The 72089-nt window shown below is 38.5% G+C and overlaps 1 protein-coding gene and 1 pseudogene across 11 annotated transcripts; one reads left to right on the top strand and one right to left on the bottom strand.

Annotated features, from left to right (window-relative positions):
- Nucleotides 1–3566: 3566 nt before the first annotated feature.
- Nucleotides 3567–57834, top strand: FAS (Fas cell surface death receptor). 10 transcript variants are annotated; one of them, XM_079138336.1, is made up of 11 exons: nt 3567–3925; nt 15209–15281; nt 17884–18049; nt 22435–22572; nt 23625–23733; nt 24517–24578; nt 24736–24798; nt 25978–26054; nt 27138–27162; nt 27874–28188; nt 57181–57834. In XM_079138336.1, exons 1-10 carry the CDS (start codon nt 3876–3878, stop codon nt 28185–28187), a joined length of 1077 nt encoding a protein of 358 aa, XP_078994462.1. In that variant the 5' UTR covers nt 3567–3875; the 3' UTR covers nt 28188; nt 57181–57834. The 10 variants fall into 10 exon arrangements, with proteins under 10 accessions (XP_078994462.1, XP_078994463.1, XP_078994458.1 ...); XM_079138337.1 differs by lacking the exon at nt 15209–15281 and having other exon boundaries at nt 3567–3905; XM_079138332.1 differs by lacking the exon at nt 15209–15281 and having other exon boundaries at nt 3567–3779.
- Nucleotides 44168–48168, bottom strand: LOC306659764 (protein CDV3 homolog; annotated as a pseudogene). Its single transcript has 2 exons — nt 47225–48168; nt 44168–46492 (listed from the first exon to the last, which is right to left on the bottom strand). The product of its transcript is annotated as a protein CDV3 homolog (transcript).
- Nucleotides 57835–72089: the final 14255 nt, after the last annotated feature.

Here is a 72089-nt window from a genome sequence, read left to right on the forward strand (position 1 = left end):
TGGCTTTATAAAAAGAGGAGAGACCCTAAGTTTGTAGGCTTCAGTGCTCCATGGAATGTCCTCTGTCATGTTATGACAGTAAGAAGGTCCTTACCGGATGAGGCCCCTTGATCTTGGACTTCCTAGCTTATTTCCTGTAAGAAATAAATTTCTTCTCTCTTAGTTTTCTCCTTCCAGTTGTCCCTCGGTCTTTTCTAATAGAGAAAAGCTGCCCTGGTAGTGCCAGTGGCACTGAATGGGGTTCAAGAGACAAGCTACTTACTGCTCCAAAATCTTTTTTGCTCATTCACATCATCTCCCATGTAGTCTCCTAGGGATAACCTGAAGCCCAGGTTTGCTCTGTGGTGGTCATCTGGGAGCAGGGAGGAGGACTAAGCAGAGAGAAGGCACTACCACGTCCTATGCCAGCAGTTCCAGAACTATAATACCTTCGCCAGTGGTGGTTTGGGAAACAATTTTTAGTAGTATGCCAGCAAATATTTTATTTCAGTAGTTGTGTATTTATTTTTATGGGTACCTTCTACTTTTGGCAAGGAATGTTGATTTTTCCATTTATGGTTATAGTGTAATATTTTATTTAAAAAATAAAATGGAGAAACTGATTTTAAAAATATATACTACTTAAATATATATTTAATAAATACAGGTGGACCACAAAAATGGTAAGAGGATGCCTGGGGTCGATGAAAATGAGGACCAATCTTCATGTGCCCCAGAGAAGCACTTCTTGAAAAGTGTGCCAGCTTTGAACCCCTGGGGTGGGCACATTTCTTATGTGTGGAGTCATGGAGTATCTGTGCTTTCAGAGCACTCCTACATGCAGAAATGGAAGGGGAGGGGCACCCTGAGAGTATGAAACCAGGGCCTGCAAAACAGCTATTTTCTCCACCCCCTTGCATCAGCAGCCTAGTAGTCACACTCTAAATGTCCTTTAGTGCATTGTCTTTTCCAGGTCATTGCCAAGTGGTTGGTCAGCATACCACTAGTTTTCATGATGGGAGAAATTGGGAGATTTAATAGTGTCTTCCACATTTTGGTAGAGGACACCAGGCCCTGGTCAGTGGGGCACCAAAGCACTTCTCCAAGGGCTATGCAGTCCTTTCTGGCACAAGAATATGTTCATATAGGAGGCATTTCAGGAAAGAAGGTTGTGAGCCATTTAACTTGTCTTTCTTTCCATCTGAACTGTGATCCAAATTAGCAGTTTGCCTGTGAAGACAACTTATTAGGAAGAGCAATGTGAAATTAGAAACTAGTATTTATTGTGTTAGATGTTTTGCATGTATTATTTATTTAACCCTATAAGAAATAATATGTTCTCTGGGAGATAAAAATGTCTGTATGACCAGGATCACAGATTACCTGTTAAATAAGGCTCTCCCTCCTTTTTTTCTTTTTCAAGAAGCTAAATCTATTTTTATTGTTTCTTTTTAGTTATACATAACATTAGGTTCATTTTGACATAATTAAAAAATCATGGAATAGAATTTGCTCTATCAGTCCCCAGTATTTTCCCTTTTATAGTTGATAGAAAATTCAGCTTATCATTTGGCAGATGTGGGCTCTGATGCCCTCTAGTGACAAGAAAAATTCTTTGGTAGAAGTAATTTCCCTAAATAATCAGTTGTCTCCATAGGGTTGTATAGGCAATTATCTTTACCTGGTTTGAAACCAGAATAGTAATTTGAAGCCATTAATTTTGGAAATAAAGAATTTGTTATACTGATAATAAACTTTGATGAAATATCAGTTAGGATCCTTTTAATTGTAAGGATTTGACTAAGGTAAAAACAATTTATTGGGTTAGGTAACAATTTATTGGGTAGTCGAGGTTTCAATTTCAGGACTATATATACTCATCCAGGCCTCTGGTAACATCACCAGGTTTCACCTCTTGATGTAGATTCCTCTTCATCAAGGAAGTTAAGTAAGAGTTGTAGGGAGGTGGAAACAATCAGTGCTCTTTATATCTGTGTATGGAAATGTCACAATGAAACACATTGATTTGTAGAATTAATATACACAAATAGTAAAATTCAAAAGTTAAAAAGGCAATTAATTAAAAAAAAACAGAATTTTCTAAAATCATTTGACCATGAAATATATTCCTTTCTACAAAGTACCTCTACCTATTTCATTGAACTCTAGGGTAATTAGATGCACAGGTGGGAGGTGATGGGTGATAGTAGAAAAAGCAAAGCCCTGGGAGCAAGAACATATAAGGTCAACTCCTGCCTCTGCTATTTATTAACTAACCAACTTTGGCCAGTGTTGCTTAAACCTTTTTGGCTACAATTCCTTCAAGGGCAAATCATTTGTGAAAGTTGCTAACTTAGAACTAACACTCAAGAAATGTTGATTTTGCCAGTTGTCCTCCCTTTCTCTCTTTCTCTTCCTTTCCCTTTTCTTGATATTTTAAAATTCAAATGAACTTTTTAGGATAGTTTTAATATTTACAGAAAAGCTGCAAAGACGACATAAAGGGTCCCCATATTCCATCCTCCCACCACTCACTTCTTTGCTTGCCCAGACCCAACAAGACCTGCACAGCCAGAGTCCTCTTCATATGGCATGAACAATCCACCCCGAGGTGAGGCAGAGGCAAGTAAATCAATACCAGACTGGTGACATGCACAAAGACAAATGAAAAACACAGGGTGAGTGCACTCAGGAGAGTGACCTAACCCAGATTTCCAGATTTGGGAGCCTGAACACGCTTCTAGAAGGAATTGTGAACAAAGAGGAAGCCTGAAGGATGAAGAATGGGCTAGGCAGGGCTGGTTCCAGAGTAGTGTGCTTAAAGAGATGAGCCCTGCTGGGGAGGAAGACAGGTAGTAACAAATACTGAACTCCACAGTGGTGCAGTTAATCAACTGCTTCTAGACTCAGGCTCATTAATGATGTCATTGCCCAGACTTTCTGTAACAATCATGCTAATCCATCTACTAAGATATCTTCTTTCCCAAAATAATAGAGACTTTGAGCAGTGTTACTCAGAGCACTAAAGAATTACAAGTTTTTTTTTTTTTTTTTTTTTTTTTTTTTTTTAAAGAACATTTGTCAGGAAATTGTGAGTAACAAAAAGTAACAAAGGAGAGGAAGTCATTGTGAACGTTTAATACAGCTGGGGCTTTCTGATTTGTCATAAATAGTTAACTTTGTTCTTCTTTTGAGAAATACGATCTGACTGCCCCCTCCCTCTTCATAATCCCATAGCACAATCTCTATTTTACCGTATGATGATTGCCACTTAATACAATATTCAGTGGCTCCTATGAGGACCTCTAGTGCTCAACCACAAGATCGCGACCTGAGTGAAAGCCAAGTCTTGGGCTGGTTATTCGCCGCAACTGGCTAAGGCTCCTGCACACAGGCATGAAGTACCAACTTTTAGCTCCAGATTCGGCTCAAGGCTTCCCCAACCTTCCCAGGCTAAACTACAGAAAAGCTGAGGAAGGATCTCAATCGGGCTCTGAGGGCTTTCACCTAAACTGAGCTTGTCAGCCAACCGCGGAAACACCCCAGGATGGGACATGCCCTTTGTGCAACAAACCCTGACTTTCCCCACTGAGGCCTCCGGCGTTCCCCAGCAAAACTTCCCTTCTTCTTGACCCCGGGGTTTTTTGTTAGGTCGTATCTCCTCTCTCCAAAGGAGCGACGTGCAGGTGTTCAAAGACGCTTCCGGGAAGAGAGAGGAAAACGGTTTGAGAATAACTTCGCTGGAGCTCTAGGGGCGGGCCCTGGCAGAGAATACACCTGGACCCCAGCCAGAACTGGAGGTGCGGCTCTCGTGGCAGTCACTTCTCCCAGGTCTGGTGACTTGCTCTGCTCGGAGTTGGAGAGGCCCTTTCACTTCGGCGGATTGCTCCACAGCCATGCCCAGGATCTGGGTTCTCCTGCCTCTGGTGATCTCTCTCCCGCCGGGGTGGGGCTTCTCCCTGCTTAGCCCTGGAGCGCGCGCTGTGGGGCCGGAGCAGGACCCGCTCCAGAGCTGCGGCGGTGGCGGGTCACTGGTGCCTGGGAATTGGGGCGCGCTGGCCAGCCGGGTGCGGCGGGTAGTGGATCAATGGCTCCCGGGTGGTCAGGAAGCCCGGGAACTTGATTTTCTTGGGGCCTGTCGGGTAGTGCTGAGCCCGGAGGGCAGGAGGCGCACTGCCAGCCCTTTGGGAGTGGGGGTCGGGGGAACTGTTGTGCGCGACGAAAAGGTGGACGTGGGAGTGACCAGGGTCGAGGCAGGGGCCCGGGAGACTTTGGTGTCGCTGGAGGAGTACTCCAGCCAGAGGGAAGAGGGAATCTTCTGGACTTACACAGTGCCAAGCCAAAGGTCCGCTTCGCGGTGGGTGGGACTGTGAAAGCGCGCGATGCCCGGGGGCGACGGGGAGCCGTACTGCTAGTTTTCTGACTGTTCTCAAACTTAGGGTGCAAGTCGACCTTAGGCAGTGGTTACTGGTGAATCTTCGGAAGGCACCGTTTCTTTTTTGATAAAATTATCTCGGACAGAATACACCTCTGGAGGTTTCCTTTCCTCCTTTTAGCAACACAGAAAAAGAAAGTAGTTGCTTCCCTTCCGGAAACTCCTCTCCTTAAGACTGTAAGTCGCTATCTCAGTGGGTTTCTGTTTTTGTTTTTCTACCTTCTTTTTCTCCTCTTATTCTGCCTTAGCTTGCCCTGTCACGGTAAGTTTCTGAAAGCCGGGGCGGGAGGAAGCATTGGTCTTGGGACCTTTGCCTGGGTGTCTGCTCACATCGCATGCGCGCTAAACCAGGTAACTGTACTTGGCCAGTAGCTTGGGTGGCCTCTTTTGGAGAGTTCCTTGCTCAGAAAATGCCAGCTTTATGATAGCATATCTAAGGACTTGGTCCCAAGAGGTTCAATTTGAGTTCTGAGTGTCAATGGTTTATTTTATTAGGCCCCAACGAAATCCTAGACAGGAGTGTTTACAAATGCGATCCCAAGTCAGTTCTTTCAGAAGCTTCATCTCTGGTTATAGAAGGGGAAATGGGCTTCAGAGAGCTTAAATAATCCACCTGAGATCATACAGCAGAGCAGAGCTTGAATTTTGATCTTATTCCAAGACATGGGCAATTTGCTGATTGCAGTTGATTTCTAGAATACATCAAGAGTTTAAACGAAAAATTTGTCTGAGACCACTTTGTAACCAGGAAAAAAAAAAAAAAAAAAAAAAATCCACCCTAGTCCTTTCAGAAATAATGTGCAATATTTGGGCTCCTTTAGAAATTTCCCTAGAAAAAGTTTAAGATCAAAATTGAGAAATCACTTATACAATCTCAGAGTATACTCTTCCTAATTACTCCACTGTTACAGTGTGAATTGCTTTGACTGTCTGTTTTGCGATAGGAGTATTAGCAAAGTGTAAGAAAATTGTCAAGGCCTGGAGGTATGTGTATTTAACGTACCTTCAGTTGTATCTTTACTAAGTGATGCATTCCTGAAGCGCCGAGGAAACTTTTTCAAAAGAATGCACATTCATGCATACTTTTCTTTACATATGATATGATAATACTTATAATATTAAAATTAAATATAACATTTATGATATATTTATTTAAGAGATTAAGATTTGTTAAATAATGTTATAAATACAGATGAGTAGAACTTAAAAATCAGACAACCCTCTCACCTAGATAATCATTGTTTATATTTTGTTGTATATCTTCCATTTTCTCTTTTAGTATGACTTTTTGAAATTTACACAACATGCCCGCTGCTTGTCCAAAATCATATCTGTGTTCTTCAAGAAGTTCCATATTGTGTGTCCCCTTGTGTTTTTCCAGAAAAAAAAAAAAAAAAAAAAAAAAAAAAGCTTACTTTTTATGCCTCCTCACTTGGTAGTTCTTTGTTAGTAGTAGCAATAAATAAAATGGAGGCAAAGGGTTCATTATATGAAACAGGGAAGCACATTTTGCTTAATTGGGTTAATGAACTGGAAGAAGATGTGACAGCTGGGAGCTGCTTCATTTTTTTTCCTTTCCTCTCTGCTTCCCTTTCCTCTCCCTAGTCTTGCAGAATTAGTTTTCTTTCCCTAGTTTCTGGGTGTTTTTTCTATGGCACTTACAACACATAAGTTTGAAATTCCAAAACATTCACAAGGTTCTAGAAGAGAAAGAAAAATTAAAACAAAAAAACTTTTTTTTTTTTTGGAAATACCTTTGGGTACTGTGTTGGTTGGTTTTTATGAGGTGGTTGTTGTTTTTTAAAAATAGTGCATGGTCCAAAGAGTTTTTTTTTTTTTTTTTTTTTGGAAAATAAAGAGCATTTTATTTATTTATAATTTGATAATTTTCCTTAGGGCAGTCCAAGAAGCATGCAATGGGCTGCAGTGTGTCTCTAATTTTATTTTTTAAATGGGTTTTACTTATCACAAAGGATTTAAAAAGTTTTATGAATGCAGTAAAATGATGAAATTTAAATCAAAACGTTAACAATTAGTGTGAAAAACCTGTTCGTAAATGATAGCATGAATGAGAGGCAAAAATTAAGTTGATACTTGGAAGACCACCAGGGGCCCCAGTAACAGCTAGACAAATGCAAAGTCCTCTATTCTCCATGACTGAGATACAGTTGTCACTTTTAGTGGCAAATTAGCATTTAACTTGGAAAAAGAAATTATTTCTTGCACTGAGTTTAGAGGTGGAAAATGGTGAGACAGAAGCAAAGAAGAACCATGATTTGGATATTGTCTCCGAGTTAAGTCTCTTTGGGGCAGTGGACAAGTAATTTACTTGTTAACACTCCTTGAGTGTATTTCAAAAGAACCTGAAAACTATGGAATGAATCTTCAGGGGAAGCTGATCACTATAGCACAATTGCCACTTGGAGAGACTCACCATTTTCTGAGATAATCAGAAACCTAAATAAGGAAATCCCCCCCTTGAAAACCCCTACTAACTTAAGTGCTTTTGGTGAATCATCTTGGGTCCCAAAAGTCCCTTACTGAGCACATGTTTTCTAATAGGTACTACAGTCCACAGCAACTTGAAACAAAATTTAGGATAGCGAATCCATCTATCTCTTCCTGTTAAATGGGTAAATATAGAAACAAATGACCAGATGAAGTGAAACAAAAAGTAAACATTGAAAAATAAAGTCACTCATTTTAGATTCATTAGAATCTTTTTTTGTTTTTTTTTTTTATAGCCTTGTCTATACCTGCACATAATTACGTTTTATCAGTGCTGTTTATATTCTGCTTTTTATCATTTTATACATACTCAAATCATTGTTTCTTTTAATTTTTATTTGATATGTCATAGAGATGGCTTTTATTAAATGAGCTGTAATTACTGAATTTTATTTATAATTATTATTTTTAATTTCCTTATTACTTTTATTTATAATTTCTTATAAAGAAAACATTTCTTACTGTACTGCTGTATCAGCAGATGTAATCACCCCAGGGAGAGGACCAAGCTTACCGCAGGCTATGTTAAGCTGTATACTGGGATAAACTTCCTAAATTGGAATAAACTTGGCATTGGATTTATGAACGATAGGCTGTTCTTTGATCCAGTTATGCAGCATTATACATATATAAATAATTGTATATATTTATTCACCTCTATATTCTGTGAGATCATGAAAATTTAAGATATGAGAAACATGGACACTTGATTTCTGAGTTAGAGATCTTGAAAAAAGACACAAACAAACGAGTAGAGAGAGAGAGAACATGTACAAGCTCAGAGGTAAGGCCTTTAAGTCCTTGCTGAAGAAGCTTTGATGATTTACTCCTCTCACAACAGAATCTTTGGTCCTAGTAAGCTGTTTTTTCACATTTATGCTGAAGGGTCGAGGCCTGATTTTAAAAATTGGACCTATACTTACAGAAAGACAAATATCACATGATGTCACTTACATGTAGAATCTAAAAAAGTTGAACTCGTAGAAGTAGAGAGTAGTAAGATGATTATCAGGGGATATCAGAGGAGAGTGGCTGCAGAGATTTTGGTCAAAGGATACCAAATTTCAGGATGAATGGATTCAGACAGGGTGAATACATTTGAGAGATTTTGTTCAACATGGTGGCCATAGTTAATAATAACGTATTATATGCTTCAAATTCACTCATATTTTAGATGTTCTTACAACAAAGAAAAACCATTAGTATGTGAGGTAATACAGATATTAATTAGCTCAATTTAGCCATTCCATAATGTATATGTGTTTCAAAACATGTTGGACATCATAAATATGTATGAATTTTGTTCATTAAATTTTTTTTAAAAAATTGGCCTTATATTGCCCCCAGACTGTTTTTGTTTAGCCCACACTATGTTGACACATAAAGCATGTATATACGCATTTGCTTATTTATTTAATTTTAATATTTATTGCCACCATTTAAGTGTTAGGGATTTTGGTTTCTCTTGAAAAACTGAAGATCTAAGCTGATATAACACATGTCCCTGTTCCCCTGGAGCTCGGTAATGGCTGCCCCTTGGATCCAGGTAGAACATTCCAGTTTGATGAGCCCCTTCCAATTGTTGTTGTCTATTATAACTGGTTATTTTACTTTTGTGTTACTTTTATGACCCCTCTAGGCATTTAAGGCTTCTGGGGCTCCAGTTTAGGACTTTGTAGCCTTCACATTACCTATTTCTCTGCCAAAAATGACTTCTTTCCAGACTTATATTTGGAAAGATCATTAGTTCTCCATGAAAAGCCACATTCTGATTTGCAGGTGCAAAACACAGATGCGGTTAAGTCTATAAACTCTTTACCTTCTCACATGTAAATGTAGTATCCTGGTAACCTCAGATTTTCTTTCCTCTAGCCCAAGTGTTATCCAAATGTGGTGAGCATGAATATTGCCAGGGATATTTATTGAAGATGATCATGAGAAGGCCCTATTCACAGAGATCCTGATTCCTTGGGTCTGTGGTGTGATATAAGTATTTTTTTTAATGCATCATTGTTTGATTCTAATATCTTTCAGATTTTGAGAATGATTTTTCTAACTTTAGCATTAAACTCAAAACCTAATCCCGGTTGAAATTTCTTAGGTTCTTTCATTTTATTTTTTGGCTTGGTCAGTCAACCCAAACACTTATTCCTACTGCCTCAGCTACATCTGAACTCTCCAGAAACTGGCTTTAAAAAAGAAAGAAAATGTCCCTGGGATAGGATTAACTTGCATTTTTATTTTATATATTTGAAAAATATAAAAACAAATGAAATGGAATTTTCACTTATCTTTTTCATGTAAAAATTTATTTTATTTTTTATTTCAGTTTTTCAATGATAGTATAAAATGGCATTACTAGTTCTTTTTTTTTTGCAAAAATATATTAAAGATGATTAAAACATTGACATCGAATTGTGCAATGATGCATTTTCTTAAAAAAGGAACTCTTGTCTTTTTTTTTAGAATTTATATTTCCTTAAGTATTGATAAGTAACTAAAGTCTAATTAGCAGCAAGTAGAATTAGTTAGTGGAACTTTATCCCTTGCTTCATTTTTCTTTTAGTAATAGAGATGTCAACCAGAATAGCAGGGCTAGTAAGTCTGGTGAGAAGTAGTTCTGGTTCTTCTGAGTTCCTGACAATTTAATTTCTGCATACCATGGAAAATCTGTTCTCTTATCTGGTTAACTCTGCTTCTTATTGTATGAGATAAGTCCTTGGACTCAGCTATGCATTATCCCAAGTTTGTAGGTACCTCAAATCAAGAATCTGAAGGGTTGGAGAGGCTGTAATTTGACTCTTATATTAGTGTGCTGGGGCTGCGGTAACCAAGTACCTCACATAAGTGGCTTGAACAAAAGAAATTTATCATCTCACAGTTCTGGAGGCTGGAAGTCTGAGATCAAGGCGTCAGCAGGGTTGGTTCCTTCTGAGGACCATGAAGGAACTATCTGTCACAGGCCTTTTTCCTTGGCTTATATACAGCCTTCTCTCTGTGTCCTTGAATCATGACTCTCTCTGTTAGTGTGTGCCCAGATTTCCTCTTCAAAAAAGGGCACCAGTCACACTGGATTAGAGCTCACTGTGAGTACCTCCTTTTAATCGCCTCTGTAAAGATCCCTGTTCCAAAGATAGTCATATTTTGAGGTACTGGGAATTAGGTCATCACCCTGTGAACTGGGGGGTGGGAGCACAATTCAGTCCACAAGTCTTGACTCTCTTGAGCTAGCCGAGTGACCACAGGCCAGTCACTATACTGGCTTGAAGCATTCTTCTGTCAGAGAGGGTGTTTAAAGACATCACCTTCAGAGCTTTTCTGCTCTAAAACTAAAATGAGATATCACATTTTGATTCACATATTAAAGATCTTAGGAATTAGCTGAAGGCTTTGCTGGTGTCAACAAGACAATTTTTAAAAATTTCTCACTTTCTGTTTCTACCTCTCACCCAAGTGCCCTCTGCCTTCTGTCTTGGTTGAATTCTGAAAGACAATTTGGGTGGTGAGCTCTTTTCCCTAGAACCCATCTCTTCTCATCAATCTGTTTAAAGTTCAGATCCAGAGGTTAACATGTCCTCTTGGAATTTGAGATGTCTAACTGACAAATAATTCTATTAACAAGCATTTAAAATTAAGTTTTAAACCTAGTATTTTATTATACTTGTATATTAGGGTAACTGTTATGCTTATTGAACACGGTACACTTTTAAAAACACTGGATTCAAGTATGAAATAATAATCCTGATATTTTAAAACAAACCTTCTAGAACTTACACATATAAATGAACATTTGCCACCCCTTTCCCCCACAGTAGCCTCTGTAGGTAACTAAACAACACTATAGTGATTAGATTTTTTTCTCCAGGCAGTTTATAAGCCACACTTATAAGCTCTTGAAGGTGTAAAAATAGTTTTTAAGAAATGTGTCTATTTATTTATAATTACATGATAGTACAAGGTGCTAAGTTATAACTACTTTTTACATATCTCATCATCTCATTGGCAGCCCAGCAACTCAAGGGTTGCATTTTTGACATGGGAATCTATGAGGATATGACTAATAAGGATTCATTTCTGGTAAAAATTCTTTAAGAAAAATAAACCCAAATTTCATCAGAGACAGAACTTACTGCCAGCTACAGTTACTAGTTTGTGGTGATTTGTATAACTGAGCTTTCAATTTCGTAAATTAAACCTTTCCCTTTAATATGACACATCTTTTTTGTCTAACAATTTTGCTTAAAAAATGAAACACTTTCCTTCACTGTCAAACAGTGCCTTATATTGAGTGGTGGGTGACATAGTCTCAGTGAATGCAAGCGAAATAAAATAGCCCTGATCACAATTATTTAAGGAACAAGTTATATTCAACTAAACTAAAGTTGATATTTATGATGTCTGATTCAGTAAAATCACCGAACTTTGAAAGAAAACTTGAGAATAATTAAATTTGTATGAATGAATAAATGCTATCAGTTCAAATTTTAGAATTGTTTTTCCACCTTCCAAATGCTAGGTAAGTTTTTAGATTCACTACCATTATTATCCAGATTTTTACTCTTATTGTAAAAGAAAAATAGATGATAAATCAATACAGATCTTCAGGCTTAACACAATCTGGTTACTACTGAAATTGTACCTTTTGATTTTTGTTGTTATACAATGAACACTTGTCCAGCATAGTAAGAAACAGATGAGTTAAGCAAAACAAAGGAACAAAGTTATTTCTAGTCTTAACAATGAGGAATAAAAACTATTCGAATTTCAGTGTGTTAAAAACTGGCTTCCTGATGAGACTTTTTTTTTTCTTGAAATATCCTTTTTTATTAACTTACTACGTTTTCAGTTTTTAACCTTCTGGTGTTGAATTGTCTAGACCACTGATATTCCCCTTATAAAGATAGCAAAACTTTTCCTATAGTCAATGAAAATTGTGTTCTTGTGGAAGAAACTGCCTTCTGGCCTTTGGTTAGAAGTAAAACACTGTTTTCCGTAATTACTGTGGAGCTTGCTGCTGCCTGGCTATGTCAAGACAAACCATTTGATGCTCTGTATTGGAAAATTTCACTGACCATGTCAGGCATGTGTGTGCTCATTCTTGCCATTCAGAGGGCTGCCATTTTTCACCACTACTTTACATTAAATTTTTTCATGTTTGTTTCGAACTTCAATAAGAGCGCGTGTGTGTATGTGTGTGTGTGTGTGTGTGTGTGTGTGTGTGTGTGTGTTAGTTTCTTTTTTCTTTTTCTTTTTTTTTTTTTTTTCTTTCTCAAATCCTAGATCATCCTTCTACCATTTACCACCACAAACTCTTTGGAGTCATCTTTAATGAGAGTCTCAGTTTCTTCCAGTAGTTTTAAGGTAGGAAGATAGATCTCCCATAGGCAGATAGGATTAAGGCCTCAGAGAAGGAAAGGATGTGAGGGAGACATCATGTCGACCTAGTAGGAAACATCAGCTCTGGAGGGCATTCTGTGACTTACTACTCCCTGTCAGCTTTAACCACGATGACTTCTTAGTTAGAACATCTGTTTCTGTTCCTCACATCTTCTACCACAGCCGCCCTTCCTTAGTTACCCTCACCCTTATCCTGAGCAATGTGGAACACAAAACAGACCCCTACCCAAAGTGCTTTCTGTCCTCAAAAGATGTGTCAAACTACAGGTTGTACTTGTCCTCTTAATTATGTAAATAAGGGATTGAAATTATGCACTTCTGATTCACTTAGTAAGCTTGGAGCTTGAAGAGCTTGCTTGGTCCATGCTGACATTCCTTACCCCACCAACCACCTATGCTGGACCATCAGTATGTCTTTAAAAGCCCCTAGACAGCAGACACCCAGGGGCATCCCTCTCCTTGAGCCCCTCCTTTTGGGAGCTCTGCTTTATGTTACTCTAATAAATCCTATTATTACTCTTAACCTTGTGTCCATGGATTTCATTCTTCAAATTCCCAAGATGAGGAACCTACCCATCCATAGTTCATGTTACAATCACAGGAACAAATTCTCCTATATCCTTAGAAAATTTCTAGGAGGGCTCAAAGGGAGCAAATGCAGAGATTCTGGTGTAGAGTGATTTCCAGTTTCGATATCCTGTTTGTGTGTCCCAGATCCCCACCCTTACCACCCCTGCTCTCATGGTCTTGGCTACTCCCAGAAACTCAACGCTGAATTGGAGGGAGGAAAATATTAACTCAGTTTCTTCCCAAGATGTTGTTGTGGCTGGCCAGATTTATCTTCCCTGCCAGTTAGCGCTCTGGCTTTGGGAATCTTGCTACAGTTTTCTCAGACTAAGGGACTTAGGGTTGACTTCTGGTTCTCAGAGAAATACTTCCAAACACCTCCCTTTTCTGCAACATCCATTTGTTTGGAACATTCATTATATAATTAACAGGCAGGCTTTTTGCCAATGATTATCTGAAAACAAATTGAGTTGTTGATGTGCCTAGATGAAGTAAAAGTCATTTGGAAACTAGCTCACAAACTTGAAACAGAGCTCAGACCTGACCTGATATACAGGACCTGAATCTTTCCTCAGGCTTTCTTACTTTTGGGTTATTGAATAAGTCATCGTTGTATTCTCTGCTCAGCTGCACCTATTAAAATGCCTATAAGAACTCCTTCTACACAGATTTATTGTAACTATGATATATGATAGAGATGATATATGTGATTGAACTTTGTAAAAGGCAGTGTCAGGAAGGAACATGAATGGGGGTTGGTCCTCTCACTAAACCTTTTATGAATGACTCAGAAGGGGAAAGAGAGAAACAAATTTTCTCATTTACAGAAAATATTAAATCCTGTAGGCAATAGGATTTTCCTGTAACTTGAAGACTCAAGTTACAATAAACTTATGTTTAGAGCCATTTTAAAAATCTGCCTTGAAGCTGAAAAGATGCCATTTTCCCTTTCTGCTCTGCCACTCCAGGATTCTGTGTGATGACAGTATCTATGGATACAGAAGGCTATATGATCCGACTGTGGCCTTGTGTTAAATGTTAATAACCTGTGGATCAGGAGACATTGATCTTTGTTTCTTTTAATACCTTCTAACGATGTTTTTGCTGATAACGTTGGATTCTTCCTTACTCAGGCCATGCCCTGGAAAGCCTTTCCAACTACCTCACTCCCCCTTGTATTTTGTAAAGTCACTGCCCAAGTGTCTTCTTGCTCAGTAGCCTTCCCAGACTACTCTTTTGAATCATCATGTTCCTATTTAAATTCTCCATGCTCCTAAACCTCCTTTACTCATTTATATAGCATTTATCTCTCCCTTACCTGTTGTGTATTTCTTTTTTTCACCATCTCTCTTTATATAATGGTTATTTTATGTGTTAAGTTGGCTGGGCCACCCCACTGAGATAATTGATTAAACATTATTCTGGATGTTTATTCAATTATTATTCTGGAGGTTTATTATTATTCATTACTCTGTGGAGACATTTCTGGATGAGATTAACATCGATTGGAGTAAAGCTGACTTAGCCTTCCATAATGTACTGTGGATCTTAACCAATTAGTTGAAGACCTAAGTAGAACAGGGTGTCTGCCTCACCACCCTGAGCCAGAAGGAGTTCTGATAGCAGATTGTCTCTGGACTTGGGCTGCAGTTCTTCCCTGACTGCTGGCTTACCCTATCAGATTTCTGGTTCACTGAGCTTTCAAAATCATATGAACTAATTCCTTAAGATAAATTTCTCATATCTCCCCAGACCCTCTCTCTCAACACAACACACATACAATCTAAACAAAACACCCTGCTTTCATATAAACTCAGAGATATTTAAAATGAATTTGCTTAATTAATTGGCTTATGGATTATCTAGATGATGTGATTAAGGTTTCTCTGACTTAAAGAAATGTTATGGATATCTAAAATAATTTTTATTCTTCATTATTTTTCCATTTGGCTACCATTTGACTTAGTTTATGGACCTTTCAGACCTTAGATTTAACTCATTTTTTATCTTTTCTGGAGTAAAGATGATAACCTCCATAATGTAGGTGAGCCTCATCTAATCAGTTGTTAATTAGTTAATATATTGTTTAAAAGCATTACACCATCTCCTGGATATTGGATCAGATTTGCATACCAAGGAGGATAGGACTCTATACCCATAGAAGACACATGCGCACATGCACACACACTCAAACACACACACTCAAACACACACACGCAATTGGGCATCAACTTTGAGTGCTTTTTACTTGTCAATCTGGGCTAGCCCAGTTCCTATAAATCTCATCCCTTTGAGTTTAAATCTGTGTCATATTGTTTCTAGTGAGAAACCAGGACTGAAAGGAAGGAAAGCAAGTAATAACTCACCAGTAACTTTATTCTTCACAATAACAAAGGTGGCTGACAATATAAAAGAATTGTTCTTGTTCAGTGTGCAACAAGACTTACTGATCTTTTTTAGCTACTAAAGACTGCCCTATGTAAATTTATGATTTTTAATTAAAATAAATAAATTTAAAAAAAAAGAATTTTTACATTGATTTGAAAATTTTCATGTGCTCCAATGTCTGGAATGCTGAATAGTTAATATAATCAATTCCTGACCTTTAATTAGAAACTGGAGGTAGTTATAGAATAAGGAGTCCTAAAAATATGGCTTTCATTTGAAAGTCTCTCCTATCATAACAATTAACACTTTGGTATACCTCAAATCATGTTACTGTTTCCTAAAATCCAATTCTGTAACCTAGCTATGATTCTCTGATCTAAAAGAAGGACTAACATTAACATGATGACAGCATGACCTTTTGTGGCAGAGAAAGAAGTGAGAACCATTATCCTGAAAAGGGAAACTGATGCCGAAAGTAATATTTTGCTTAAAACTCCATGTTTGTTGTGTTTTAGAAAGAAAAAGATCTAAATTTATGTTTTAAAACAGAAAAGTCATGGGCTTGGAGCTCTGTAGTAGAGTGCTTGCTTGCGTTTGAGGTCTTGGGTTTAATTCCCAGCACATAAATAAATAAGTAAAATAAAATGCAGGTGTTACCTGGGGATGTAGGTCAGTGGTAGAATGTTTGTCTGGCATGTGTGAGGCCCGAGGTTCCTCTACGTTTGGAAACTTGACATTCATTTATTTTCCATTATAATTAAAATTAGTTATCTTTTGTATTTTCAGAGCTCAGCTCAACGAGTTTGTTAGGTAGATTTGGCAGTGATTTGGTGGAGAAGCCAGCATATTTAGTACCATTTTAAAAATCTGTGTACCAGTTCCAACTCTTCCTTATATTGAGTTGTTCATACCTTCAAAGTCAGCTATATTCTCTGTTAAGTTTACCCACCTCTGGGTATAGGGGAAAGAATGATATGGTAGGAATTAGGAGACAAATCTGAGCTCTACTTTTGCTAGTAAGTGACATGACCCTGGACATGTCAACCATTTCCTTGCTATTTTGGTGTCATTTTTCCTCTTGAAAGTCTGGATGTTAGAAATGCATCCTAAGATGAGGAAATGTGGACCACCACATCTCTTCATCTCTTCTTCATCCTCTCAGTCAGAAGCTGTGTAGTATCCTCTGACCTGAAGGATCAGTTTGGGCTGATGAAGAGAAAGGGCTGAGAGGGAAGTGGGGACTTTTTGGTTGTGATTTATATATGTAGAACATTTGGTTCTCTTGACTAAGAAGATGCCAGTGTTATGGGTCTGCCATATAGTAGGGGGTGGGGGAAAGACACACAGGAAAGCTATGAAAATGATCTTAAGAAAACAAAGTTCAAAACTAATACCGTAATGACTGGCAATAGAACTTACATACTTTGTGTAAGATGAGTGATTATTTTAAATTTATTTAGAGAGATAAAAAATAGATACTTAGGAAGCCCAAGAAAGGACCCAAGCAGGGATTATATATATATAAGATATATATATATATATATATATTTATATGTAAGATATGATATACATCTTTTTATACATATGTATAAAATATATATTTATTTATAATATATTTATAATATATAATGTATAATATTTATGTACATAAAATATTTTTTCCTGTTCATGTTCCTAAGGAACTCCACTCTATAGCTACCTGAGATATACTTGACACAATGTGACTTAGAGTTATGGATGTTTGTTTGAAGGAAAAAGGAATCAAAAGTAGATTAAGGGTTGATTCTCTATAAAGAAAAGACCATTTTCCAGAACAAAGGTAAAGAAAATCCTATTGGTTTAAGTGGAATATTTATTGTGTGCTTGGATAACAAGTGAAGATTTAATCATAAAACATTGATTCTGTGTTTGTATATAAGAAGGGAAGAAATCGCTGTCCTGTAAGCTAAGTAGCAAGTTTGATAGAAATTACCACTTTTTATTGTCATAACAATCCTTTAAGATAGAAGATACTGTTCTCACTTAACAGATGAGAAAACTGAGTATCAGAACAGTTATATGACTTGTGTAAAGTCACAGTTCTGATAGCAGCACTAGGATTCAAACCACTGATGTTTGGAAATTTCTTTTTTCCAATTCTACTATGCTGTCCTTCATTGGAACTTCATGATATTCATAATAATGCCAGTGTTTATTATGCACCTATTTATGATGCACCCAGTTCTGTGGTAAGAGCTTTACATGCATGATTCCATTTAATTATTACAACAGATCTATGAGGATGACATTTCCACTGTGTGGATAAGGAAACTGAATTTAAATTCTTTACCCATGACACAGGGCTGTAAGTGGGAGCCAGTACTCACTTTTGAGCAGAGCCCCGGTTCCTCCCATGCATGATGCCCTTACTTGTGTGGCTTAGGAAACTTGGCCTGAGCTGTGTGCAGGTGGTGGTCTCCTTTCTCTGTAATTAGTAAGCAGGATGGTGGGGCCCCAACATTGACTGTGCCTCTGCACAGCAGGTCCAACCATTTGGTAAAGGTGACGCCCATTTCCCAAATCACATGGTTCAGAAATCAATAAACTCTCTTCATGCTTTTCTTTTGCAGGTACTTGCCTTTATCATTGGATCATTGTCCAGAAGCATCAATGCTCGAGTGACTGATACCAACTCTGAAATGTTGGAGTTGAGGGAGAATGTTACTAAAACTGAGACTCACTGCTCAAAAGGCCTGCATCTTGGAGGCCAGTTCTGCTGTCAGCTCTGTCCTCCTGGTAAATCATAAATATATTCAGAGATTGGAATGAAAATCAGGGTGGGGGTAGTAATTCATTAGTAATAGTGAATCCATTATCTTTACAACTTTGGAGTTTCCTATAGTGTTATAAAATTACTGGGGGAAAAACAACTCTGAAAGTATTTTCCAAAGACCAGTTTTATTCATCTTTATCAAACTTGTTTGATATGATTATGTTAAGTAAAATTTACAAATTACATGTATCCCCCAAATAAGAGATTTGTCTATTTAGCTCCATTTCTCATGAGAACTTATTTGTGGGTATTAAAGCTTATTATTTAAAACTGACTGGGATATATTGTAATGATAGTGAAGCTCTGAAAGCAAGGGACTCTCACTGTTATAGGCTATGTTTCACACTTCCCCTCAGTTGGGTCTTGAAGGTGGCCGTTGGTCCTGGCACAATATTTGCATTTTGCAGCCGAATAACTAGATAAACTAGAAATGCAATGGACAGAAACCAATGATTTTTAAAAAACAGTATTTTGAAATGCAAATCAATTTCAGATTAAAAATCCTTCAAACATTAGCAAATTAGAAGCTAAGCAAGATGTAATTGTGCAAACTATTTTTTCCAACTTGGAGTTGATTATGGTTGCATTACAGATATGGATCTTTCTCAAATGTATTGTGAAGACAGGGAGGTAAAGGAAAGAAATACATGAGTTTGTGTGGTTTATGCAACAGATTAATAGGCCCCAAAAAGATTGTAGTAGGCCTGTTAGTAGGACTTGTTGGCCTCCCAGGATTCCCATACTCCCAGTGCAAAGCAGGGATCAGTCAGGTATGTGAAAAGATTTTGAGTCCCCCTTAGCTTCTGATACAGAATTTAACAAACTTTATGGAAAAATATCTCTTATAATACAACCCATTTATACTTAATCCCTTTTACATTTACCCTTTTCCAATAGGAATGAAGAATGGCTTCTTGACTTTCTTATAACTTGCTGAACATGATCAATTTTCCCTATGAATTGGAATCTTTTCACAGTTTTAAAAATCAAAACATAAAAGAAAAATATCATGTTTTGTATATCACACTGTCAAGCATTTTTACCTTTTTGCTCCTTTGCTTTGTTTTATTTTCATTTAGGGAGTGATCTTAGCCCTGGTGTGTTTGCTTACGGGATAAGAACTGCATTCTACCACATAGCAATGTAATTGGTACAAACTTACAAGAAAGAAAGTTGAATGTATGGGTCAGAAATTTAAAAATGTTTAGAACCACTGACACAGTATTTTATTTATGAAAAATGCCTTAAGAAAAATAGTCAAAAATAAAGTACTGAATGCATGACATTTCACTGTGATGCCCAATGATGTAGAATTACTTAAGTGAATTCTGGAGTATTTAAAGTCAAAGTATATCAAAGTTTCTAATATAATCCTCAACTGTATAAATAAATCCCCTTTCATGACTGCCAATTGACTTGCTGACTGGATCAACGGCTTCTTTTTGCTCCTTCTCTAACATTCTAGGTAGCATCAAATACAGGATAAAACTCTTACCACTTTTTATTCCATTATTGAATTTTTGACTTATTAGTGTTCAAGTTGCTTCCAAATCTGTTTATACTTATTGTTACTGTGATTTTAATGTAATTTAATTAACTTATAAAAATCAATGAAATATGAATACTGAGAAAATATAAATTTAGGAAAACTTGGTTGAATTTTTGGAGAATTTCAGGCATTCAGACAATTGCTGTGTTTAAGTTTTCATTTAAGCAATAAAGAAGGGAGGAAGGGAATGAAGAAAGAGGAAAAGGAAGGAAATAACCAACAGGAAATTATAGGTGGTACATTATGGATATGACAAGTGATAAAGCATCTGGAATTCTAATATGTTGGTTCTATATCACAAGATTAGAAAATGATTACATAATGATTCTTTATAAATAAAAATAAAATGCAGTGTTTTCTAATTACTCCATATGTGAATTGACATTTTTGATCAATAAAAATGTCCCAATTATATTATCATATCCAATAAGGATTCTGCAGTTCGTTTCATTCACACTACACATATACACACACACACCTATTACACATGTATATGCTTACTCATGTGCATATGTGTGTGTGTTTATATGTATAGAGGTACAAGAAAATAATATCTCAAAGTAGTTGATATATAAGTGCTTTCATACTTCCTTTTCCCAGACTTTTTATAATAATCATGTATCATTATACTCAGAAAACAATGTATTTTAAAATCTTTTTTGGGGGGGAAAACCAATTACTTATTTTTCCTATTTAAAAAAATTTAATTTGTAAATTTTGGAGAAAAAATATATGTGAGTTCTTATATCTCTGTTACACTTTAAGTATTGTGTTGGGCACATTCTGTGAAGAGATCAATTTATTTGGAAACCAGCATAATACTACTTACAGGAAACATAGTTGATATTTCACTGTGTTCCTCAGAATACTGACTTAATGTTACATAGCCTTGATGCCCTGTGTTTGAATTTTGTTCTGGGTCTCCATGATTTGATTATTTTTTTCTGTTTGGAAGACTATTGTTTTTGTTTACTGAAATATCATGTATATTTACATTTCATAATTTTCTTATAGTAAATATTTTTTATAAAAAAGAATGCTGGGACTGGGGATATAGCTCAGTTGGTAGAGTTCTTGCCTCATATGCTCAAGGCCCTGGGTTCAATCCCTAGCCCACAAAAAAATTAAGGTTTAAAAAAAAAGAATGCTATATGGTTATTAAGAAAGTCCTGTACTTAGGAAACATCATGTAAATTATTTTTGCTGTATGTGGGAGTAGAATGGATTAGACTTTGTGTATTTTTAAAAATTAGTTCTACCATTAATAATCAGTCACTAAAGATGCTTTTCTGTTTATATTTTCCATCTCTTTCTTCTTCATTCTTTACCCCCTTATGCTAATCTGTTTTCCCCATAACACTTATCACCACTGAACTTCATGTATTTATTTGCACATTGTCTGCCTGGGAAAGTGAAAGTCTTAGAGATGAAGGCTTTGACTTATTTCTTACAGCATCTCCAGCTCCTAGAAACTGCCTCTCACACAATAGGCATTTAATAAACTCTTGTTAAATATGTGAATTTTCCAGAAGACATTGTTGCATAATGCTTAGTTATATCAATGCCACGATTGATTTTTAAAGTTAATTAAAGCAAGCCTGAATATTATTTTAAACTGTTTGCATGAAGAAAACAATGCTGATGATAAATTTTGTTATCAATATGTTTATGCCTGCCCAGCAAAATGTACTTTATTCCTGGTGGAAAAGGAAAAGAAAGAAAGGGAGAGAAGGGGAAACTGAGCATTCACTACACAGGGCAGGTGCATTCTAATAGCATTGTAAGAGAAGGATTATTATCTCCATCTTATGCATGGCAGAATTAGACTGAGAGAGTAAATGCTTGTTAAATATTTGATAGCTACTAAAGATTTGACCAAAGTCTTTAGAACTTCTAATGTTCTTTTCCTAAAACTGCATTATCTCTTATTAGGATTTGTGGACTTTGAAAAATAAAAGAAGTCAGAACAAAATGAATTAGTTCAGTAATCTCTGAACTAATGGCCAGTGACAACCATTTCTGCCCTGAGTATCTATCTCCCAACTTCTTCCCTCCTTCCAGAGAAGTTAGTTGGCAAAAGCATTTCTTTGAGTGCATTTGGTCATTCTAACCTCTTTCCCACTTTTTAATCTGCTCGTAGAGTCAATTATCCTGTTCTTTAGCTTTTGTCTTAGAAGACTTTCTCACTCATAACATGATTTTTTTACAATAACCTTCTCCCCATCATATTTATATATCATTAGCTTAAATATTGCCACTCCCCCCCATTTTAGGAGTGTTTTATTGTCATTCCTGTTTTAGTCAACTGTTTTGCTGCTGTGACTAAAAGACCAGACCAGAATAATTGTAGAGGAGGAGAAAAAGTTCATTTGAGGGCTCACAGTTTCAGAGGTCTCAGTCCATAGATAGTTGGCCCCATTCCTTGGAACTTGAGGTGAGCCTGAACATCAGAGTAGAAGAGTATGATCACATGATGATCAGAAAGCAGAGAGAGAGACTCTACTTGCCAGATACAAAATATATACCCCAAAGGCATGCATCCAGTGACCCTTCTCTCCTCCAGCTGTACCCTACCCACATTCAGCTAACACTCAGTTAATCCCTATCAGGGGATTAAATCACTGATTGAATGAAGGATCTCATAACCCAATCTTTTCTCCTCTAAACCTTCTTGCATTGTCTCATACATGAGCTTTTGTGGAACATCTTACATCCAAACCATAACAATTCCTGTGCATTCCTCATACTGTTACATAGCTACCTCACCTTCAAACATTTGATCTTTTTTGTCTTGCTCAGGCACAAGAAAAGTTGCTGACTGCACAGTCAATGGGGATAAACCAACATGCATGCTCTGCCAAGAAGGGAAGGAGTACACAGATAATGAACATTATTCTTCTAAATGCAGAAGATGTAAGTTATGTGATGGAGGACACGGTAAGTGTCTTAGAAAGCAATTGAAAGAGCCCAAACATGGTACTTCATATAGAGCCATTTATCATACAATTTGAGATTGACCCCTCTTCTGATATGATGTTGACATACAGGAAGGTACAGAATGGGGCTGGCTGGAGCATTGGAGGACCAGGTACTGAGCTAAAATTCACTGGTCTGGACATCTCTGGGTCAAGCCTCAGTAGTTCTCCTAGATTAAGGCAGATAAATAAATATCAGATCAAAGAATTCATCATCCCCAGTCAAAAACCATAGAAACTCTTTTTATCCTGCCTTGATTTATGCTTGTATAATGGTCTTTATTCATGAACAGAAAGAGCTTTGAAGGCTATAAACTCAAGAACAGAGAAACCCAAAATGTTGGTAGGATATTCTCCCATCTTTGGAGATCTGGTTTGTCTTGATAATTCCATTTGAGGACCTAAATTTTCATGGATATCTCAATCTCTTCTGAGGGAGTTGATTAAAATATAACATGTACTCCTCATCTTGTTTGATATCAGAAAGCCTCCCAGCAAAAAGCTTTTCTTGTTCCTATTTAGGCTCTAAAGCAAGATTTCTCATCCCTGGTTGTGTATGTGAAAATTGCCTAAGGAGCTATTAAAAATGCCAGGGCTTAGGTCTCACCTTACAGAAATTAAATCAGAATCTCTTAAGTGAGGGCCTTGGCTGTGGTCTAATTAGACATTCTCCATTCCAACAAGCTCTGAGTGATGATTATGCTTCTGGTCCATGGGCTCATTTCTGAGTAGCAAGACTCTAGGCTAGAGGAACACAGGAACCATCTAACAATGGTAGGGTAGTCTTGGTTGCTGAATTGTTTATACACTAAAACTCTGCTAAATGATTGCTGGCTGTTTCAACCTGTGGGTATCTGTTTTGATATTTAACACTGCCTATGTTACTAAAGGCTTGATGGTATAACTGTTGATCTGAGTAGTGGATCTCAAAAATCCATGCAGCCTTGATCATTACTTTCATAGTTCATTTATAACTAACTGCTATAATTAATATTTTCCAAACTGAATTTCTAGGTTTAGAAGTGGAAACAAACTGTACCCAGACCCAGAATACCAAGTGCAGATGTAAACCAAACTTTTATTGTGATACTTCTGTATGTGAACACTGTGAGCCATGCACCACGTAAGTTTTAGTCTTTCAGTGATGAAAGCATTAGATGTTCCCTGAGAAGAGACTCTTTTCCTAGAGAGAAGCCCACACTGACCAAGATTCAAGAATTAAAGTTCTAGTTTTATTTTTCCTTCCAAGTAACTAGATGACCTTTCACTCATTCAAACATGATTGAGCACTGACCATTATTGCACACTTCCTGTGCACTTGGCACCATATTGACTGCTAAACCTGATGATGTAAACTGGGTTTCTGACTGTCAGTGTTTGACTTTTAAAGAAAATTCCATGTGAGCCTCTTGAGTCTCCTTATCATCACTTAATGCCAAGAGTGGAACCAACAGAAGCTAGGTAAATAGCTTCCCTAAGCAATATCATGTCCATTGTCAGCTCTCTGGGTATTTTAATGTTTTATAAGACTATTTTGGAAATTTATCTTGGTAGTTCATTTTTTAAAAGATAGTTTATTTGAAGGTCTGGTATTTTAAGAATTCAATTTATTACCAGCTTGAAGTTTGTTTTTGGGTCTATTTCATCTTCCCTTGTATGCCAGTATTTTATCTTCCTTTAACTTTTGATACTTAAAACATAGTAACTCTTGGTGTTTTCTCATACAAACACCCCAAATCATGTTATTAACTTGCACTTAGTTTTAGATGATAATCTAGAAATATTTGAGGAAAAATATTTCTCTGAGACATAAAGATGAATAAAATGGCCCCAAATATACTTGTTTCATTGAAAATTATGATGGAATCAGTCCAAGCTTTCTGAATTTTTCCTATATTTTTTCCAGGTGTGAACATGGAATCATTGAGAAATGCACACCCACCAGCAACACCAAATGCAAAAAAGAAAGTAATCATTTCTTTTTCTCATTATATTCTTTTCTCTTATCCTCACCATCAAATATGAAGAAAAAACAATTGATTTTAATTATTTAAGAGTAAAATACTTTGTTTAATCTTAAAAATTGCTTGTTTTCTTATAAAATGTCCAATGTTCCCAGCTACAGGTTTCAATTATAACTTGTGGTGGTTATTGTTGCTCCTACTACTCCCGATTGCAATAGTTTTTGGTAAGTTCTTAGTTTGTTCAAACTGTAGATTTGAAGTTTTGCCCACAAGAATTTTTCTGTCTCCTATCTGTAAGAAAGCTACCAAGTGTAGCTCTGTTGTATTGTTGATCTCCTGCTACTTAACACACTCCTGAAAGCTGATAAGATACCCTCTGCTGCTGTTTCTGATGAACAGTTTTAGGGAACTGGCTGATATTCCCATTCTCCCTTTAAGCAAGTGCTCTCTGCAGTAACAGTCAGCCAAAAATCAGAAGTAATCCTTCACTACTCATTAAGATTGTCATATGAGTTAAGAGAACACAGAAAGCGAGGACCATCCTTGGAACAGAATTGCAAAGGACATTTGATAAACTCATCCCTTTTTGTACCTCCTGAACCTTGACCAAGCTGTTTTTTTGGGAAAAATCATCATTTGTCCTCCTTAACTTAAAATATGATGGTAACACATTTTATGTAAGGATCACTTATTAAAGTCAGCAGATAAGCTCCAGATTAGATATAATCATAAATAGCCTGGAGAATAGCTTTAAATCATTCATAAAATACAGGGTCACACCATCTTTCAGTAACTCAGAAGCATCAAACTTTTCCTTCTCTGTGAACAAGTTACTGCTTCTTCAATTCAACTAAGACATGATTTTTGTCTTAGCTTTAGAGGTTGTTTAATTAAAATTACATAGCTGGTGTTTAAACAGTTGTACTCAGGATGTACAGATTCTTTTCTTCCATCTCATACAAACTTCAAGGAAAATACTCCTTGAATGTGTATACCTGAGTTACTCATAAGTATTATGTAGTTGAACTTCCAGGCAGTAAATGCCCTACTACTGCAGGTTGATTTCAACTTTCCACATCTTATGACTTCTGAGTCCTTCTGCAGTCATGCAACCCACCATGCTGGAGAGGAAGTGGTGGTGGCCATACAGTCAGTTATAAGCCAACTTCATGTAAGGCCAGGGTGTGGTAATTGGATGATTCAGTCGAGAAGTGGCTTGTCTCTAGAACACTTGACTCAGCAGGGTAAGTTTAGCACAGTGCCATTTCCTGTTGTGTTTGACCACTTTAAATTTCAGTGAATTTCTCTTTTCTCTCTTATATATTTTCCTGTGAAAGTATCTTCTCATATGCTTTCTACCAGGTTGAAGTCTGAGTCTGATAGAAATTACTTTGGTCTTTCAGGGCTGATTTTTCAGGGCAGATTTTTCAAGTGCCTCAGTAAAAAACATGATTACCATGAATCGATGCCCTCCCATCCGGTAGGTGTATCAACTTTCTTAAAAAATAGAGAAAGTAGTGATACAGCTCTTTGTTTGTTACTTTCTTTTAAACAAACATGTAGTGTGTTAACGTGTATATGGGTTAGAACAGCATCAAAAATGAGATAAGATATGGTACCTAATTTATAAGTAAGCTTGTACACCCACTTTGTGAAACATCAAAAGGGATTGCATAGAGCGAAATGAGGGGTGGGGGGGGGAGGGAGAAGGAAAGGTAATGGAATGAGACAAACATCGTTACCCTATGTACATGTATGATTACACAAATGGCATGACTCTACTTCATGTACAACCAGAGTAATGAAAAGTTGCACCCCATTTGTGCACAACGAATTAAAAAAATAATAATAAAAGGGAGTGTGGAAGTGTACTGAATGTGAGTTGGATAAAGGATGTGGCTAAGGCCCATATTTCACATTGGTGTGACCCCTGCAGAGAGATGACATTTATCAAAGCCTGGATTCAGCCTGGGCAAAGAGATTGCTCTTAAAATCTGTCACAAAAGCATATCCCGACTTTTTCCAGCTAACTATTGAGCCAATCTCTTGCTGTATCTTTTGCTAACATGGGATCAAGACATTTCAAATAGCAAAATATACATTGGGAAGAGAAACCAGTTAATTGACTAATGATGTTTTCATTTGAGGAAAGGGCTCAGAGGGAGTGAAGTTCTTTAAATCAATATGGTACATAAGAATTTCAATTTGAGTCATTTTTCTGCTGTCAAACATAAGAATAGTGAAGAAAATTTGACAATGTTTATATTGTTTACTTTAGTGCATATATATGAAAAATAATCTCATTTTATTCCATGGGTTTCTTAGATTCCTTGACTTTGTAAAAAATGAGCCAATATTGCTTAGTTTCTAGTGAGGCCAGAAACTTTCAAAATTTGAATGATGAAAGAACCCGTCTTAATAACTTCATCTAGTTTTCTAATTTTACACATCAGACACCTGAATGTACTTTCTTGAGAATGAAGCAATTAGAAGGTGACATTTAGAATATTCTAAATGTATTTTTATTTGTCTTTCTCCCTGCCTCCATTTTTTTTCTCCCCAGGAAACAGTGCCAATGAATTTTCCAGGTAAGGCTTTATCATTTTATTCCTAAGAAATAGCTTCCTTTGCAGGAGTAGGTAAATTTTAGAATAAAATATTACTAAGTTCAGTGACATATTATAGACTTTGCTACTACTTGGGCTTATAGTTCTTCTTGCTCACCATCAAGGGTTTATTCAGTAGTTCATTTAAATCTATAATACTCATTGCTAAAAATAAATCAGGTAGCAACATACCACCACATTCTGAGAAAGTGTTCCTTCAGAACTGGTTGGGTGTATTGTAGCACTCCTGTCCAGAGTGACATAGAGGTTAAACGGAATTGTAGACTCAGTGATCTTTGTTGTACTCAACTCTGTAACAACACCCTGATGCTGTTTGATTCTGTCCTTTGCCCCGGGCTTCAGAGATAAGATAATCACAACTTTTGGTCTGTTCTTTTATGCTGTGGGCCATTGATCCTCAGTTCTATGACCGATATTAGAGGTGATTTCCTTTAAACCTCTTATTTCATACATGAGATAGGAAGTAACAGAGACGTTATATGTCATGTCCTAATCAGATAGCAAACTACTGAGGCCACAGCAGTAACTGGAATTAGAACTCAGGGTTTCTTTTGTTTTTGTTCTTCCACCATCAGTTGTTTGGGTATTTAGGACTTACCTGTATTTTTAATTGTGGTAATGGGAATTTCATTTAAAAGAACAAATTTTCAGGGACTATATTCTATTTTTCAGATGTCGACTTGAGTAAATATATCATTAGTATTGCTGAACATATGACAATAAATCAAGTTAGAGAATTTGTTCGGAAGAATGGTATCAATGAAGCCAAGATAGACGAGATCAAGAATGACAATCTCCAAGATACAGCTGAGCAGAAAGTCCAACTGCTTCGTAACTGGTATCAATTTCATGGGAAGAAAGATGCATATGACACTTTAATCAAAAGTCTCAGAAAAGCCAATCTTTGTGCTCTTGCTGAGAAAATTCAGGATATTGTACAGAAAGACATTAATGAACATGAAAATGAAAGACAAAGTTTGGCCTAAGGTGAGAAAAGAACTAACACAGTTCTAAGTATGTGTAGTTGATAAAGAAAAATTAGTGTGAAAAACGTCTTGCATAGTTAAAGGCTGATATTTATATTTATATTTATATTTATAATTGATATTTATATCAATTGGCTTTTTATTAGGTGCATTCTATTTTTTCATTTGTTAGATTTGTAGAGCTACAGCTTTACAGATTTCAAAGTTATCAGGATTCTTCCTTCAAGAATGTTTAAGATATGTGGGAAGACAGACATACATGGTCAAGAGTAAACGGAGTGGCATGTTAAATAGCCAAAGAGAAATGTGCACAAAGGGAAAAGAGCTTAAGATTGTGCTGTAGCATTTCACATATGGTTCTTCCATGTAAATGTAATTAGTGCATATTAGTATAAATATCTGCCCACTGTGACTTATTTCTACAAATCAATAGAAGCTATGACGTTTTGCTGCGACATCAGTCACTAGAAAGACTGCTTTGCTTCTATATTACTTCTGTGTATTTCTATGATGACTCTAGAGATCTTGCCATATTTGTAAATTTTATTTACCACTCTGGCAAAGCTTGCATATATATTTAAATGTATTATTTACACCTCAAAGATCTTTGTGCAGATCACTGGTATTCTATGGTCCAGATTTCAGCTTTGAATTGCATGGAAAATGACGATTGGATTATAATTCTTAAATATTTTCTATTTGTATACCATTTTACTAGACCAAAATACTTTATTTCTTCCTCAGGTATCAAAAGCATTTCAAACAGGAGAATGTTACTAGACTTTTTCTACCTCCATTGCTGTTCATCTTGACAGTCTAATACACTCCCAAACATGGAAGGATTTTCAAAGAAAGACATAATGATCCTATAAAATTCAAGACTGCCCTTAGCCTTTCTAGCCTGGTCTGGAACAGACTAAACTATTCATATAGGTGGCAGCTTCATGACATAGCATGAGTCTGCTATTGAAGGTGATAAGGTTCTTATTTTGTCCTCACTCTGCAGAACGTTCCAAAATTCCCCTTGTATTATTTTTGGCTACAAATGAAAGCTTATACCTAGCAAAGGTAAAATGGTGTCAGGTTTTAGGAATTGCTCTTGTTATTCTCTGCAGGTTCTCAAACAAGTTCTTCTGCCTACTGATACTTGGTTATTTTTACATAAAAACATCTGTGAAAGTTTGTATTAAATATGAATTTTAATAAAGGATATTTATATTTTAATAAAGGCTATTTTATGTTTATATAGATATACAGTGACCTGAAGATGGTTATAAACCAAAGCAGGTACTTAGAACTACCTAAACAGCTTCCATTGAGAGGATTCTTCCCCACTTAATGTTTGGAAATATAGGTTAAAATATTTAATTAAAGCAATGTTTTTGGATTTTTAGTTCTCTCTCTTTTGGTGGGGGTTTGCTTTTTGTTTTTTTTTTTTCCTTTTCTGTAACTGCTGTTTATAAATCTTCAAAGCTTTCTTTGATCACTTAGAAGATACTTCCTTTTAAAAGCCCTTTTAATAGCTAAATAATTATTTCTATAGGTTGTTATTGCCAAGAGTACCTCTTTCAAATAGCACATAATGATTTGTTAGTAAAGGTTACATTCAGACACCAAAATGGGGATAGGAAAGTATAAATTGAAAGTGTAGGTTTACTGGTAAGAAAGCTGATATTCTGTTCTAGCTATTTGGTGACCACTGATTCTCTCTTAACCCTTAAAATGTGTTTCTTTCATTTTTCATGGTGATAATAGCATGATTTAAACACAGATGTCTCATAGCACAGTAGCTTTTATATTAACCCTAAAGTTGGCTTAAACTACATTGCAAAGTCAAATATAATAAGTATAATGTAGCAATATTAAGGGAGTGTGACTATAATTCATTAGTAGCCATATCAGATAACTGAAGTTGACTTCAGGAATCTGATATGAGTAGGGAATTTCCTTCTCTCCCTCAAAGTCACATACTAAGAAGTAGTTCTGGTCTATATCTTTGTTAGGGCAGGTCTAGAATACCTTAACTATGACTAGTCCAGACCTAAAAGTCTGACACTGCTTGGGTTTGTTCCATAGGGTATTTGCATTCTAGTTGACTGAACTTAACACCTCCCATTCCTGTGACATCTTTGGGAATTGTTCTGTTTATAGCTCTCAGTAGTACTTCCCCTGTAATTGTTCTTTGCCTGACTTTTAAGAGTCTTACTGCTTCACCTCCCTGTAGTATTCAGTGGGAGACTCCAGAGAACCTCTGGGTAGATCTGGAATTACTTTTCTTTCCTTTTTTATTATTAGTGCATCTTTTAAAGAATATTTTTATTTAAATAAAATAAAAATCATAATTATACCTAATAGTGTGATTTGTTATGTCACATTCATATGTTAGTACATTCAGAATAATGGGTTTCATTATGACATATTCATACATGGATCATACAACCCTCAACTTCCCTTCCATACCCTCCCCTCTCTCCCAACTTCCCTTGAACACTTTCTCACCTCTAATGGTCTTCCTGCCATTTCCATGTCATCTTTTTCCCTGCTAGATTCCACATGTAAGGGAAAACATGAGATACTTGTCTTTCTGAGTCTCTCATATTTCGTTTGTCATTATGATCTCCAGCTCTGTCTGTTTTCCTGCAAATAACATGATTTATTCTTCATGGCTGAATAATACTTGAAACTATTTTTCTGTATAGTTCCCTTTCTTCCAGTACTCTGTTCGTCCAGCAGCTTCAGCCTCCTCCACTCCAATCTCTGCTCTTTATCTTAGCAAGATGACTGTGCTTTGCTGAGGGGCCCCGCCTGTGTGGGGAAAATCTGAGTGATCATAGGACTCTCCTCATCAATTTCTCTTTTCTGAGTGTTCAAAGTCTGTGTTGCTTTGTCTAGTTTTCTAGCTGTAGATAGCAGGAGGGCAAGGCTGGTGCTAGTTATTCTTCATAGTCCAAAGTGGAATTCCTACTTTGCAAGGAAATAATTGACTTAGAGAACATCCTGTACCCACTCTTGGCAGTTCCAACCAAGAAATCTGTGTTCATTTGGGAGGAGGAGGAAGTTGAAGAGGTTTTTGTACTTGGCAGTGTGGCTTTTCTATTTGCATCTTCATTCACAGGCCCCAAGCAGGATTGCTTTCACATCAGCAATCACATCTATGTTCTTGTGTTGAGGGAGCTCCTTGGTTCAAAGTCACCCTCATTCTGGTGAACCTGGTCTAGTCTGTGGTGAGCATTCTGGGTATGAGTATGACCCAAATGTCACTTATGACCTGCAGAAAGAAAGGCTGTTTGCAGAAGGTCACAGGTCACATGGTGGCCTTACCTACTCAAGTATCTTAAAGGTCTTCCTCATTTGAATGTTCATGGGTTGATTCCACACATTTCTGATTTGATTAGATATTTTGTAGGTGTCAAAGCTGTCTGGATAGTGGATATAAAACCAATATCAATAATGCATGTAATTTAGAATTTTTTCCCAACAATACAACAACAACAATAAAAATAATTTTTTTCCATGCCAATTACTGAATGATAATTTATCCAGGTTTAGAATTTTATACCAAGGAGCAGGGGATGTAACTTATTCAGCATGCCTAAGGCCCTGGGTTCAATTCCCAGCACAGAAAGAGAGAAAAGAAAGCAAACCAAAAAAAAAAAAAAAAAAAAGAAGGAAAACAAAAGAAAAAGAAAGATTGTATTGTCAGTCTTCCTGAGATGAGATCTTGCTAAATTTTCAAGGCTCAGGACTGTCCTGCCCCAGCCTCTGAATAGCTGGCATTACAGGCATGTGCCACCAGGCCTGGTTTGAAGTCCTGTTTAGAATTGCTTTGTTTTCTTAATTTCAACTGCAGTGATTTTATGCCAGTTTTGTAGGTTGGCTTTCCTACTTCTTTTTTTTTTTTTTTTTTTTACTGGGGATTTAGCACTGAGTTACATCCCCAGTCTTTTTCATTTTTTGAGACAGGGTTTCACTTTCACTTAATTGCTTATGGCCTCACTAATTTTCTGAGGCTGGCCTCAAATTTCCTATCCTCCTATCTCAGCCTCCTGAATCACTGGGATTACAGGCCATGGTGCCCAGTTTTTCAAATACTTTTGAACTTGGTTTGTAGATCCATCTTGAGTGACAGATGATTTTCTATTTCTCTGCACCAGCTTCTCTCCCAGAATAGTAGTTTTGTGTGTTCTCATACTAGATTTTCCAGAGTCCCTAACTGTTAGCCAGGATTTATGGATATCTTGGGGCTCATGCCCCTTTGTGATATCAGGGCTAGAGTAGTTTTAGTCCTATGTATGGGAACAACTTGGCTCAGCTACTGGTCATAAGGTTAAGTCTGGGTCTTGCCAGTTCCTTAGGCCTCGGCTTCATGTAATTCATAACTCCAGGCAGTGTTTAATAGTAGCTTGGTTTTGCCTATTTTGTTTTGTTTGTGGTTCTGGGATGGGTTGGAACCTAGGGCTTCACCTCTGCGAGGCAAGCACTTCCACTGAGCTACACCCAACCCAGACCCTGATTTTGAGGAAGTGAGCCTGATTCTGTTTTCTACCTCCAGCAGGTCACATTTTTTCCTCTACTAAACCTCTCTGCTTTGCTCTCAGGTGTTGACCCAATGAGACTTTGGCTTGTGCCCATATCATCATCTTGCAGTTATTTTCCATTCTTATAGCAAGGAAGGATTTTTCTCATATTTTATAAAAGGCTGTGCCTTTTTATTTTCATTTAAAGATGTTTCACTTATCGTTGCTATTTGCTTAGATTGGGAGGGGGTAGCCCTTAGGAAATAAATAATTCTCTATTAACCTGAAGGCCTCATTTTAGGCATTAGGTAACTAGAAAAAAATGTTTTCTTTTGGTTTCGTTTACATTTTTAAGTTAAAACTAATACTCAAGTTGCTTTTTGTTTATGTTGAACTGTTTGACAGGACCTAAGAGAGAAGTACAGAGATTACGAGGTTTCCCATGTGGATCTGCATTTTATTATAGTGGTGAACTGAGAATCATGTAGATCTTAGATGAAATATTTATTTGCCCCATAATGGAAGAAACAAATGATGTAATTCCTTGGATCCTTAGTTTCTCCATATATAAAATGGGGAAATTGCTTCAACATTTTTTGGTTTTCATGAAGATTAAAGCATGTATGAATTATATACCACTGTATGTAGCTCTTCCTCAAGATAATAAAAAAAAAAAAAACCCTCAATTCAGATGCTTAAGAAAACTACAAATGTATTGAAATATGTTATTGGAAGTTCAGAAATAGGATTGGTTTGATTAGCCTAATCTGGTTCCTGTAGTCATGATTCCTTGTGATTCCCTTGGATTGACTCTTTTGACGTATCTGGTGTCAGACTGACAGTGAGAGGGTGGGGCTGCAATCACATCACCATACATCACCACATCCAGAAGAAGAAGCACTTCCTTTCTAGCATAAAAGAGTACTTAGAGACATTCCCCCCCCCCCCTTTTTTTGAACATTATAATTACGCATAGTATTTGGGTTTATTTTGAAAAAATTATATATGCAAGGAATTTGATTTCAATCCCATTTCCTCTTTTATTCCTCCCTTTCTCCCTCCCCCTTTTCTTCCATCTCTACTCAGTTTGAACTTTCTTTTATTCCTTGATTTTTGATTGAGTACTGTCTATATATACATAAAGGCAAAATTCTCTGTGGTACATTTACGTATGTATGTATATAATATGATTTGTTAAATTCATTCCATAGTGCTTCCCCTTTACCTTTTTTTCCTCCCACTCACTCTCCTGCTCCACTGATCTTTCTGGTATCTTTATGATATTCATCCCCTCCCCCACTGCATTCTTTTCCTTATCTTCCTTATTTTGTTTCCACATATGAGAGACAATATTTGACTCTTGATTTTCTGAGTCTGGCTTATTTCACTTAGCACGATTTTCTCCATTTCCATCCACTTACCAGCAAGTGCCATTATTTCATTCTTCTTTGTGGCTGAAGAGAACTACATTGTGTTTAGATACCACATTTTCTTAATTAATTCATCTTTTGAAGGGTGTCTGAGTTGATTCCATAATTTGACTACTGTGAATTGTGCTGCTACAAACATTGAAGTGGCTGTATTACTATATCCTGGTTTTAGATCTTTTGGATAAATACTAAAGAGTGGGATAGCCAGATCATATGGTGGTTCCATTTCTGTTTTCTTGAGGAGTCTCCACATTGCTTTACAGAGTGGTCATGCTAGTCTGCAGTCTCACCAGCATGTATGAGTGTACCTTTTTTCCGACATCATTGCCAGCATTTATTATTATTATTTATTATTGTGTATTCTTGATCATTGCCATTCTGACCAAAGTGAGATGAAATCTTAGTGTAGTTTTGATTTGAAATTCCCTGATTGCTAGAGATGTTGCACATTTTTTCATAAATTGTTGGCCATCAAGTTTCTTCTTTTAATAAATTTACTTAGTTCTTTTGCCCATTTATTGATAGGATTTTTTTTTGGAATTGAGTCTTTTGAGTTCTTTATATATTCCAGATATTTGGTCAGAGGAGTAGCTAGCAAAGATGTTTTGTCCCATCTGCTAGGCCCAAAGTCAATCTTTTTTTTTTTTTAATTTATTTTTATTATAAACAAATGGAATACACCTTGTTTCTCTGTTTGTACATGAAGTAAGGGCATACCATTTGTGTAATCATACATTTACATAGGATAATGGTGTTTGATTCATTCTGTTATTTTTTCTTTCCCCCCAAACCTCCCACCTGACTTTTCACTCTATATAATCCCTCCTTCCTCCATTTGTGCCTCCCTCCCACCCCCATTATGTGTCATCATCTGATTATCAGTTAGATCATTCGTCCTTTGGTTTTTTGAGATTGGCTTATCTCACTTAGCATGATATTCTCCAATTTCATCCATTTGCCTGCAAATGCCATAATTTTATCATTCTTTATGGCTGAGTAATATTCCATTGTGCATATATATACCACAGGTTCTTTATCCATTCATCAATTGAGGGGCATCTAGGTTGGATCCACAATCTGACTATTGTGAACTGAGCAGCTATGAATATTGATGAGACTGCATCACTGTATTATGCTGATCTTAAGTCCTTTGGGTAAAGGCCGAGTCAGATAACTGGATCAAATGGTGGTTCCATTCCAAGTTTTCTAAGGAATCTCCACACTGCTTTACAGAGTGGCTGCACTAATTTGCAATCCCACCAGCAATGCATGCATGTACCTTTTTCCCCACATCCTCACCAACACCTATTGTTGCTTGTATTCTTGATAATTGCCATTCTACTTGGGGTGAGATGGAATCTTAGGGTGGTTTTGATTTGCATTTCTCTTATTACTAGAGATGTTGAACATTTTTCATATGTTGATTGCTTATAGATCTTTTTAAAATTTATTTTATTTTATTTTTTAATTGTAAACAAATGGGATACATGTTTCTCTGTACTTGGAGTAAAGGCATACCATTTGTGTAATCATAAATTTACATAGTGTAATGTTGTTTGATTCATTGTTATTTTTTCCCTTCCTCCCACCCCTCCCACCCCTCTTTTCCCTCTATACAGTCCTTCCTTCCTCCATTCTTGCCACCCTCCCTAACCCTAACCCTAAACCTAACCCTAATCCTAACCCTAACCCCTCCCACCCCCATTATGTGTCATCATCCGCTTATCAGTGAGATCATTCGTCCTTTGGTTTTTTGAAATTGGCTTATCTCACTTAGCATGCTATTCTCCAATTTCATCCATTTGCCTGCAAATGCCATAATTTTATCATTCTTCATGGTGGAGCAATATTCCATTGTATATATATACCACAGTTTCTTTATCCATTCATCAATTGAAGGACATCTAGGTTGGTTCCACAATCTGGCTATTGTGAATTGAGCAGCTAAAACATTGATGTGGCTGTATCTCTGTAGTATGCTGATTTTAAGTCCTTTGGGTATAGGCCAAGGAGTAGGATAACTGGGTCAAAAGGTGGTTCCATTCCAAGCTTTCTGAGGAATCTCCATACTGCTTTCCAGAGTGGCTGCACTAATTTACAACCCCACCAGCAATGTATGTACCTTTCCCCACATCCTCTCCAACATCTATTGTTGCTCGTGTTCTTGATAATCGCCATTCTAATTGGGGTGAGATGGAATCTTAGGGTGGTTTTGATTTGCATTTCTCTTATTACTAGAGATGTTCAATATTTTTTCATATACCTGTTGACTACTTGTAGATCTTCTTCTGTGAAGTGTCTGTTCATTTCCTTAGCTCATTTGTTGATTGGATTATTTGTATTCTTGGTGTAGAGTTTTTTTGAATTCTTTGTATATTCTGGAAATTAGTGCTTTATCTGAAGTATGAATGGCAAAGATATTCTCCAACTCTGCAGGCTCCTTCTTCACAATGCTGATAGTTTCCTTTGCTGAGAGAAAGCTATTTAGTTTGAATCTATCCCAGTTATTGAGTCTTGCTTTTATTTCTTGTACTATGGGAGCCCTGTTAAGGAAGTCTGATCTAAGCCAACATATTGAAGTCCTACTTTTTCTTCTATAATATGCACAGTCTCTGGTCTGATTCCAAGGTCCTTGATCCATTTTGAGTTGAGTTCTGTGCAGGGTGAGAGATAGGGGTTTAGTTTCATTCTGCTGCATATGGATTTCCAGTTTTCCCAGCACCATTTGTTGAAGAGGCTATCTTTTCTCCATTGCATATTTTGGCACCTTTGTCTAGTATGATAAAATTGTATTTATTTGGGTGTGTCCATGTCCTCTAATCAGTACCATTGATCATTGATCTACCTGTCTATTTTGGTGCCAAAACCATGCCGTTTTTGTTACTATTGCTTTGTAGTCTAGTTGAAGTTCTGGTATTGTGACACCCCCTGCTTCACTCTTCCTGCTAAGGATTGCTTAGCTATTCTGGGTTTCTTATTTTGCCAGATGAATTTCATGATTGCTTGCTATATTTCTGTGAGGTATGTCATTGGGATTTTAATTGGAATTGCATTGAATCTGTATAGCACTTTTGGTAGTATGGCCATGTTGACAATATTAATTCTGCCTATCCAAGAACATGGGAGATCTTTCCATCTTCTAAGGTTTTCTTTAATTTCTTTCTTTAGTGTTCTATAGTTCTCATTGTAGAACTCTTTCACCTCTTTTGTTAGATTGATTTCCAAGTATTTTATTTTTTTTGAGGCTATTGTAAATGTGATAGTTTTCCTAACTTCTCTTTCTGAAGATCCATTACTTATGTATAAGAATGCATTGGATTTATGAGCATTTTGATCTTGTATCCTGCTAATTTACTGAATTCACTTATGAGTTCTAAAAGTTTTCTGGTGGAATTTCCCGGTTCCTGTAAACATATAATATGTCAGCAGCAAATGGGGATATTTTGAGTTCTTCTTTTCCTATTCATATCCCTTTAATTTCTTTGGTCTGCCTAAATGCTCTGGCTATAGTTTCAAGGATAATGTTGAATAGAAGTGCTGAAAGAGAGCATCCTTGCCTTGTTCCAGTTTTTAGGGGGAATGCTTTCAGTTTTTCACCATTTAGAATGACATTGGCCTTTGTCTTAGTACAGATGGCCTTCATAATGTTCAGGAATGTTCCCAGTATCCCTATTTTTTCTAGCGTTTTGAGCATGAAGGGGTGCTGTATTTTATCAAATGCTTTTTCTGCATCTATTGAAATAATCATGTGATTCTTGACTTTAATAAGTCTGTTGATATGGTGAATTGCATTTATTGATTTCTGGATGTTGAACCAACCTTTTATCCCTGGGATAAAATCCACTTGATCGTGGTGCACTATCTTTTTAATATACTTTTGTATGCGATTTGCTAAAATTTTGTTGAGAATTTTTGCATTGATTTTCATTAAGTATATTTGTCTGAAATTTTCTTTCCTCGATGTGGAAATTTTCTTCCTGGTTTATGTATCAGGGTGATATTGGCTTCACAGAATGAGTTTGCAAGGGTTCCCTCCTCTTCTATTTCATGGAATAATTTGCGGTATTGGAATGAACTCTTCTTGAAAGATTTTGTAGAACTGGGCTGAGAACCCAACTGGACCCGGACTTTTCATTGTTCATAGGCTTTTGATGACTTTTTCTATTTTATTACTTGACATTGATCTATTTAAATTGTGTGTGTCCTCCTGGTTCAGTTTATGTAATTCATATATCTCTAGAATCCTGTCAATGTCTTCAAGATTTTCTATTTTATTGGAGTATAGATTTTCAAAATAGCTTCTAATTATGTTTTGTATTTCACTTATGTCTGTTGTGATTTTCTGTGTTCATTCAGAATTTTAGTAATTTGAGTTTTCTCTCTCCTTGTCTTTTTTAGTGTGGCTAAGGGTTATTCAATTTTGTTTATTTTTTCAAAGAACCAACTATTTATTTTGTCAATTTTTTTGATTGTTTCTTTTGTTTCAATTTCATTGATTTCAGCTCTGATTTTAACTATTTCCTGTCTTCTACTACTTTTGGTGTTGGTCTGCTGTTCTTTTTCTAGGGCTTTGAGCTGTAGTGTTAAGTTGTTTATTTGTTGATTTTTGCTTCTTTTGTTGAATGTGCCCCATGAAATAAATCTTCCTCTGAGTACTGCTTTCATAGTGTCTCAGAGATTTTGATATGATGTGTTTTTGTTCTCGTTTACTCCTAAGAATTTTTTATTTCCCTCCTGATGTCTTCTATTGTCCATTCATAGTATAATAGTGTATTATTTAATCTCCAGGTATTGGAGAAGTTTCTGTTTTTTATTCTGTCATTTATTTCTAATTTCAATCCATTATGATCTGATAGAATACAAGGTAGTATCTCTATCTTCTTGTACTTGGTAACAGTAGCTTTGTGGCATAAAATATGGTCTATTTTAGAGAAGGATCCATGTGCTGCTGAGAAGAAAGTGTATTCGCTCTTGGTTGGATGGTATATTCTATAAATGCTCATTAAGTCTAAATTATTGATTGTGTTATTGAGATCTGTGATTTCTTTGTTCAATTTTTGTTTGGAAGATCTGTCCAGTGGTGAGAGAGGAGTGTTAAAATCACCTAGTATTATTGTGTTGTGGTCTATTTGATTCCTGGAATTGAGAAGGATTTGTTTGACATACATGGATGAGCACCTGTTTGGGGCATAGATATTTATGATTGTTATGTCTTGCTGATTTATGCTTTCCTTAAGCAATAGGAAATGTCCTTCTTTATCCCTTATGACTAACTTTGGCTTGAAGTCCACATTATCTGAAATGAGGATGGATACTCCAGCTTTTTTGCTGAGTCATGTGCATGGTATGTTTTTCCCCATCCTTTCACCTTTAGTCTATGGGTATCTTTTTCTATGAGATGAGTCTCTTGCAGGCAACATATTGTTGGATCTTTCTTTTTAATCCAATCTATCAGCCTATGTCTTTTGCTTGATGAAATCAGGCCATTAACATTCAGGGTTATTATTGAGATATGATTTGTATTCCTGGTCATTTGGCTCATTTTTGTTTTTTGACATGACTTGGTTTCTCCTTTATTTGGCTGTTCCTTTAGGGTAGTTCCTCCTGTTGCTGATTTACATCTTTGGTTTTCATCTCTTCCTCATGGAATATTTTGCTGAGAATGTTCTGTAGTGCCAGCTTTCTTTTTGTAAATTCTTTTAGCTTTTGTTTATCATGGAAGGATTTTATTTTGTTGTCAAATCTGAAGGTAAGTTTTGCTGGGTATAAGATTCTTGGTTGGCATCCATTTTCTTTCAGGGCTTGAAAAATGTTGTTCCAGGCCCTTCTAGCTTTTAGGTTCTGGATTAAAAAATCTGCTGATTTCCATATTGGTTTCCCCCTGAATGTAATTTGATTTTTTTTTTTCTCTCGCAGCCTTTAAAATTCTGTCTTTATTTTGTATGTTAGGTATTTTCATTATACTGTGCCTTGGTATGTGTCTGTTGTAAACCTCTTGTACTTGATTTTCCATTTCCTTCTTCAGATTTGGGAAATTTTCTGATATTATTTCATTGAATAGATTGTTCATTCCTTTGGTTTGTTTCTCTGTGCCTTCCTCAATCCCAATAATTCTTAAATTTGGCCTTTTCATGATATCCCATAATTCTTGTAGATTCTTTTCATGATTTCTTACCATCTTCTTTGTTTGGTCAACTTTGTTTTCAAGATTAAACATTTTGTCTTCAATGTCTGAGGTTCTGTCTTCCAGGTGTTCTGTCCTATTGGTTATGCTTTCTATGGAGTTTTTAATTTGGTTTATTGTTTCCTTCATTTCAAGGATTTCTGTTTGTTTGTTTGTTTTTTTTTTTCAGTATCCCTAAGTCTTTATTGAAATGATCTTTTGCTTCCCGTATTTGCTCTTTTAACTGTTGATTGTTGTGATCATTTAATGCCTGCATTTGCTTTTTTATCTCATCCTTCAATGCCTGCATTTGCTCTTTCATCTCCTCATTTGCTTCCCCGTTCATTTGAATTATGTACATTCTGAACTCCCTTTCTGACATTTCTTCTGCCATACTGTCATTTGAGTTTATTGCTGTAGCATCTAGGTTTGTTTGGAACATTTTCTTCCTTTGTTTTCTCATATTGGTCAGGTATCTACCCCTCTAGTAGTGAAACTCTATTGACTTATAGTGTCCCTGTAGATTTCCAATAATAACTCACCTCCTAGCCTTCAATAGCCTGAGGTCTTGGAGGAACTGGATAATACAGTGTCCCGCAAGGAAGCTGCCCCTCTAGGGGTGGTGGCCTTCAATTGGGGTCTATTCCTTGCTAGTGGGCAGAGGCGCCTCAACTTGTTGACCAATGGTCAGTCAAAGGGGGCCTAGAGTTTGCGCTGGGGCATGTCTGGTCTGGTCCTATGTCTCTGGTTCTACAGCCCTGGTGGGAAAGCCTTGCCTGGCAGGGAAGACTCACCCGGTGGGGAAGTCCCACTGGGCAGTTCTCCTCTGAGATGTTTCCTTTGATCCAGAACTACCACCTGTGCTTGGCAGCCCTCCTCTGCAATGTTCCCAGGGGTCTGGACCTACCTCCTGGGCCAGGGAGCCTCGCCCTGCAAGTGAGTTTTTTGCTGGGCATCCCTCTTCTGTGACATTCTCTGGGGCCCAGAACTACTACCTGCACTGGGGAGCCTGGCCCTGGGAGGGACTCTCTCTGAGCAGCCCTCCTCTGCGACGTTCCCTGGGAACCGGACCTACCATCCTGGCCTGGGACCCTCGCTCTGCGCCAAAGCCTCTTGCTGGGTGGCCCTCCTCTACAATGCTCCTGGTTGTTTGGGTTCATAGCTCCAGCGGGGGAGTCTCACTGGGCAACTCTGCTCCATGAATTTCCATACATTCCTGGACTACTGCCCCAAATGGGGACACTTGCCCAGTGAGAGACTCACCCAGTGGCTCTGAGTTGGTTCCCTAGTCTCTCAATACCTCGTCTTCTTCAATCCTGAGTCCTGTCAAAGGGCCTCCAGTCTCCTGTAGGTGTCTCAGGAAGGGAGCTGCCCTTCTGATGATGATGGCCATGCCCTCGAGAATAATTTGAAATTCCTGCACCAGCCTATAAAAAAGCTGGGGAGCCCCAGCGAGGGTGTGCTGAGTCAGCACAGAGGCAAGTGCAGTGTCCCTCGGCAGTAGGGGGGCAGGCAGGTAGGCTCAGCGATGGCGTCCGACTTTGGTGTGGGGGTCGGTGGGCTGGCTCACTCCATGCAATCCCAAATCATTGTTATTGAACTGTTTAGGTATAAACAATTCCTGAACTCATGACCACAATGGAGGGAATGGGTTCTCCAGATAGGCTTAATTGGTTTTATCCATTCTTGGAGAGTCTAGGGTAGGATCAGTTTGCTTTGAGATCATAAGATGTGGGAGAGAGGAAAACTTGTTAAAAGGGTGAAAGGAGGGCCCAGGTGAGAACACTAGAATGTTTTTAGGCACCCAACTCAAGCTGGCTTAAACAACAGAAAAATTTATTAAATCATATGATAAACAGTTCAAAGATACAGCTCATTGTTCAGCTGAAGCATGCTTTGCCAGCTCACGAGAGTCAATTTTTAAATACTTAACAATTCTGAAAGGCAGTTGTTAAACTGTTGGAAGCTTGATATACCCAGGGTGGAAGTATTTGTACTACAAAAGTTGTCAATGGTTGCAAATCAGGGATTCCAATTTCTTCTTCTGCCACCCTTCCCTGGCATTCCATTAGACAGAAGACAGGGTAGGTTAATTCAATGACTCAATAATTGTAGGAACACAGAATGCTTTTTTGGCTTTACAAATTGCAGTAACAGCATTGGATTTGGACTATGGCTGGTTTCCTTCAATGAATGGCTTTAACAGTGAATTGGCAACATGATTTCTAATTCATATTCAATAGCAAAGAAAGAAAGAAAGAAAAATCTTTCAGATGTAGACCATACATCTGGTATTTTAGCATGATTGTGCTAACTGTAGTCATTTGACTACCCATGTAGTCTGCCATATACTTATTGGCTTAGGCAACTCATGATCCACCTCTGAAGCAGGGGAGAGGTTTAGTTTCTTCTAAGTTTTATGAACTATGGGAAAATGCAAATCAAAATTGAAATTCTGTTAAGAAAATGAAAAGGCAAAATGAATGCTGAATACTATCCCTGTAGAAGGAAACCAGCTCTCCACTATACAGATTCTTCATGTCCTTAGCAAGTAGACTAAGCATTTATAGAAAGACCCAGGATCCTAAAACAATAAGAAGTTAGTTGTTATTGGCCTTATTGTGTTTGAGGACACCCAAAAAAGATAAATTGATGTGTGTGTGTGTGTGTGTGTGTGTGTGTGTGTGTGTGTGTGTTTGAAATGTTCAGAGACCTCCAAACACCCTGACACTACATAAATAATCTTCAGTTTGAATCTAGGTGAGGTCAGGGCAATTGGAGAGTGTCTTTGGATTCTACCAAAAGAAACCCATGGACAAATGAAAGATGGTGATGGTGTTGAAAAGTAAGATAGAAAATAGTGAAAAGCTCATGAGGCAGGACTTACTGACCAGGTAGACAACTGGGACTCAATTTTGGTGGGTTTCCTCTGAAATGCTGTGTGGGACACACCTCAGCATTTTACCTACAAAGCACAGAGAAACTAAGTCTTGGTACTGACTCCAGTCTTCTGTTGGTGGAGGAACATTGCTAAGATATTAAATTCATAATACCACTAGCTGTTCTCCTTCCTCCAACCTTGGTAGCCTGAGAACAGACATCTGTAGGGAGAGAGATGCTGGAGGCCATATGTCACATTTGTCAGCAGGTGATCACCAAATGATCTAGAGGCACAAATAGTTTTTACTTCAGAGAGAAGGCTATCCAGATGTCCAGTTAAGAAGGAATAAGCTATCTCATGGGAGAACTCACTCTGGGAAGGTAGAATTTGATTTAGTAAGAATGCATTTTTTTTAATGTATTGCTTAAATCTCTTGCCATCTCTGTCCTTATGAATACCTGGGTCCTAGGCAAAGAGAATACAATAAAGAAAGTTAAAAGAGCTGTTTTATTAAGCTCTGTGTTGAAATGTAATGCAGGTTTAAATGGGTATCTATCATTCCTTCCCTTTCTTCTTATACTCTCCCTTCCATACACACTCTTTGGCATAATAAGGGTTCCACTCTAGTCAGAGGCCAAGGCTTATGGTGCCTGTTGAAGCAATGGGGAAGGACCTCCACCCTGGCAGTGCTGCCTGCCAGTAGTGAAGGAATCACCTGGAGCCCCATGGAAGACCCCAAAGACTGAGATACACACTCAGTAGTCTGGGCAAACACCTGAGGTCTGTGTGGATCTGTACTATGGATAGCACTTATAGGCTGTTAGGACAGACATTTGGGGTTACAAGTATAAAAAGTACCCAGTTTTCTCAGATAAAAGATAAAGTAGAAGTGATTTATTATGTAACCAATTGAATGCAAGGGGACCTGTCTAGGTTTTGCTCCCAGATGTGAATTCCCACATTTATTTTTTTTTATTTTTTTTTTCATATATTTACTTTTTATTGAATTTGTTAATGTTACAGAGTTTCTTGCACTGCCAAACCATGCCTGAGAATCCAAAGAAGGAAATGGTATAATGGACAGCCTCATCCACCCATCATACAGTATATTAAAACTTGATTCATATGCATTTTGAGAATTTCACAATCTTTTATAAAATTTTAACAAGAGTTGGAATTTAAATCTGCTGCAGGTCTTCAAAATTTCCAGTACAGTGTGCCATTAAATAGACCTCCTCATATTCATCTCAGTTCATTCCTCAACAACATAACCCAACAAAAGTTTGTGGGGAAAATGTATACTTTAAGGAAAAATATGTGGCTCAAGTTCCAAGAGATTACTCATTAAGGTTTTTGGCTCCCAAATCATGTCTTCAGTGTAACCAAGAATCTTTTTTCTCATTTAATCATCCTACCTCTCCCCGAATGACTCAACTACTCATTCAAATAAATCAGAAGGTAGGCGTCCTACCTGCCACCTCAAACACCGACATTATTGCCCAGAAGTGGTAGCAGGTCCTGTGAGGAGACACTGTAGCCCTCCTAGAAGTCCAATTCCTGCACTGACGTTCACCAAGACTGAACTCCTGCAGAGGATGCCCCCTTACCAGGACAGCTGCATTCCCCTCGTGTGCTTCACACTTGCCAGTAGCAAGGCTGCAACTCCTGCCTTTGGCGGGTGGATTTATTACAGAGAAACCCAAACTCTGCATCAAGTGGTCATATATTTCTACTGAATCAAAGATATAAAACTAGGAATTGCCAGACTGTCTCATTAGGTGGAAAGAAACTTTTCAGTAGTCCTGGGGAGCTTCCACAAGTCCCTTTTATGGACTAAGTACTATTGGATAGCTTAAGCTGTAATTATTAATAAAAGCGCTACAATCACTGTCTTTTGCCCTGCCTTTCCAGATGAACACTATTAGACACATGAAAAGGCTGGTAACAGAGCTAGCGGGGACAATCACTGTAACTTTAGAATGTTTTACTACCTTAAAAATTTGGACACAAGTATGTAAGGAACTCTTATCAATGACCATACAAGACCCATGACACTTAAATGGGTTGTGGGTGGTTTTGCTTACATCACTGGACTCTTAAAGACAGGCCAGTGACTCCCTTAGCCTGAGCAGAAACCGCTCTCCACAGCAGTGTACTGTACAATTTAGACCTGATTGGAGGCTTTAGCAGCACCTGAAGTAGAGCCTCCAGCATTCACTGCCCCTTATGTCAAAGGCTATTTGGTTCCACTCTAGGGATTGGCAAATTCAGGAGACATTTCACAATTCTAATGCATATTTCAGGTTACTTACCTAACCAAGCAATATGCTGTCAAAGAACTTATTCCAAGTCAAAGCAAAAAAGGCCTTAATGTGGAACACAGAAAAAGCACTATCCAAATAAAAAATTACTAAGAGAAACAAGATTATTCCCTCCCCCACCCCTCTTCCCACTTGGTGGCCCCAAGTTTGGTTGAATTTCACTTGTAGTTACCTCAGACTACAACTAAAAACTTAAATTATAAATCACGCCCCTACACAGATGATCTGAACACAGTTCTTTTGAGCGGCATGTTCCAGGAAGTATAATATAGCCACAGCCTACTACAGAGTATTCCTTAGGGTGGGGCACAGGACAGGTTAATTAAGGTCACTTAAATCTTCATCTTTAACAGCAGATCAGAACCCAGATGGCTGACTTTCTGCAGGATTTCTGATAGGAATCCAGTAGAGCTGGTTTCAAGGTTCACATCGACACTTTAATAGCTGTAACCTTCTTATCCAGAAGTTGTGATCCACATGAAGTCCACAATAAGTGCAGCAAATCTGAGGTAGTCAACCCTTACGAAGGCTCAGTATCTGAACATAAAAAGATTTTTGAAATGACCACTGCTGCAGGTTTTGGTTTTTTTGTATTTGCAGAGCAATTATGAAATAACACTGCTGAATCTAGTCCACACTTTTATATAACAATGGAAGCTCTCCTAAATCCAGTATACATAAAGAGCAGTTGTGACACTTTAAACTTCCACAGTGCAACAGGGTCGGCCACTTAAATCGAGGGGTCTGCATCAGCTGCTGTAGGTCCAACAGAGATCGGATGAAAGGTTCATGGAGATTAGCTGTGATCTAGTTACCTCAGAAGGGTTAGCAAAGACCATTCCTCAATTGTACTGTGTGTGGCTGCTTTTCTGATTTTCAAGCACAGCGTACTGGTTGTCTAGCTGAAGTTTAAGGGCCTGGTTTTTTGAAACCTCATCCCTACCTCTATTTTTGTGTCTTACTACTTCAAAGTTCTTCTCCATTTCTTTATCCCTAAGGGAAAAGAAATGTAATCAGTAAATATTCTTCACTAGGGTTTTTTGAAAATATTCTTCCTTGGGGATGGGGTGGGGGGGGAAAGGCCACCCCTAAAGAATCTTGGGGAGAGACAGAAAAGGAGAATTGGTATATTAAATTCTATCAAACCATTTTAAGGCTTCAATTGAACAGAAAAGGTAATACTGTACGGATGCTCCATGGTCCCATCTACTGAATAGTATTAACTGAAAACCTGTTTGGAGACCAACTTGATGACAGCTGGAAAGAAGCTGTGCAATGACATTCCTCCTAGGACTCCTAGATTTAGCAATTAGTAGACAATACATCTCTTTATTTATGCATAAAGTAAGGGTAATAATTTTCTCATTCAAGTAAAGTTCTCATCATTCAATGATTTCTCCTCATTTCTGTTTGTGAGGGGTCGGATTAGATCAGGTAAAGAAAGCTGTGTGTGGTGAGTCACTGCCCTCCCAGAGTCCTTTACGCATTCTGTAGGACACAGCAGAGGAGCAAGTCCAAGTGGAGGTTTAAATTCAAGCCAGCTGTGCTCTCAAAGAGGCGAAAAGGCTGGGATTTACTTTAAAAGCCACCCCCAAAAAAATTTCCATCTGATGTCATTAACATTTCTTCCCATTTTTTATTTATTTTTTAAAATTCATGTCCCTAAATAAGATGTAGATGTGCCATATGTGGTCATTAACTCCAGGTAGCATTCATTTTAAGTACCTATTTCGGCTTTCTACATGCTTGGCAGTGGACTGCAGGGATGGGAACTGTGTGTCGCTGTATATTTCTGGTGGTCCTTGTGGTGTTTTCCTTGTTGTGGTCAGCCTGGCCCCAGGAGGCCTATACACACCACTAGTCATTGCTGGTTCTGGGGTTTCTGTAACTAATATTTTGTCATATCAACTACTGGAGCAGGAGGTGCTTGTACCGGAGCTGTTTTATTCCAGGGACCTGAAGATTTTTCTACACCACCACCTCCGCCACCTTCTTCCCAGTTATCTCCTGGATCTTCTCTTTTCATTGTCATCTTCTTCCTTTTCACTTATCTGCATTGCCTGAACTCTGAGTCCGCTGTAATCAACCTCTTTCTGCTCAAATTCTTTCCATTCATCTTCGTCCTTCGTCACGGCCTTGGTGGCGGCCCCGGGGCCCGGGGCCCCCGTGCCTGCGGTCCCTCCATCGTCCGGCCGGGACCCTGCGCCTGTGGTCCCGCCGTCGCCAGGCCTGGCCCCCGCGCCCGGCCCGCCGCCCGCCGCTCCGCTGCTCCCGCCCGCGCTGCCCGCCGCGCCTGCGGCGCTCGCCGCCCTGCTGCTCCGCTCCTTCTTCTTCTTCTTATCCCTCTTGGCAAAGAAGTTGTCCAGGCTCCGCTCCTCCGTCTCGGCCATGGCCGCGGCCTCGTCGGCCCCGATGGGTGGGGCCGGCGGCGGGCGCGGCCGCTCGCAGCTCGGGGTCGAGGCCGGCTCTGCGCTCACGCTGCCGGGCGCGCCGACGCCTCAGCCCTGCGGGGTCGCCGAGGCGTGTGCGGCGGGGCGAGCGGCTCCCCCCGCGTGCTGTCGAGTGGTGGTATGCTCCACCCGGGGGCTCGCGTGCCCCTGCCCGAACTCTCCCGGGCTGCCCCGACGGCGGGGCAAGATCCCGCCTGCTCCACAGCCGCGGGGAAAAGGAACGCGCAGGTCCCACATTTAATTATTAGTCACCTGGCTAAGCTTTAGTCTGGAGATGTTAGCTTATCATCAGTAAAGTGATGATCAATCTCTATCTTCTTTCATAATCTTGAAGAGAAAGAGCATGTTTTTTGTTTGTTTGTTTTTGGTATGTATGTGTATGTGTGTGAGAGAGAAAACCAATCTCTGGTAACTTTAGTTCCCTTGAGAGACACCTCCAGACATTGGCTGTCAGCCTCTTTCTCAACCATAAACCAGAAACTGGGTTCCACAGGTGGCTCTTTCCTTCTAGCTTCTCGTCTTTTCCTCCTTTTTCTCCCTCTCTCCTCCCCTCATCAATACAGGCATGAAACCCTCTCTCCCTTGCCTTGGCTCTCTGCCTTTCTTCTCCTCCTTTGTTCTCTTTTCCTCCATCCCATGCTTTTGCTGTTTGCTTTCCCTTCCTTCTTATACATTTTCCTATGAGGGGAAACCTTGGTGGCAAAAGTGTGATTATCCCAACATTTGACATCCAGCCTGTCACCAGGTCTTCCTAAATACTTCTTGAATCCATTCATCTTTTTCAGTATACTCTCTGCCACCACCCTATTACCAGTCATCTTATCTTGGATTATTGTAAGATTTAGCTTCTTGCTGGATCTGTTTTTACTCTCACCCTCCAATCCATGCTCCAAACAGCAGCTGAAGACAATTTGGTTATGTTACTCTCTTGCTTGAAGTCCTCCCCTGGCTACCCTTGGTGCAAAAACCTGTGAGATCCAGTTGTCCATCTCTTTTTCCAACATTCTTTCTCAACAGTTGTCCTTCTCCAAGCCTCCTTTTGTTCCTTGGTGCTGTTGTGCTCTTGTTCCTTTTTGGTGAGCTTTTGCTTTCTGGCTGTTTTCCCCATTTTTATCTAGCTACTTCCAATTCATCCCTCTGGTCTCAACCTGTAGAATCCTTACCATATGCCTTCTAAGCCATGCACTTGTATTTGTTCACACATTATACATACAGATCACATGTAGATATTGTTTATCTCCCCCCAGGCCATATGCCACCTAAGGGCCAAAATCATAATTAGCATGGAGTAGGTATTCAACTGATATTTCTTGAATGAATCAGTATATGAAGAAATACATGCATGCAGTACTAGTCACCTTGTGACTAGCATTCAATAGGGAAGTTATAGGGAGGTGTTACAGAGGCTGGTATTTTTCTTAAAAAATAAATTATCATCAATTTAATAAAATGTAAGTATCACCTTATTTTGATACATTTAATTATCCATGAAGTCATCACATGTAACCAAAGTCCTTTGAGATTCCCTGCTTCACACCCTGTGTCTGTCAAGTTGTATGCCCTACTGCTTTCTGGATGCCCCAACTGTCTTCTTCCTCCACCATTACTCCTCATTCAAAACTTGCTCTCCCTTATTAGCACTCCATCCTTTTCTCCTCCTCAAATTCTGCCTCTTCTCAAGAGTCCAAGAAAGTACCAGTTCTCCCAGGAGGCTGTCACCAACTCTGAAAGCCTCGTATCTCTTCTGCAGTCATCTGTGTCTGTCCTTGCATCCTCCTGGCATTGCTTAGGCACTCCATTTTTTGACTGGTGGCATGTGTGTAGATAGTTATCCCCCCATATATACAGTGGTAGGTTTTTCAGGGTCGGACAGGAATAAATGGTTAAATGGGTAAATAAATGGTTAAAAGGGTGGACTCTGAGGACTGCACATTTGAATGTCTGACATTCCTATATTTGAGATCTTACCACTTTGGGAAAGTCACTCAGACTCTCTGGGCCTTAAGTTTTCTCATCTCTAAAAGAGGGATAATGATATAGTACCTGTTCTGTGGTGCTTCTCTGAGGACTGAATGCAATGCTCCACCTAGAGCATAAGGAGTGATATGTGGCAAGTGCTAAATATGGATCTAGAATTAGAGTAATGTCCAGGGTTCTTCAGTCTCAGTCCAGCACATTACAGGAGCAATATGGACATTGATGCATGAAGTTGGTTGATGGAGGAGATCACACAAGGGCAAACAGCCCCTGAATATACATCACATTGCCTACAGGAATTTGACCTGATGCATGCCTCTCCTCTGCACCTGTGATTTCCACCTAGCCATGGGATTCCTCTACCTTCTTTAGAGGTAAAAGTCTGCAGGGAAATGGCCACAATGGGGCAGTCAGAGGTCATGACAAAAGAAATGGTCACATGTAAAAGGCTAAGACTCCCCTCCTTTCATGCTTTTCTTTCTTCTGGATGATGATTACAATGATGATGATGCAGAGATGTGAAGGAAGGGTCACCAATACAGGAAATGTATTCTAGCAACCCAAATAAATGACACTGAAGTGAAAGCAGCAGGAAAGCATTTCTTGTCCTACTTGGCATCCTCCCACAACCCAACACAATCCTTTCTCTGAACTATATGGTACAAACACTTTAGATTTGTTTCCTAAATCTGGAACCCAAAGCTCCCTCCTCCTCAGTCTACCTCCACTGAAGCTTATTTCATTTGAAATCATCCCCAATAAGTCTAGCAAACTAAACAACCCAGGAATTTGACTTGATGCATGCCTCTCCTCTGCACCTGTGCAGAGACCGCTTTTCACCTAGAATTTCATTCTCCCTGTTCATGAAGGTCTAATATTGCACTGCTTTCAAGACTTAGTAGAAGGCCATATCTTTGAGAAGCCTTCTCTGGTGTCTCAGGCCAATGATACTTTTCTTACTCCAGCATTCTTGGAACTCAGGTCCTATCTCTTTATTGGAACTAATAATGTTTCACTCATTTTTTATAATAATGTGGGTTAAAGATGATTGTGTAAAGTGTCTAGCATGTCTGGGTCACTCAAAAATGGTAGATATTGTCTTAATTACTACACATATCATAATTAATTACTTATACAGCTTATAACCCTTAAAGAAAGAGGGTAGGAGTTAAGTCTGATTAATCTTACATATCTAGGCATTCAAAAACAGTTTGCTGTACAAATGACTGTACATAATGAGCCAAACAATTTCTAATTTATCCTTGAAACAGCATAAGGGGGAAACACCTGTTTCTGTGTATGTGTGTATGTGTGTGTGTGTGTATGTGTGTGTGTATGTTTGGTGATGATGAATTTGCAGTATAACCTAGTGGATACATGACTGTCCTCTGTTCCTCTGGCCCCAATTATTAAGCCAATACATAGTCATCTAGATAATTTTAGCAATGCAGTAAAGGTAAAAGAAGAAAATGTAAATTACCCCCCAAATAGATCAGAGGTAACTCTTGTGAATTCCCAGATATCTATACACACTTAGGGAGAAAGAGAAAGTTAAAGAAGCATTATAATACTATACATATTTATAAACTGGTTTTTACTCAACAATGGGTCATAGATGATTTTCCATGTTAATATAGGTAATTCCTTTTTAATATTCCTTTGAACATAACATCCTTTTTGAGTGCATAATATGCCACTACTTTAAGATCTCATACTTGGTTAAAATATAAATATTATCAAAATTTTGCTAAAATATATATATCACACAAAAATGTGAAGACATTTGACCACTGTGGGCCATAAACACTTTAGTTTCTACTTGATTCATTTAACCTTAAAGACATGGTGGAGAGATATAGGAGGCAATGTCCCTGAAATTGTACATAGGTGTATAGGCTCAGGTGAACATAAATGTCTGCAGTGACTGGGGAAATAAGAGGCCCTGGGAAAAAAATGGAGAACCAGTTGATCCTGAAAATAGGCTTTTCTAGGTAGCTATATTTGGATTAGCCCCACTTGGAGCTTTGAGTTTCTCTAACTCTCAACCCTTAGTACAAGCCTAAGCCAAGTTCAAAGGCACATGTTCTGGAGTTTCCAACAGCAGAACAGGACTTTTCTATGTTGCTCACTGTTGGTAAGAACTGGAAAGTTATAGGGTTAAATAAAATACAGAGAAAGTAGTTTAAAAGGGAGGAAATTAATTTTATTAAGTGCTTATTATGTATCATGCTATGTGCTCCTATGTTTTTTTTTTTAATAATGTATTTTTCTTATTGTAAACAAATGGGATACATGTTGTTTCTCTGTTTGTACATGGCGTAAAGGCATACCATTTGTGTAATCATAAATTTACATAGAGTAATGTTGTTTGATTCATTCTGTTATTTTTTCCCTTCCCCCACCCCTCCCACCCCTCTTTTCCCTCTATACAGTCCTTCCTTCCTCCATACTTGCCCCCCTCCCTAACCCTAACTCTAACCCTAACACTAACCCTACCCTCCCTCCATTATATGTCATCATCCACTTATTAGCGATATCATTCGTCCTTTGGCTTTTTGAGATTGGCTTATCTCACTTAGCATGATATTCTCCAATTTCATCCATTTGCCTGCAAATGCCATAATTTTATCATTCTTTATGGCTGAGTAATATTCCATTGTATATATATATACCACAGTTTCTTTATCCATTCATCAATTGAAGGACGTCTAGGTTGGTTCCACAGTCTGGCTATTGTGAATTGAGCAGCTATGAACATTGATGTGGCTGTATCTCTGTAGTATGCTGATTTTAAGTCCTTTGGGTATAGGCCAAGGAGTGGGATAGCTGGGTCAAATGGTGGTTCCATTCCAAGCTTTCTGAGGAATCTCCATGCTGCTTTCCAGAGTGGCTGCACTAGTTTGCAACCCCACCAGCAATGTACACTCATACATTTCTCCCCACATCCTCACCAACACCTGTTATTGCTTGTATTCTTGATAATCGCCATTCTAATTGGGGTGAGATGGCATCTTAGGGTGGTTTTGATTTGCATTTCTCTTATTACGAGAGATGTTGAACATTTTTCCATATGTTTGTTGATTGCTTGTAGATCTTCTTCTGTGAAGTGTCTATTTATTTCCTTAGCCCATTTGTTGACTGGATTATTTGTATTCTTAAAGTACAGTTTTTTGAGTTCTTTATACATTCTGGGGATTAGCGCTCTATCTGAAGTATGATTGGCAAAGATATTCTCCCACTCTGTAGGCTCTTTCTTCGCATTGCTGATAGTTTCCTTTGCTGAGAGAAAGCTATTTAGTTTGAATCTATCCCAGTTATTGATTCTTGCTTTTATTTCTTGTACTATGGGAGTCCTGTTAAGGAAGTCTGGTCCTAAGCCGACATGTTGAAGATCTGGACCTACTTTTTCTTCTATAATCTGCAGGGTCTCTGGTCTGATTCCGAGGTCCTTAATCCATTTTGAGTTTAGTTTCGTGCATGGTGAGAGATATGGATTTAGTTTCATTCTGTTGCATATGGATTTCCAATTCTCCCAGCACCATTTGTTGAAGAGGCTATCTTTTCTCCATTGCATATTTTTGGCCCCTTTGTCTAGTATGAGAAAATTGTATTTATTTGGGTTTGTGTCCGTGTCCTCTATTCTGTACCATTGATCTACCTTTCTATTTTGGTACCAATACCATGCCGTTTTTGTTACTATTGCTTTGTAGTAGAGTTGAAGATCTTGTATTGCAATACCCCGTTTCACTCTTCCTGCTAAGGATTGCTTTAGCTATTCTTGGTTTCTTATTCTTCCAGATGAATTTCATAATTGCTTGCTCTATTTCTGTAAGTTACGTCATTGGGATTTTAATTGGAATTGCATTGAATTTGTATGGCACTTTAGGTAGTATGGCCATTTTGACAATATTAATTCTTCCTATCCAAGAACATGGAAGATCTTTCCATCTTCTAAGGTGTTCTTTAATTTCTTTCTTTAGTGTTCTGTAGTTCTCATTGTAGAGGTCTTTCACCTCTTTTGTGAGATTGATTCCCAAGTATTTTATTTTTTTCGAGGCTATTGTGAATGGGATAGTTTTCCTAATTTCTCTTTCTGAAGATTCATCACTTATGTATAAAAATGCTTTGGATTTATGAGCATTGATCTTGTAACCTGCTCTTTTACTGAATTCACTTATGAGTTCTAAGAGTTTTCTGGTGGAATTTCCAGGTTCCTCTAAATATATAATCATGTCATCAACGAACAGGGATAGTTTGAGTTCTTTTCCAATTCGTATCCCTTTAATTTCTTTGGTTTGTCTAATTGCTCTGGCTAGAGTCTGAAGAACGATGTTGAATAGAAGTGGTGAAAGAGGGCATCCCTGCCTTGTTCCAGTTTTTAGGGGGAATGCTTTCAGTTTTTCTCCATTTAGAATGATATTAGCCATGGGCTTAGCATAAATGGCCTTTACAATGTTAAGGAATGTTCCCACTATCCCTATTTTTTCTAGTGTTTTGAGCATGAAGGGGTGCTGGATTTTATCAAATGCTTTTTCTGCATCTATTGAAATAATCATGTGATTCTTGACTTTAAGTCTATTGATGTGGTGAATGACATTTATTGATTTTCGGATGTTGAACCAACCTTGCATCCCTGGGATGAAACCCACTTGATCATGGTGCACTATCTTTTTAATATGTTTTTGTATGCGATTTGCTAAAATTTTGTTGAGAATTTTTGCGTCGATGTTCATTAAGGATATTGGTCTGAAATTTTCTTTCCTCGATGTGTCTCTGTCTGGTTTAGGTATCAGGGTGATATTGGCTTCATAGAATGAGTTTGAGAGGGTTCCCTCCTCTTCTATTTTATGGAATACTTTGAGAAGTATTGGAATGAGCTCTTCTTTAAAGGTTTTGTAGAACTCAGCTGAGAACCCATCTGGTCCTGGACTTTTCTATGTTGGTAGGCTTTTGATGACTTCTTCTATTTCAGTACTTGAAATTGGTCTATTTAAATTGTGTATGTCCTCCTCATTCAGTTTAGGCAATTCATATGTCTCTAGAAACCTGTTGATGTCTTCGAGGTTTTCTGTTTTGTTGGAGTATAGATTTTCAAAATAGCTTCTAATTATGTTTTGTATTTCACTCCTGTCTGTTGTGATATTTCCTTGTTCATTCCGAATTTTAGTGATTTGGGTTTTCTCTCGTTTTCTCTTTGTTAGTGTGGCTAAAGGTTTATCAATTTTGTTTATTTTTTCGAAGAACCAACTATTTATTTTGTCAATTTTTTGTATTGTTTCTTTTGTTTCAATTTCATTGATTTCAGCTCTGAGTTTAACTATTTCCTGTCTTCTACTACTTTTGGTGCTGGTCTGTTCTTTTTCTCGGGCTTTGAGCTGTAGTGTTAGGTCGTTTATTTGTTGAGTTTTACTTCTTTTATTAAATGCGCTCCATGAAATAAATTTCCCTCTAAGTACTGCTTTCATAGTGTCCCAGAGATTTTGATATGATGTTTCTTTGTTCTCATTTACCTCTAAGAATTTTTTAATTTCCTTCCTAATATCTTCTGTTCTTCATTCATCATATAATAGCATATTGTTTAATCTCCAGATGTTGGAATAGTTTCTGTGTTTTACTCTTTCATTTATTTCTAACTTCAATCCATTATGATCTGATAGAATACAAGGTAGTGTCTCTATCTTCTTGTATTTGCTAACATTACCTTTGTGGCATAATATATGGTCTATTTTAGAGAAGGATCCATGTGCTGCTGAGAAGAAAGTGTATTCGCTGTTGGTTGGATGGTATATTCTATAAATGTCCATTAAGTCTAGATTATTGATTGTGTTATTGAGATCTATGGTTTCTTTGTTCAATTTTTGTCTGGAAGATCTGTCCAGTGGTGAGAGAGGCGTGTTAAAATCACCTAGTATTATTGTGTTATGGTCTATTTGGTTTCTGAAATTGAGAAGGATTTGTTTGACATACATGGATGAGCCACTGTTTGGGGCATAGATGTTTATGATTGTTATATCTTGCTGATTTATGCCTCCCTGAAGCAGTATGAAATGACCTTCTTTATCCCTTCTGACTAACTTTGGCTTGAAGTCCACATTATCTGAAATGAGGATGGATACTCCAGCTTTTTTGCTGAGGCCATGTGCATGGTATGTTTTTCCCCATCCTTTCACCTTTAGTCTATGGGTATCTTTTTCTATGAGGTGAGTCTCTTGTAGGCAACATATTGTTGGATCCTTCTTTTTAATCCAATCTACCAGTCTATGTCTTTTGATTGATGAATTGCTCCTATATTTTAGTCACCTTTTTAATTGCTGTGACTAAAAAGAACTGACAAGAACAATTTTAGAGAAAGAAAAATTTACTTAGGATTTATGATTTCGGAGGTCTCAGTTCATAGATAGTTGCTTCCATTCCTGTGTCCGAGGTGAGGCAGAACATCATGACTGAAAGGTGTGGAGGAGAACATGACAATCAGGAAGCAGAAAAATATAGTTCCACTAACCAGGGACACAATATATTCCCCAAAGACACTTCCTCAGTGACCTAACTCCTTCATGCACCTGCCTACAGTTACCACCCAGTCAATCCATTCAAGTGTATTAATGCACTGATTAGGTTAAGCCTCTCATAACCCAATCATTTCACTACTGAGCCTCCTTTGTCTCACACATGAGCTTTTGGGGAACACCTACTATCTAAACAATAACATTATACAAAATGACATTTGAAAAATTCAATATCTAGTCATGATAAAACTTTTCACAAAACTAGTAATAGGAGGGAATCAACCTGGTGAAGGACATCTAGGTAACATCTATGACTAACAAACTACTTAATGGTTTCTCCTTCCAATGGGTCTAGTATCCCCAGATGAAGGAGGTGAGTGTGGAAAAAGTCAATGAACTTGTTAAAATTACACAATCAGTAAAGTCAGAAAATTTTAAAAAATCAATAGGCTGTTATCCAAAAAAATTGCAATCACTCAAAATCTAGCTAAGATCTTAAAATTGTGTTTAACTTTTCCCTACCTTGATGTTTGGGTTAGATAAATAGGACTTAAGCAGCAACTTGGAAATATCAGAAATAATGTCACATTCTTTCTGGAGGCTGCAGTATGCTATTCATCAGATATGGTTTGGGAGATGATTAAAGGGAGTAAAGATGAAGTTATTGGACCAGTATTAGCTTTGTTTATCTGTTTATTCATACATTTATTCATTCAATAAATGTTTATTGCCCTTCTACTCTGAGCAGGCTCTGTGCTAGGTCTGGCCTATTTCCATGATGACCTCCAGTGAGAAGGCGGACCTTAATGACACTGTCAAATGCTATGTCACAACTTTGATGAATGTCCCTAGAAGAAAAGGTGAAGGAGCAGCTTGATGAGAGAATTTGACCTTATGTGTGAAATCAAGAGAGTGACTGGTGTTCTGAGATCTCAAGCAAGGAAGAGCAAGAAGCAGGAGCAAGCAAGAGGATAGACAAGGAAGAGCTACATCTCTGTGCCAGGAGACCACCAATAGCCTGGAGCCCAGGAAGCGGGTTGCTAATGACTGACTCTACCTTTGCCATAGCTTGGGAAGTTTCCCGTTACAGGCAGGGGAAGTGCAGCGAATATTTGCAGGACTGGAGACTAAGCAGTAATTAACTGGGATGTTATAGCATCTTTTCGTTTTCAGAAAGGCTGCTTGTTTCATTTCTTCCTTGCCATACAGCACTGTGTTTGGGGTTCTGTGAGTAGGTCTGTGGGCTCTACAATCTTGAAAAGACTAAGCCTCTTGTTCCTCTTAGATGCTCCCTGAGGGGCTGTTTCCCCAGAAGAGAAGGTTGGTTCCAGGGTGAGTAGTAGCAGGAGAGATGTACATGTTGTCAGGTCCCTGGATTCATGGCCAGGGTACAATAGCTTGGACGGAACAAGTTTTACTTTTTATGCCAATAAAATATTTGTATTTTGTGCTGAGGCTGAGATTCAGACCCAGGAAGCAAGGTTCAGGGTTCAAGCAGTTGAAAGAAGACCTGAGGCATGGTTGGGATGGCAGTCACTCTTTATTCAGATGCAGAAATAGTCCCTAGCCAGCCTGCAACCAAGCTATTTCAATAGACCTTTTTTTATACTCAGGCCAGTCAAAAAAAGCTACGCTGTCAACAGTTTACGTCAGTGAGCACATTCGCACAAGCAAATGTCTATGATCTCAAGTACATATCTGAATCAGAAAGTTTATGACATTAAAATCATAGCCCACCAGAAACCCAGTGAGAAAACCTAACTACAGCCATTTTGGGCCTGCCCCAACAATTCACCCCTTTAGGATTCTTTGCCATTAAATCTATGCATGTGAAGTTTTCTGCAATGATCCCTTAGTGAGAAGGTCAGAGCCCTGCATCCACAGGTCATGAAAACAATATAAGCTGCAACAACATATAACCAGAAGACTGGTCTTATCACCTAGAATTACTAAAAACCATTGCCAGTTTCATCCCATATTGAGGTGGCAATAAAAGTCTTTCCCAGCCATGTCCAATTGTTCTGGGACACAGTCTGGATTCATCAGTGTAGTCTAGGAGCAGAACTCATAGGCACTTTGGTGCATATCAAACAGGCAGAGGTGTTTGCTACTCTGATGCAGGTGTGTGCCCAGTTCACAATGGCGGTGGCATGGACACACCAATGGATGAAAGGACAAAGCAGTTATAGGCCCTAGTACAGGTAAATCACATACATCTGGGAGAATGCATGCCAGCTTTGAGTCCTGGGAAAGCACAGTGGCTGCCTATGGAGGCTTTCCTGGGCAGTGATACCACACCAGTACAACTAGGTCCTGAATTTCAGTAGGCTCAGTGTGCACCAGCACCAGGGAACCCAAAAGGAAATAACAAATGTGCCCTTTAAAATCTGTCCCACACAGATTTTAGATTTTAGATTTTTGTAGGATCCGACCAAGTCACATGTGCCTGGGTTTGGGGGACATTCACTAGTTACCCATGGCATTACAAGGAGCTCATATTCCAAACTTTTTCTCCATGGGGCTAACAGGGCTACCCAATGAAGGTGGAAGAATTTTATTGTTCAGGGCCCTGTTCATACCACAGTTTGTCCCCTAGTCAATCCAGTTGGAGCAGGCAAAAGAACATTCCCTTATTTCCCAAACCCAGATTTAAGTACAATATCTTCTATTGTCATTGGATCTGTATTGGGGCTGCTACGGGGTGTAGCCAAGGCTCCATAGGAGCTGGTCCCCCTCACCAGGGATGCTCATTCAGAGCTCTCACAACTGCCCACAGACACTGTGACAACCCCCTCACAGAGTGTGTTGAGTGTAGTCCTAAGTCCTTGTTTAAGCAGGCCATTATATCTACCACACCTGCAGCCTGCATGGTATGGGACCATTGAACCTGTAACTGAGTTGCCCATTGCTGCACAGCCTGACCTGTGAAATGGGTACTTTGATCACTCTCTATTGTGATGAACCAGCTGTACAAGGCCATCAACACAGTCAAGGCACAAATAATAGTACACTTGCTTGACCACAGGGCCAGGCAAACAAAAAACTAGTAGCTATATCAACTGCTGGCAAGGCAAACATGACCTTTTCTGACCTCAGTTAAAGTGCCAATGTAGTCAACCTGCCATCTGGTCCATGTTTTACCTTACCATTCATGGCTCTAAGGCACTGGGGGTGTGGATATTCACAAATGCAAACCACACATGCCTGGCAGGCCTCTACCAAGGAATCCCACATTAAAGGCAGACCCCATTGTTTGACTACATTCCATGTAGTTTTCACAACTGCATTCTGTAGGTGGCGGTACAACCAAGCCAACAGGTCAGTGGGAGGTACCACTGTAACCCCAGCACCCTAGCCAAACACCTGCTTCATCATTCCTTGGGCCAGTCAGCAAGGCATGGTCAGTAACATGTACTACAATTGTTGCTTTTTCATGGCCTATGACCCAAAGGTCCTGCCAAACAGCTTGATCTTACAAAGGTTGATGCCCTGCCATTCAATTGTCTACTTACAATGTAGTAATCCACAAAGTTAACTCCTTAAAAACAGTCCTATCTCCACATATAACTGGGGGTCCTGCTTCAATCAATGCCACCATCCATATGGCACCTAACTCAGCCCATTGACTGCTGTGTCCCATTTCTGCATCATACCACGAGATGTCAATATGGGGCTTTATAGCACCAGCAGTACAATGGGCAGAGGGCCCTCTACTGCATCCGTCAGTGTGCCAAACACTGTCACCCACCAGGGTTGCTCCTTCCTTGAAGAGCAATGGCTCTATTGGCTCATGTTTATTAGCACTGTCTGGTACTTCCTCAGTTGCATGTTGTCCCAGCCCTAGAATGTGTTGGAGCTCCTGGGACAAGGGACTAGTAGATAAGGTACTCCTTTATCCCAAATGACCCCTCACAACCACTTTGCTAGGGTTGGTGTCTGGAATATACTTGTCCTCAGGGTGACTGCACAATTCCATACCCATCCTGCCACAGCATACCAAAACTTCAGCAGCACCTGTGATGGCCTCTGAGGCCAACAGAGTTGCATACAGAATAGAAAGCTGCTTCTTTATCAGGATGCATCCTTCCACAACTGTGACCAGAAGCCCAGTGGTCTCTGCAGCCACTCATGCTGCTGCCACAGGCCCTACCCTAAACCTTCCTGGGTTAACATGAATACCCAACTCAAAGGGACAAGTTGAGGTCTACTAGCTTGCTGAATGGCTGTCTAAGAGGCCTGAAAGTTCTGTGCACCTGCTTCAGTCCAGTTCCATGGTGCCCCTTTCTTCACCAGGTCATAAAGGGGATAAAACAGTTGGGCCAAATGAGGAAAAAAATCCTGCCAATATCCCAAGAAACCCATATAGGTCTGCAATTGTTCAACTGTTGCTGGTCATGAATATGCCTGGATTTTATCAATAACAGCTTCTGGCACAACTTTTGTCTTACCCGACCAAAGAACACTCAAGAACTTGACTGACAAGCCAGGTCTCTGCACTTTGGTGGTGTTTGCTGTCCAGTCACATGTCTTCAAATGGGCCACTAAGGTCAGGGCCATAAGCTCTAAATCTCAAGAGAGTCAGAAGTCAATAACACATCATCTACATAATGAAACATATGTATAGTAGGCAGCTGAGTCTTTTGGGTCAGGTCGTTCACTGGTCACCAAATGATGGCATATGGTTGGGCTGTGTGAATAATCTTGTGGCAACACTGGAAATGTCCACTGCCAGCCTTCCCATGTGAAGGCAAACTGCTCTTGGATCTCCATGATCAGAGTAATGAAAAGAAAGCATGAGCCAAGTCTGACACAAAATGGTAAGTGTACAGTTGCAAGGTCAATTGGTCCATGTGATCCTGCACTGAGGGAACTGCTGCCTGCAGAGGAAGCACCACTTCATTCAATTCTCAATAACCCAGTCATTCTCCAAGTGCCATCAGATTTCTTCACTGGTCACACTGGGGACTTAAGGGGGTGGTATCATGTCCATCTTCTCCAGTTTCAGAATAACAGCTCCAATTTCTTCATGTCCCTGTAGGAGGTAGTACTGTTCCACCATCACAGTCCTCTGGAGTTGCTGCAAGACCTGAGGCATGTGTTTTGCATAACCTCTCATAATCACCTGTTCAACTCACATATGGACATGGAACTCCCCCACTGAGGTCTGCAACCATAGTCCTTGGAGCACATCTATACCCAAGATATACTCTAGGATAGAAGACACCTGTATTGTATATGTTCATGGTGGCAAATGACCTATCCCCAGCAGTAAGGACACTGCCATTACCTTGAATGTCTGTCCCACATAGCCATGCTTAAGGGCATATGGAACTGGAAACTTATTAGCATTGCCAAACACTAGGCTATATTCAGCTCCAGTATCCACCAGGGCCAACACCCTCTGTAACATAATTTGTGGATCAGTGGATAGCAAGCTCCACATGTGGCCTTTGGTCCAAGTCTGTTCCCACAGGGCAGGCACCTTGGCTGGATTCTTAGTTGTATTGAAACAAAGTTCCCTCATTCCTCAGAGAAGCAGACAAATGGTCTTGCAGTTGCACAGGTCGGGCTTCTTGGGGTGCTCCTTTACCACTGTCCATTCTCATGCACATTGCTGCTCTGGGCATAGCTGCTTCCGCAGCTCAAGCACCACATTAGGCTGACTGTCTTTTTTTCTGGTGGTCTACCCCTGTTGCCAAGATATCAGCCCACATTTGCTTGTGAGTGATTCTAATGGGCACTTTCTTTGTCTCACCTTCAAGCCCCTCTCACTATGTGTACATTTTTTGAGTGCCATCTGCTCCTGGCTGCTCCCAGGCTAACCATCATGGTAGTAACTTCATTAAGGGGGTGATCGACTTATGAGGCTAAAATAGCCATCAAAGACCCAAAGGTGTCCAGTGGAGCATGCTGCAAACCCAGTCCCTCATGTCACTAGTAAATCTTTCATCATCTGGCCCTTGTGTATTCATATTATTGCCTGACACATGCTGAGCTCTCATAGAATCTACACCAAATCAGCACAGTATTGCCATTTACTCCATTTCTAGCAGCTTACTGGCATCCATTCAGCTTGCACAGCTGCATAAATTCAATCTATCTAAGAGTGCTTACCATCTTCATTCCTGTGGCTGTTGGACAATGGCTGTCTCAGGAAGGGGTAAGTAGCAATGGATGCCATGCTCCATCTCCTCTGGAGTGCAAACAATGCTGTCCACCCCTAGATTCCACAGTCACAAAGACCATGTGGCCAGGGTCTTCCCAGGTCACTGGGAAACTGCTTACCCAAGTCCACTAATTCTGCAGGGGCATATGGTCACTATGTAGTATACTCTGTAACATTTGGTTGCCTGATTGCCAGACCTCCAGGGGCCTGGGGCTGCTCATGTTTCGTCTTCCGCTGCACCAGGGGGTGGACTCACAGTTAGGGCTTTTACTTAGGCTCTTCTTGAGATTCCACCTCCTTACTTCAGAGGTCCTGAACACACCTGACTCACATACCTCAGCCTTCTGAGTGCAAATGTACCACTACAAGGCTTCCAGCTTCTCTTGGAGGACAAAGAACTGGGCAGCATTCTGCAGAGCCTGGCTTTCAGTGCAGTGAGAAAAATTCACCTCACTGCTTCCTGCACAGCAAATCATGCAAGTGGGAACTCACTGCTTGCCAAGCCTTCTCTATACTCACAGGTGACCCATCTACCATATCCCAACTCTCCACAGGAGCCCATGTCAATAGGACCATGGTGACCAAGTGCCATATGCTATCAGTGACCAAAGGTTCCCCTCATCTGCCAGAGTCATTATGTCTCTCACCTGTGAAAGATCCTGCTGACTAGGTCAACTGTTGTGCTAAAGTTGAGGCTCAGGCCCCAGAAGCTGAGTTTGGGGCTGCAGCAGTTAAAATAAGACGTGAGACATGGTTGGGGTGGTAGTCATTCTTTATTTGGAGGTAACAGTAGCTGCTAGCCAACCCCCAAGCCATTTCCATAGGCCTTTTTTATATGCAGATTAGACAAGGCATACTGCCAACAGGTTACATCAGTGGGCACAAGCTCACAAGCAAATGTTCATGACCTTGACTACACACTAGAAACACAGCCTGCCAGAAGCCTCAGTGAGGGAGACTAACTATAGCCCTTTTGCACCTGCCGAACAGTTTTATAAATTAACCTACATTTTAGAACTGCCAGATGAATATAACAATAATATTATTATTCAAGACAAAATTATTTTATATACCTATGTTAACTTTTTTGAGGGAGAAAATATTACTTTCATTCTAAGCATGAATAAATTGAGGATCTGAGAAGATATGACTTTGTACAAATTCATGATTCTTTGTGTGACAACTGAGACTGAGTACTGAGTTCTTATACTCCGGAGTTTTTTATAAGATAAAGAGCAATGTCATTTGTAGGAAATTTAGTCATGGCCTCACAGGAAGCCTAATGAGCTTTCACTGAAAACTAGCACATGCCTGGCATGAGTTCTGGAGTTACTTGAGGATTGCCTGTCCTGCCAGAGCAGGTCCCCAATCCACATTTTGTACAGGTGACCAGCCCAGGCTCAGGATTAAACCAGGCAGGCATTTTATTGTCTTTTATTGCCTTGTGTTGCTTTTCATAAACTCAGCATGTGTGCGTGCTATAGAGAGAGAGAGAGAGAGAGAAAGAGAGAGATCGATTCTCTACTCTGTAGTTTAAAAAAAACTGTAACTAGCTATAGTTGCCTTGTCTGTTTCCATATGATTCTTTGATAATTATACTTGACAAAATGATTGAGATTGCAGCTAACTGGCTTTAGAATCACCCCCTGCCCAAACATTGTATTTTGCTAATTCAACAGATATGTATTATTTATTATCCAAATGGATCCCAACACTGAGTTAAATGATTGAGATATAATAATGAACATACTAGAACTACTAGATAATGGTCTTACCACATTGAATTTTCTCGTGGTGAAAACATGTATCAGAAAACTTCCATAATAATTAACTAAATAATTTATAATGTAGTAAGGGATATTAAAAAAGCACAGGTGCTATGAATGGCATAGGAACATGAATTTAGTCTGGGGTAACAGTGGAAGACCAGGGAAGGGTTTACTAAGGAAATGATATTGAATTGTTTCTTTCCACATCTAAATATGTCTCTATATAGACATGAACTGATAGATAATTGTGAGAACTTAAAGGCAGTTGTCTCCAAGCAGTGGAATTATGTGGGATTGTCATCTATTCATCTATACACACACACACACACACACACACACACACACACACAGATATAAATATAATGTATGCATGTATACATACATATAAAATATTATTATGTATACATATTCTTTTATAATAGTAATGTTGGAAGGAAGAATTTTCTTGACTGACTTAGTCCTTGACTAGATCTGACAATAAAACTGACAAAGATTAACAGTAGAAAAGCACACAAACTTATTTAATATAAGTTTTAAGTGACACAGGAGCCTTCAGAAATGAAGACTCAAAGACATGGGTAAACCTGTGTATTTTTTATGCTAGATGACAGGACATAATATATAATATAATATAATAACTAGGGAAGGGAGATTTAGCAAAACCTGTTTGTTGAGATTCTTCTTGGCACTGCTGAGTCTTCCAGGATAAAGCTATTTCTTTCCTCTTTATATAGGGAAGATACCTCACAAATGAGGATCCTATGATCTGTTTCAGGGAAAAGGGCAAGGGAAGGTCAGAGTGTGACCTTTCCAGGTTTTATAATCTGCTTCAAGGGAGGAGGGTGGGGAAGGTGAGGGTGACTTGCCTGTTTCTGATGTTTTGCCAAGGTGCCATACTTTGGAGTAGTGTGTCCTGAACCACATCAATAATATAATAATTATTTTCTAAAGTCCTTTATGATATAGGTAAGATACTAAGCATTTATTGAAAGTTAAACTTAAGCCCAATGAAACCAAATCTGAACCTGGGTTAAATTAGCTGATTTTGTATCTTTGACTTTGTAGGGTTGACTCAATAAGGAACTATTTGTATTCATAAAGGGATCTGGGTGATTTCAGATGTTTTGTGTTCCTGAGCCTTAGCATTGTCATTTGTATTAGAGACACATCGGTACTAATTCAAAGGGTTTTGTGTGTATAGTGGGGCTTCTTCAAGTAATAATTACTTTCCAAGGATATTTTGAACCCTGTTTTCAACATAGGCTTAGAGAAGCTGATGTTTCCAATAGACGGTTTCCTAGACAAATTTACATGCCAACCCAACTTAACATATAAGGCAACACATATGAAGCATAAAATTCATCACAAACTCAAATACTGTGTCCACTGGATCCCATTGAAGCTATCATACAAGGCTTATTTTCTTGTGACACTCAGAGGTTATTCTCCTTTATGAAACACCTATTCAGCTCAGAGCACCTATACCATGTGTGGATGCAGAGAAAGATGCTGGGCAGATTTTTCACTACATAGGAGCTTGCTTTCTAGTAGGAAGGACAAGCCAAACACAGAAAATCACAATTTGAGTGCACATGGGCAGCCTTCTTTTATTACTGCAAAGTAACCCCTGAGGTCAGACAGGGCTTCCTGTGGTTATCCAAGGCAAGAAGTACTTGAGAATCACCTGGCAGGGGAGGTTTAAAATGTGGAGGACTGTCCTCATGTCCAGAGGGTCTAATGCCAAGGTGCAGCACAAAACTCTGAATTCATAATGTGTTTCTCAGGAAATGGATTCAAGGGATGATCCTTAGAGAAATAACTAGAGAACCTGGAGTTGGTCTTCAAGAAGGCTGGAGTCATAAAATTATATATTAATTTAGGCTGATTTTTATAAATTTATCCAGGTAACAATCCATTCTATATATCAGTTTTTCTAAATCCACGTTGAAAATTCCAAGCTTTCAGCTGGGCACTTTATGCACATTGTTTCATCTCAACAGAATCCTTCCAACTTAGTATTGATGTCTCTGTTTTACAAACCATGCTCAGAAGAGTTAAATATTCCCTCCTCCCACTCCTGCCCTCCACCCTACCAGCTACATATCTCAAAAAATAAAGTCACAATTCAAACTCCCACCATTTTTCCTATACTATTTAACTTTGTGGGTATCTGTGCCTGTGCAATTAATTTTTAAGGACGACTCTAATACATTTTACATACATATAATTCATACATTTAAAGCATACAGTTCAGCAGGAAGTGGTGACTCACACCTGTGATCCCAGCAGCTCAGGAAGCTGAGGCGGGAGGATCGCAAGTTTGAAGCCAGCCTCAGCAACCTAATAAGACCTGTCTCCAAATAAAAGTAAAAAATGCTGCGAATACAGCTCAGTGGTAAAGTACTCCTGAGATTCCCACAACCCCCTACCACCACCGAAAAAAAGTTATAATTTAGTGGCTGTTAGTATACTCGAATTGTACAGCCAAGCCTACAATGCAAGTCTAGGGCGTTTTCACCACTCCCCGCCCCCAGCCCCCTCCAATTCTTAGTTATAATCAGCGAGCCCCTTTCCATCACCTGACCCCTGGAGAACCCCTGGTTGACTTTTTGTCTCTGTATTCCAGACATTTAATACACATGGATTCATGCAATAATATGTGAACTTTTGTGACTGGTTTTTCTTAATTAGCCTGTTTTCAAGATTCAACCTTTTTGCAGCATATTTTGTTATTTCATTTCTTTAGATGGGCAAATAATATTCCATTGATTGACTAGGGCTGGGATGGATTGGTTTGTAATGGATAAGGGTTTAGTGGGAAGTGATGAAAATATTCAAACCGAGACTGGTGTTAGTTGCACAATTCTATGTTTATACTAAAAAATCCCTCCTTGATGCTGAGAGTCAAGTAGAGATTTTCCTTTAGGCCTGCCGATTTAGTACTGTAACTTACAAATTCCTTCTTCATCTTTCTGCCTTTCTTCTGCATAAAAACTGGTTCAAAGAAGCAAACTTCAGTCTTCCAATCTCCTTTCTTCTTGGCCCAAGAACAGCAATTGATTTAAAATGTTAAAATATTTCTGTTTCCCCAACCCAACCACAAATTTTGGATAAAGAAGTTTGAAATTGGGTGAGTCATTAGGGAACTTTTCCCCTACCATATTTTATGATTCAATTCTGTTCATAAACACCTTGAAAACATGAGGAAATAGAAAAAATAAAACCATAGAGTCATTTTTAGTTGTAACTATATTTCTCTAAGGTTTCCAGTGACTGGTATTATTACCAGTCTTCATATGGATTTTCTGCTCAAATACCAGGAATCAACAATAGTAGAAACCTGCCAGTGAAGCACCATATTTCATTTTCATGCCTGCCTGGAGTGCCCACAGGCAAAGGCAAAGGGATCCTTTATCTTAAATATTTCCTCAAGAATTCTGTTAAGCACAGAAAATATTGCATACTGCTTGTGATCTGGTAGGTCAAATGCAGATTTCCTTAAATTATTTATATTAATCTTTCACTTAGTTTCATAATTGCTGCCATGTTCATTTATTATAATAATAAATGTTTAGTTACTTACCTTCCTCCTAGTAACTCCAATCTTCAAGTAAAATCGATGATTTGGGAAATACATTAAATTATAGTGTATTTTGATTTGCTTGACTTCTAGTTGCTATAACTTTTATTTCAGTTGTTAAGATTGGAAACATCCCAAGGGCACTTCTATCCTATCTTCCCACTGTTCCCTGAACTTCCCTCACCACATCTTCCTCATGTAGCTTAAAGTGACTCATGTTTGGTGAGAGAATAAAAGTGCTATGGAGTTGCCAGAAATTATAAATTGAGGGAAAGGGAAAACTTACTCCATATATAGTGTGCATGTGCTTCTGTATGCATGTGTGTGGTCTATCTGTGGGTTCCCTTTCTGGGGAATTATGAATTTGTGGGAGGGCAGAAATTTGTTTTCCTGTTTCTTCATGTTTACAAATATATCAGTTCTGTTGTATTCTTTTCCCTATTTTATATATGTACTTGGTGTGTTGTTATTTTTTATGTATTTATTTATTTGTTCTCAGTAGTTCTCTCTATTTTTGCTGTGTCAGTAGACCTGAGGACCCCTTCTAATTGTTCCTACTTGAGGCATGGTTATTGGTTTGGGGTTTTTCTCTCCCCTGTTCTATGTGTTGAAGTATTGTTGAGGCTCAAGTAGGGCTAGTTCATGTGTGGAGTGAGGTTCACTATTATTTGGATGAGTTGTGTTTCTCATCAGCAGGATCTCCGCTCTATGAGCTTGAATAATCTCACTCACTTTGCAGCTCCTCTTAGGGAAAGAGGAAGCAAGGACTAGCAATACTGTTAACAACAAATATACAATCTTAAAAGAAATGTCTGGTGTCTACTTTGCCATCTCTAATGCTAATTACTACCTGTAGAGGGATGCTGTGATCAACATTTAATATCAGTACCAACAATAAACAACCATGAACTAGATTTGACATTAACTATCAGGTGTCTACTATATTGTATTAACAATCACAGTAACATAATGGGGTCAGAATTACAAAACTATTTAATTATTTTAGTGGTATTATATTTCCTTAAGTGTATAGAAAGTATGGTAGGAAGGCAAGAGAAAGATTAAAATATTTAAAAGATGAATAGAAGAAAAGCAGAAGATAGGTAGTAGATGCTGGCTACAAAGATGGAGGAGTAATAAGTGCAATAAAATAAAAGAAGAAGGGATGAGGGAATAAAAAAATTCAGTTATTAGTGAATTAACAACTGAATTAACTAATTTAATTAGAATTAGATTAAGAAGAACAAAAATCAAGGTCTGAACAAACAAGCAAAAGATCAAGACAAACCAAATCCACGTAAGATTTTACCCTACCAAAATTGGGCTAAGGCTAAATAATAAATATATATGCATATATTCAAACATATCCATGCAGTGAGAAAACTCACACACACACACACACACACAATCACATCGGATGGAAAAATGTTTTTAAAAATTAATCAATAAATATAATAGAATAAAATTAAAAATAAAAGAGGAAAAAATGTGGGAACTTGAAAAAAAACTTAATGAAAATCAAAAGGGCTCATTTCTACTGAGATGATCAAACCATTGGCAAGCATTGGCAAGTGCCCTGGGCTCCATCCTAATTACTGCAGAGGTTAAAAAAAAGAAAAAAAGATTGAGATTCACAAATTTAATGATCATTTGAATTTTTTGCAGCTTCTTCCTGATATTGGTTTTCCTAAGTCATTCATTTTTATTGTCAGTAATATTTAAAACTTTTACAACTGAAGTGTTTTTGTCACTCTTTCTAATCTCTTCAAATAAATACTAAATGTCTCATTTCAAGTCCTTCAGTTTTCTTTTTGTACAATATCAGTTCTGTCTGTCTTCTAACATGTCTTGGAATTCCCTTTAAACTGGTATATCTTGACCAAGAATTTCTTTTTGGATATTCTCTTTCATGAGTGACTTATACACATGAGAATATGAAGGGGAAGATTTTCACCAATGATCTCAGCAAGAGATTTCATGGAGTTGCAATCCTTTCTGGGAATTCATCTTCTCTGGACTTTACAAGCAGAGAGATGTACCCTTCTGTTTGTCGTAATTGCACAATCTATTGTTCCTCTTGTTATCTATCTGTAGTACTCTGGTGCTGAACCAGCTGGGAAATTCTCCTTTATTCTCAGTGGTCACAATTTTAGCTCTCCATGTCACAGATGAAAGAAAGCAGGACCTGAAAAGCTAGAATGTTGGACTTATATTCCCCACTTCTCTCTGACTCCAATGGGGAAAACTGAGAATTGGTTATTTTCTCCTGATCATGCCAGATTGTGTCCAGGTTGGGACAGGCTATTCTGGGTACGTGGCAGAAGGTGTTCCTCCCCATTTTCAGTAAGGATGATCTTGTTTTTGCACTTCTGTTCTTATTTTTCTTCTAAGGTCTAAATGCTTTGAGGGGGTATTTTAAAGCATATTTTGCATTATGGGCATTAATATTACTTCTTTTTAATGTTCAAATGAAGTTGCCACTTTCCTCAAAAAGTTTTGGTTTATGTCTCATCAGAGATAAGAATTTAGAAAATATTTTCATCAATTAGAACATGAAAAAGAAGTAACATTAATGCTTATAACATAGAAGTTTTGACATGTGCAGGACTTTGATGTTTATTATGGCCCTTGGTCCAGTGTGGTTTGAATACCTCTAAGTAGACTGGGGCAATGGTCATAGTTCACTGTGGTTTTTGTTCTTATAGAGAGATCAGGGAAGGGTCTTTAGTTCAAGTTGGCTTGTGTCCTTATAAGGACAACAGGATAGATACTAGTTCAGCCTGCATTATTTCCTTAAAAGAACAAAAGGATGGACCCTAGTTCGGAGAGCATTAGGTCTTTACAATGAAAACAGCACAATCTCTGATTTAATGTAACTTGCTTGGTTGTATGTTTATCTTCCCTCCATTTAGTTGATGATTTTAGTGAAACATTTCAATTTCTTTACCTCTCATTTTGGGTGTGCTCTACAAGTATTTCTTTGTGGTTTCCCTTGGGGGTTCCATTTAACATAAGAGAAGCTACTCTGATGTGAATCTATGGCAACATGACTTCAGTAGTGTACAGATAGGGCTGCTGTACCCTCCCTCTCAGTTATAATGTTTCAGTATTATATATGGTATTTATTCAATTATCATAGAATAAAATTGGGGTATTTTGATAGATTATTCTCATATCTTATAGAGAACAAAAGTAGCAGTGGAATTTATTATTGTCTTGAATTCACTTTATGAGGAATCTTTCTTCATCAAGATCTGAGTTCCTATCTATTGCCCTTCAGGACAGCCTGAAGGACTCCCCTCACTCAGGGATCATCTAGTGCGGACCAACTCAATGCGCTCTTGTTTATTACCTACTGTGGTTTGAATGTGTGTTTCCCTCCTAAATTTCTGTTGACGATTTAGCCTCAATGTAACAGTAGTGAGGGTTGGTTAAGCCATGAAGCTCTAACCCCAGGGATGGGAGTTTCATATTAAGAGAGCTTCTCTAGCATGTGCAAGGATCTGGTTAGTTCCTAGCACTGCATATACTCTCTCACACACACATTTGCCCTCCACACATGTACATTGGTCAAACTGGTCACAAGGATGTGTCACTATGTTTTAATTGGCTTTTTGTCCCTGTGACCAATACACCAAACAAGAACAACTTGGAGGAGGAAACGCTTCTCTGCAGCTCACAGTTTCAGAGGACTCAGTTCCTAGACAGCTGACTCCATTGTTCTGCCTAAGGTAAGGAAGTCCATCATGGGGCAAAGGCCCAGTGGAGGAAAGCTGCTCAGTTCAGGGCAGCAAAGAAGCAGAAACCTTGAGTGTGGATATGATGAGGTCTTTCAAAACCACACAGTTATTACAGATTTTCAGGCTCAAAAAGACCTCTGAAGTAGCCTACAAATTTTAATTTCTACACAAGTACATATCAGTCTCCACAATCCACTAAAGCAAAGGACCTTCCAGAGTCCATTCTTATCCTTATTTTGAAAGTGGAAAAGGTTCTGAAGTTCCCAAAGTGAGATAACCACTGGGACCAGTGCTTCGGTGTGACAGGCATTTCTTGCTCTGACCTTACAAGGAGGTGAGGTGAGGAAATTTAAAACAGCAGGTATATAAGTGAGTGGCTACAGCTGGAATTTTATCCATAAG

This window comes from Sciurus vulgaris (genome assembly GCF_902686455.1).
Source record: "Sciurus vulgaris genome assembly, chromosome: 4".
Lineage (NCBI taxonomy): Eukaryota > Metazoa > Chordata > Mammalia > Rodentia > Sciuridae > Sciurus > Sciurus vulgaris.

Coding starts and splice junctions, on each gene's coding strand:
- FAS (XM_079138334.1), top strand. CDS start 15,063: ATGCACACACACTCAAACACACACACTCAAACACACACACGCAATTGG. Junction 15,282..17,883: donor TATTCTTCACAATAACAAAG/GTGGCTGACAAT, acceptor TTTCTTTTGCAG/GTACTTGCCTTTATCATTGG. Junction 23,734..24,516: donor CACTGTGAGCCATGCACCAC/GTAAGTTTTAGT, acceptor TATTTTTTCCAG/GTGTGAACATGGAATCATTG.